Genomic DNA, 60,948 nt, shown 5'->3' on the forward strand with positions numbered 1-60,948 from the left:
CCACTCTGAGTGAGTAACACTTTTCTTTAGGGAGTTCCTGATGACAAGAAAAGGAATTTATTACATAGGGCCCATGCTACGGTGGGAGTGGGACAGTTCTATGCTTCCTAAACCCCATTCCTGTGCACCCCGTCCCCTGTGTTGCATCATGGTCTTATTCCAGAAGTTTGTTCCATATTCTTGTGGTTTACTGTTTGGAAAATCACCTTAACACAGGTGAGTCAGAACAGATGGATGAAATGAAGAAATGTCATTTGGAATTGGAGCTTCACAAGCGAACTTTGTGTGGAGGCTTTTTGCTCTCAGGAGGTCCGAGTTCTGTTTCCTAGCATCTCCGTGTTTTTATTAGGATCGTCTCAGAAGCAATAAAAGAAGAGACTTTCTCTTAAAAATTGTCAGTAGCACTCATTTATTTTGAACAACACATTCCTTAAGGAGAAGAACCATCAGTAGTAAAAATCGGTATTTGATTCAGGAGTGGTAAGGGTAGGGGGTTCCTCTCCATTTCTTTCATATTTCAATTGTGTATAATTGAACTCTGAAACATTTTTTTTTCAAATCTTTATTGTTGGATGTAAAATGTATTACAGATGTTCCACATTTTTCCCCCATTGACCCCCTCCTCCCCACTCCCACCCTCCTCCCACCTTTTCCCACACTATTGTCTGTGTCCATTGGTTATGCATATAAGTTCTTTGGTTTATTTCTTCCCACCCTCCAAACCCCTTTCCCTTTGAGGTTTGTCAGTCTAGCAATGAATTTGTGCTTCTTATCCCTTCACCTTTTCCTTTTTTTTTAATCCTCACCCGAGGACATTTTTCCATTTTTTGTACAGATAGAGTGGGAGGGAGAGAGAGGAAGAGAGAGAGAGAGGGAGGGAAACATCGATGTGAAAGGGACACATCGAGCGGCTGCCACCCGCACGACCAACCAGGGCCGGGGACAAACTGCAACCAAGGTACATGCCCTTAGCAGGAACCGAACCCGGGTCTCTCTGGACCGCAGGCGGACGCTCTAACTGCTGAGCCAAACTGGCCAGGGCCCTTCACCTGTTTCACCCATTCCCCCAACCCCCCTCCCAGCTGGCAACCAACAAAATGTTCTCTGTATCTATGAGAATGTTTCTGTTCTACCTGTTCATTTTGTTTGTAGATTCCATTGTTGATAGATATGTATTCATTGTCATTTTGTTTGTTCATACATTTTATCTTTTTCTTCAAAAAGACCCTTCATCATTTCATATAACGGTTTGGTAGTGATGAACTCCTTTAACTTTTTTCTTGTCTGGGAAAGTTTTTATATGTCCATCGATTCTAAATGACAGCTTTGCAGGATAGAGTAATCTTGGTTGTAGGTTCTTGCTTTTCATTACTCTGAATATTTCTTGCCACTCCCTCTGGCCTGCAAAGTTTCTTTTGAGAAATCAGCTGACAGCCTAATGGGAACTCCCTTGTAGGTAACTAGCTGCCTTTCTCTTGCAGCTTTTAAGATTCTCTCTTTGTCTTGAACCTTTTGCATTTTGATGATGATGTGTCTTGGTGTGGGCCTCTTGGGGTTCATCTTGTTTGGGACTCTTTGTGCTTCCTGGACTTGTATGTCTGTTTCCTTCACCAAGTTAGGAAAGTTTTCTGCCATTATTGTTTCAAACAGGTTTTCGATTTCTTGTTCTCGCTCTTCTCCTTCCGGCACCCCCAAGATGTGAATGTTGGCACACTTGAAGTTGTCCCAGAAGCTCCTTACACTATCATCATTTTTTTTGGATTCTTTTTTCTTTCTGCTATTCTGATTGGGCATTTTTTGCTTCCTTATATTCCAAATCAATGGTTTGCTCCTTGGATTTACGTACTCTATTATTGAAGCTGTGTAAATTATTCTTTATTTCCGTTAATGCCTCCTTCGATTCTAACTGTGTATCCATAATTTCTAACTGGTCCTTTTTTGTGCTCTTGAGGCCCTCCCTAAGTTCACTGAGGTTCTCACTAAGTTCATTGAGCATCAGTATTTTGAACTCAGTATCTGTTAGGTTGCTTATCTCCATTTCGCTTAGTTCTTTTCTTGGGGTTTTGTTCTGTTCTTTCATTTGGGACCTGTTTCTTTGTCTCCTCATTTTGGCTGCCTCCCTGTGTTTGTTTCAGTGTATTACTTAATGAGAGGTATGGGGCTCGCTGAGACCAGGTGCTGCTTGTTTGAAAGAATTTAGGAAAAACCTGAAACAGGATCCAAAACAGGCCAATCCTATGGTTAAGCAAGTGGCAAGTGGGTTTGAAAGTTGTGTGGGGCGGGGCGGGGCTTCAGGGAGTCAACAGGGCGGGGCCACCAGTGTGAGCCAGGTTGCTGGAGTCCCAGATATGGCGACTGTCTGCCGCCCCCAGGAAGGGCTCACCAAAGGAACAAAGGCCTCTTACAGCACATTTGTCCCCGAGAAAGCCCCCTCTCCAGCCCTCGCTCCAGTGCCAAACAGCTCAGTTCTTCCCTGTATGTCTCTGGCGCCCCTCGAGCTGCCTCCCCTCCAAGCTTAGAGGGAGAGAGTCCGATAAGTCCGTGTGCGGGCCCTTTAAGGAGCTGCCTGGGGCTCCAGCCGCTTCAGCCTCCCTGAGCCTCAGTTCCCACTGATTTTCTAGCCCGAAGTTATGGGGACTTCTTTTCCTGGCACTGGAAACCTGAGCGGGGCACCTGGTGTGGGACGGGGACCCCTCAGTCCTCAGGAAGGACCTTCCCAGCCACGGGAGCCTCCTGATTTTTATCTGCCACATGTGGGTGTGGGACCAGCCCGTCCCGTCGTGCCGCCGCCCCTCGCGCCTCCGCCCCTCCTACCAGTCTGGATGTGGCTGCTGCTTTAATTCCGTAGTTGTAGGACTTCCATTCAGCTTAATTTCAGGCGGTTTTGAATGATGGTTGTTCTGTAGTTTAGTTGTAACTTTGATGTGGTTGTGGGAGGACGCGATAGCGTTTACCTACGCCGCCATCTTGACCGGAAGTCTGAAACATTTTTTAAAAGAATTTAATGTGTCCAAATTATGTTTTTTAAGGGTGATATTCTAGACACATTTTTTCTTTGGTGTCATTTCTCCTACGGACAATGTTTACTATCATGAATTGGTATAATGACTCAGCCTTAATATCCCATATGTAGTAGACTAAAAGTTAAAAGTACTGATCTTACCCAGCTGGTGTAGCTCAGTGGTTAAGCGTCAACCCATGCACCAAGAGGTCACCGGTTCGATTCCCAGTCAGGGCACTTGCCCAGGTTGTGGACCAAATCCCCAGTGGGAGCCATGCAGGAAGCGGCCAATCGATGTTTCTATCTCTCTCTCCCTCTCCCGTCCTCTCTCTGAAACCAATAAAGATTAAAAAAAAACTTTTTTTAAGTACTGACCTCATTTTGACTTTGATAAACATCAATTTATATAGATGAAGGAATAGCCTATTTGCTAAGCCGAAGACTAATGATTCAACAATCATGGAATTTAGACTAAATACCAATTATGCTAAGTACCTTCCAATGTCATCCCAGGAAGCCTCCTCTACCACTCTGAGTTTTCAGTGTCATTATCTCCATCTTTGGGTGATGAAACTGAGCTATACAGTAGTTAACAACTTGCCCCAGGCCATAAAACTAGGAAGTTATGCCCAAATTCAAACCTCTGAATGTGAAGTTAAAAACTTTGTAACAACCACTATGCAGATGGCCAAGGTTCAAACATGAGACCTTCCTGCACCCTATCCACAGTGCCTTTGCAACTGCTTTTATTGTAAGAAGTCAGACTTGTAGTTGCTCTAAGAAAAAAATATAATCTTTTCAATCCCTTAGACCAGAGTTCAGCAAACTGCCCAGCCCAATGCTGATTTTATTGGAAATACAGTTTTATTTGCACACAGCCCAATCCATTTATTTACATAATGTCTATGACTGCTTTCATTTAATGTCAGAGCTGAGGAGTTGTATGGAGCCATCTGGCCCCCAAACATAAAATATTTACTATCTGGCCCTTTACAGAAATCTTGCCAACCCTGCCTTAGACTCTAAGGCTTCAAGCCAGGATCAAAGCATGTAGTAGCCCAAACTCTGGCCTACGTGCCTGTGACTGACTGCGGGACCCTTGCAGTTGTCATCTCCATGACCTTCAGATTTAGCTAGTAGAGGGACATCAGAGAGCCATGAAATAGACTCATGAGTTTTGGTATTCAGTGGCAAATAAAGGATAATTGCAACAGAGCTGCCAAGAGAACAGGAAATGTCTCTGCCATGCAGTCTGTGTTGGCACCGTTATGTGTTCCTGTCCTCCTCCCCCCAACCAGAAGCAAAAATGCTTTGAGTTATTATACTTCAAAAGCTTTTAGAAAACCAGAAATGCTAGAGATGTCTGTATGTCTCTGATTCCTTGCTTTTCCCCAAAATTTTAAGAACACTTGGCTCTTAAAATTGCCAGACCCTTTCTATTGTACACCAGGTCAACTAGAAAAGCAAGCAGCGGAGCCAAGAATAGAAGCCAACTGTTCTGAAGAATCCAGCTTTCCTAAACCCATAAAGGCACAGGCCCCCTTTTAAAAGTTTTTTGAACTTAATACAATAAAATCAGTGCCTGAGTTAAGAGTATTATTATTCCTGTTATTTGGAGGTAATACACAGATGGCATTGAATTTATCAAAGTAAAGACTTGTTCTTTTCCCAGCCACAAAGCATGCTGGGCCTCATGGCTTCAAGATGCCCTTCCATGACTGGGAAAGGAGGTGTCTTTTCTTTAATCCGGCCCTGCCTTCTTTCTCTTTAGAGACATAGGCCAAATAAGTAGCTCTCACTACTCTGCATTGACTCAAAATCCACCCTTCTCTTGACACACATGAAATATGTATTTCTAAACAGAGGTATCATTCTGAACTTGCTGGCTTTGCAGGTCCTCTCCTTCCTCCTCTGAAGTTGCAAGATCATGGCGAAGTCACCTCTGCTCCCTGAGTGTGCTGTGTGCTTATTGCCTGGCCACTGGGGGAGTGGCCCATGCAGGACCAGGAGAATTGCCCTTGTGCCCTGGCCCTGGACCTGTCTTCTCTGCCTTCAGGCTTGCACCACAAAGGTTTTCTATAATGTATTGCATATACGCGAAATCCAAGTACTATCCTGATCACAATGGGATCTTACAGAGGCGAATATATAGGTCCGTAATTGAGTCTTCTGATTTGCCTGTGGTTGATTAGAAGACACATCAAGCAGATTTCTTTCATTATTTTTTGATTTATAGCCTGAGAAAGAAACTGTACTAGTTATTTACTGTTGCATCAGCAATTATGGCAAACTTGGCAGCTTAAAACAATACATATATCTCACAGTTTCTGTGGGCCAGGAGTCTGGCTGCAGTTTAACTAGGTCCTCTTCAAGGCTCTGATCAAGGTGTGGGTCAGGGCTGTGTCTCACCTGAGGCTTAACTGGGGAAGGGTCTGCTTCCAAGCTTATGTGGTATTAGTAGAATTTCCCTTCATTGCAGGCTGTCAGATTGAGGGCCTCAGTTCCTCACTGGCTGTTGGCCATGGGCTGCCCTCCCTTCTTTTTCACAACATGGCAGCTGGCTTCATAAAACCCAGCAAGGAAGAGAGTCCCCTAGCAAGATGGACACTATAATCTTATGTATTTATGTACATGTAATCACATATATCCCATTACCTGACCATACTTTACTAGTTAGAATAGAGTCACTGGGCCCACATTCAGGGGAGAGGATTACACTGGGACACCAGGAGGCAGGGATCTGGGGCACCACAGAATCTGTCTACTATAGAAATTCTCTCCTCTAGTAGGAAAAAGAAATTAGCAGTTGGATTTCTTTCTTTTTTTTTTCCCCAAAAATATGTTTTTATTGACTTTAGAGAGAGGACGGGAGAGGAAGAGAGAGATAGAAACATCCATGAGAGAGAAACACCAACATTGATTGGCTGTTTCTGCACAACCCCCTTGCTGGGGATCAAGCTCACAACCTGAGTATGTGCCCTGACCAGGAACTGAACCAGCAACCTCTTGGTGTATGGGCTGATGCTCAACCACTGAGCCACAAGGCTGGGCAGCAGTTGGATTTCTTTCCTAATATCTCACGGTCCTTGCCCTTTCCTTTCTCAAAAAAGATAAAGAGTCCTGGCCAGTTTGGCTCAGCGGTTAGAGTGTCGGCCTGAGGTCCAGAGAGACCCGGGTTTGGTTCCGGCTAAGGACATGTGCCTCCATTGCAGTTTGTCCCCGACCCTGGTTGGGTCGTGTGGGTGGCAGCCACTCGATGTGTCCCTTTCACATCCATGTTTCTATCTCTCTCTTCCTCTCTCTCCCTCCTGCTCTATCTGAACAAAAAAATGAAAATATATCCTCGGGTGAGGATAAAAAAAAAAAAAAACTATAAAAAAAAGAGAAAGAAAAGTTTGGGTTGCCTTGAAATAATACCCACCTCTTCGTTCTTTGCTCCAACATAACTGTTGACTTAACCAATTCCCATAACCATATACAGGACCACTCTCATAGTCAAGGTTATTTTGGTTGCTAGGAAGAGAAGCTTGTTCAAATTAGCTTAGTCGAAGGAGAATATATTATAGGGACCTAACAACTGAAAGGCCTCTACACACCTCTCTCTCTCTCTCTCTCTCTCTCTCTCTCTCTCTCTCTCTCTCTCTCTCAGTGGCATCCCACTAAGTCCAAAATTCCATGTTCTCAGATCAAGCCACAGGCAGATTCTCGTACCTATCTGGATGCCAATCCTAACTTCCCAGGAGGAAACTCGAATGACCCAGCTTGGGTAAAATCTACACCCCTGACCCAATCAGCTGTGGCAGAGGATGAGCTGGCTAAGTACAACAACTGCTGTGGTGCCCTCTTGGAGGATGGATGTTCTCACACAAAGGGAGAGGTAGCAATCAACACAGTTTTGATCACAGCCACAGATCAAATGTAAAATGTCTAACCTGTTGCACCTGCTTCTGAGCTCTGGCTGATAATTGGAGGGATGAAGCTAGAGTTAGGCTTAAACCAGAGGCTCTCAGAGGTAGGCAGGAGCTGAAGGGCTGGCATGTGAAACATGGGTCAGCCCTCTGTGGCCCTTGCAGGCAGGAATAGGGCAGTGGATGCCAATAGCAAGGAAGTGGTTTTCAGCTTTATGTAAAACCTGCCTAATCTTCCATCATTCTCTTGTCCCCAAAAGCTGCACCTGATCTTGGAATGCCTTTTCCAGTCCACACCTTTCTTTTTTTATTCAAAATGTCTTACAACTACATGTGTAGGTATTTATTGCATTTATTCCCATGGGCAGAGCCTAAACATCCCACTTTACAGATGAGCAAACAGAGGCGAGGTTCAGGGTCCCCAGAGCTAGAAATCCAGGTCCCTTCCTGCCACCCTGCCCAGGCTGGCTAACTGCCCTCCTCTCCCTAAGCCAGTTAGTTCCCTTGGCCCCATAGCAACTGGCCTGCATTTGGCATCATTATAGAATGGTCTTCATACCTCAGGCTGATATTACAGCGCCATCACCTGCCCTGTATGTGAGTAAGAAAAGTGAGGCTCTACACATCCATTGAAAATCAAGGATTCCTACACCTCCCCTCCCCCCAAAATCACTCACAGGTAGTTTTTTAGTCACTACAGTATTTATTTGTTGAGGTGAAAAACAAGTACTCAAGCAAAATTCAGCTGTTGCAAGAAAGATTACTGGGGCTGAATGCAGCTCTATCTCATTCCTCGGGATCTGTGATTGTGCCTCTACCCTGTGCCATCTTCCTCTGCCTTGCTCCTCCTCATCCAGCTCAGGAGGCACCCCTCACAGGGATTTCATTGACCCTCACTCTTGCCCAATCCCAAACCCCCCACCCTAGTTCAAGATCATTCTAGGTGCCCATAGCCCTCATATTTAATGCATACAATCCTCAGAAATTAAGAAAGTCAAATTCTCCACCCCTCATTAGCTGTGTGACCTTGGGCCAATTACTTAACTTCTCTGAACTTGTCTTATCTGTAGAATGAGAATGCTAGCCTATCCATCTAATAGGAGCATTGTTCCCTGAGATAATACATGTGAGTAGTGAGCACCAGTGAATGAATGATGCTTGATGAGTAGTGAGCACTCAGTATGCAGCATCATAATTACATGAGAACAGACATGCAAGACCTTTAGAACAGAGCCTGGCACCAAATAACATAGTAGTAGTATTGTCATCATTTCTCATGCTGCCCTTGATAAACTGCCAGCTAATATGTCTGCATCAGTAAGAAAAGGGTGTGTCCTTTACTCTCAATCCCTATGGCTTGGCATATAGCATGAACTTAATAAACAGGTGTTCAATGAACAAATGAACAGATAGACTCTGTTAGGCCCTACAGGGCATAAAAGTACATTCAAAAGCGACTCCCCTGTGAAGAAGGCACAGCCAGGCTGGTTTGAAGGTTCTAGGGCAGGAACTGAGCCCACTTCTGTAAAAAAAAAAAAAAAGCCAAATAGTACATTTTTTAGGCTCTGTAGGCCATACACTCTGTTGCAAACATTCAAATCTACCACTGTAGTGGAAAAGTGACCATAGACAAGAAATAAATTGACTTAGCTGTATTATAATAAAATGTTATTTATATGGAGTACTATGCTGCTGTAAGAAAGAAAGATCTCTTATTATTTGAGACGACATGGAGGGACCTAGAAAATATTATCCTAAGTGAAGCCAAGCAGAAAAAGACAAATACCACATGATCTCACTTATTTGTGGAATATAATGAACATAACAGTCTGAGGAATAGGGTAGACCCAGAAACATGGAAGTAGGGTACAGACTGACAACCCTCAGAAGAGGGGGGGAAAGCGAAGAGATAAACCACAGAACTTATATGCATGTACGCATAACCAATGGACATGGACAACAAAGCCGGGCACCGGGCGGGGGGAATGGAGAGAAGGGTGTCAATGGGGTAAAAAAGGAGAAATATCTGTAACAAAAATAAAATTAAAAAGAAAAAAAATGTTATTTATAGACACTAAAATTTAAACTTCATATTATTTCACGTTATAAAATGTTATTCTTTTGATTTTTCTCCCCAATCATTTACAAATAGAAAAACAGTCCTTAGCTCGTTAGCCGTTTAAAAACTGCAGGCTGTTTAGGTTTGGCCCCCACGAGCTAGACTGTGGCCCCTCGCTCTCAAGTTCCACCGGTGAGACTGCGATTCTGAGAGGACGGGCATCGTGACGCGGCAGGAGGCCGGCCCGGATTGGTCCACCACAGGGGCTAAGCGTGCGAGGCAAGTTCAGCACTCAACCAATCAGCGCTGCGCTGCCTCCTCGCCCCGCCTCGCCCCGCCTCACGCAGACGTCCCCGTCACGTGAGAGGACGCTACGCCCCTTGCGCGTCCAGCCCTCACTTCCGCGCACAGGCGTGGCGTGACGTCAGGAGGAGGGCAGGTAAGTCCGGGTAAGCGGAGGGGCGTGCAGGTCCAGTGGTGCCGGGGGTCAAGCTGCTACCACACCCAAGCTCGGAGCCGCCCAATGGGCAGGAGTACGCCGTGGGCCCCGGGGCTCAGCTGTCGCGGGTCCGGTGGCCGGAGCCGACCCAGGTCTTAGTCGCGACCCCCGACCCAAATCCCCGGCTACGGCCGCGACCCCAGACTCATCTCTGGCCTATTTTATGCCTGAAGGGCCCCTTTGTTTACTACATCTGGGGACATGGAACTAGTAAGGCCCTACCGCGCTGGGTCGAAGATTTTCTCTTGTAAAACGGTAGATAGGAGCTATAATCAAAACTACTAACGTTTAATTCGGCGTCAGGGGGCTGTTCTGAGAAGTTTATTTAACTCACTGAGTCTTAACTGCAACCTTACCAGGTTGATACTTTTGTAAACCCCATTTTATAGATGCAGAAACTGAGGCCCAAAGAGTACGCAACTTGCCCAAAGTCAGGCTGCAAGCAAGCAGCAGTCAGTATCCGAGTCTAGGCAGTATGTCCTGGGCAAATGCAGCCCATGATTAGAGATATCTGTATACCCAGCCTATAGCCTCAGCTGTACCATTCACTGGGGTGGTAAAACCATGTTAAGACCCCCCCCCCCCAACTCCTGTAAATGGAGTGCTTTGTTCAAGCATTGCCCAATGTGTTATTTCATCCACAACAACCCCAGAAAGTCGGTCCTGTCGCCCTCATCCACTCTTTACAGATGAGGAAATACAAGTTCCGGATGCTTAAACACTGGCCAAGGTCACCCAGTGAGTGAGGAGTAAAGCTGAGATTCAAGCCCAGGAACCTTTGACCCCAAAGCCTGGATGAGCACAAAAGCATTTTTAGGTTGGAAGGGACCTTAGGAAAATCCGGTCCAGGGGCACACTTTACAGATGGAGGACCCAAGATGGAGAGAGGTTCAGGACAATGGCAGAACAGTTACATCCAAGGCTTTGCACCCCACTTCTGCTTCCCCATCAGCTCTGACCCTGGGCAAATTACTTAACCCCCATGTCAATTGGAGATAATATAACATGATACAGAGTAAATGAGGCAATAAGGTCAGATTCAGTGCAGCGCCTGACACACAGCTAAATTAGCAGAAACAATTAGACCAGGCTTCCTGACTAGCACAGGGAGCTGGTAGACTATACCCACAGGCCCAAACCAGCCTAATTCTGTACAACCTGCCAACTAAGAGTGGTATTCTTAAGTGATTGGGGGAAACTCAAAAGGAGAATAATATTTTGTGATAGGTGATAATTATAGGAAATGCAGATTTCAGAGTCCCTAAATAAAGTTTTATTGGAGTGCAGACACACCCTTTCATTTACATATTGTCCACAGCTGCTTTCCAGCTATGATAGCCAGAGTTGAGTTGTTGGGACCGAGACAGTCTGGTCCGGAAAGCCATCAGTATTCACTATATGTTCCTTAACAGAAATTTGCCAATCCCCATTCTAGACCTAAAAGTCCCTCCTTCAAACATGCACTGTGCAGGGGATGTCTCACCCCTAGTTTTAGGAGCCCCTGCATTTGATACCTGTGTCACCTATACCGATTCTTATGGAACCTCAATCAGTTACCAGTGGTTCTTCCATCAGAATTTTTTTTTTAATATCAGCTTTTTTTTCTTAATTTTTTTTTTCTTTATTGATTTTAGAGGGAGAGGGAAATTGAAACATTGATGAGAGAGAACATCGATTGCCTGCCTCCTGCACACCCCCCCACTAGGGATCAGCCCACAACCTGGGCATGTGCCCTGATTGGGAACCGAACCAACAACCTCTTGGTGCATGGGTCAATGCTCAACCACTGAGCCACACCCACCAGCCTCAGCTTTTTTTTTTTAATTTTTTTTTTATCCTCACCCAAGAATACGTTTATTCATTTTAAAGACAGAGAAACATCGATGTGAGAGAGAAACACTGATCAGTTGCCTCCTGTACACGACCTGATAGGGGATCAAACCCACAACCTAGGTATATGCCCTGACCAGGAATCAAACCTGCAAACTTTTAGTGTACAGGATGACACTCCAAACAACGGAGCCACTGGGCCAGGTCCTTACATCACAATTTGTTAGAGGCCAGGCACTGTCAAGGTGAGACCTTGCTGAGGAGACAAACTGTAGACAAATAAACAGACACAGGGTGATGTGATAGGAATTCCACGGGAGAATTGACTCTGATAAGGCCTCACAAAAGTGATGTTTGAGCTGAGACCTGTGACAAAGAACAGACAGCTCTGGGAAGAACATTCAAGGCAATTGGCCTGCCCCTGCTTAGCCTCTGAAGGCAACCAGAAAGCCAGAGTGACTAGAACAGAGTGAACGTGAGGAAGATAGGTAAGAGGCAGGCAGGGTCCCCCACAGACCACAGGGAGGGGTTTGACATGATTCTCAAAGCAAGGGGAATCACTGGAGAGGCTTAAGCAGGAGAGTGATATTTCAGTTTTTTTTTTTAAGAGATCCTCCTGGTCCCTATGGGAGTTGAGGGCAGAGAGAGATGACTACACTAGTCCAGGGTAGCAATGATGGGGGCCATGTACGGGTGAGAGGGGTTAACTGTGAATATATTTTGGATGGAGAGTAGACAGGACGCTCTCTTTCTAAACCAACAAACACCTGTCTTTGGACACCTCCTACACCTGCAGGGAGGCATTTCTGAGTCCCCACTATGCCCAGTCTATAGTATCTTTTCAGGGAAGCCATGGACCCTCTGCCAGGCTCCCCAGGAAGGTGGGACTGGGCAGATGGTCAACACAGCACAGTCAGTGTCAGTGTCGTGTTGTCTTTTCAGATTGGTCTCGTGAGGGTGAGGACCAGTAGGCAGTTCCCAAGATGGTAAGTAGACTGGCTTGTGCTCTTTGGGGTTCTTTTCTAGTCTTCATTGGACCCCCAAAGTAGCCCCTTCTTCCCCTAAAGCCCCTTCCCTGTCCCTGAGCTCTAAGATGGTATTTTCAAACTCTGGATTCATGATCTTTTGGTGCAGTAGTTCTGAAACTTTGCTGTACACTAAAATCACCCAGGAAGCTTTTTGCGCTTTTTGTTTTTTGTTTTTCTTTAATGAGGTGAAATTCATATAACAAAATTACCCATTTTACTTTTTTTTTTTTTTTTTTATCCTCACTCGAGGACATTTTTCCATTTTTTTGTTCAGGTAGAGTTGGGGGGAGAGAGAGGAACAGAGAGAGAGAAACATCGATGTGAAAGGGACACATCGAGTGGCTGCCACCCGCACAACCGACCAGGGCCGGGGACAAACTGCAACTGAGGTACGTGCCCTTAGCGGGAACCGAACCCGGGTCTCTCAGGACCGCAGGCCGACGCTCTAATCGCTGAGCCAAACCGGCCAGGGCCAAAATTATCCATTTTAAAGTGTATTGTCCTGTGGCATTTTGCACATTCATAATGTGCAACCATCATCTCTATCTAGTTCCAAAACATTTCCATCATTCAAAAGGAAACCCCTTCCCTTTTTGCAGTCACTCCCCTTTCGCCCCCCTCCAGCCCCTGTCAGCCACTAATCTGCTTCATGTCTCTATGGATTTGTCTATTCAAGACATTTTATGTATATGGGATTGTATACCATGTGGCCTTTATGTCTGGCCTCTTTCTCTTAACATAATGTCTTCAAGGTTCATCCTTATTGTAGCATGTATCAGTGCTTTATTTCTTTTTGTGGCTAAATAATATTCCATTATGTGGATGGACCACATTTGTTTATCCATTTATCCATTGATGGGCATTTGGGTTGTTTCCACCTTTGGGCTGTTGTGAATAATGCTGCTTTGAACAAGCACGTACAAGGATTTGTTTAAACACGTTTTCCAGGTTGCTTTATTTATATATAATTTTTTTTATTGATTTTAGAGAGAGGAAGGGAGAGGGAGAAAGATACAGACATCAATGAGAGAAAACATCGATTGGCCGCCTCCCACATGGCCCCCACTGGGGATTGGGCCCACAGCCTGGGCACGTGCCCTGACCGGGAATTGAATTGGCAACCTCCTGGTGCATGGGTCGACGCTCAACCACTGAGCCACACTGGCTGGGCTCCAGGTTGCTTTTTAAAAGCCTAGTGTTCAGGTGCCACTCCCTAGAGTAGGTCCTCATGTCAGGAGTTTTCTGGGGGTGGATCCCAGTTAGTAGTATTTTAGAAACTCCTCAGGTGGTTGTAACGTACAGCCAAGTTTGAGACCCACTGCTTTGTTGGGTCATTTCGGTCAACTCAGCAAATGGCTGCCAGCGTTTGAAAAGAGACTCCCGAGCCAGGGTAAGGGTTCTTTCATGAAACCTGTGCCTTAGCTGTATTACAAGTGGATCTGCTCAGTTGCAGTGTTAAATGTGTAAGTCATGCCTCCCTCACCCCACCCCCAAAATACTGAAAGCCATTGCTATAGGAGAGTTGAACCCTCGTGGAATTTTCCATGGCAACAGCAGTGGGGTTTTCTCCCAGTTAACCAGTCCTCAATCAGACATGGAGCCCAGGGCCGTCCTCAGTCTCCCTCATCCAGGTCCCACCTCTCGAGGCTGCCCCACTAGGTCTCCTTCAGGACCTTCTCTGAGTCATGTATCTCTTCTTCTTTCCAGGGTGAAAGGAAAGGTGTAAACAAGTACTACCCTCCAGATTTCAACCCTGAAAAGGTAAGGGGCAAGCTTCCTTCCCCATGTCCATGATAGCAGAGACCCCATAGGGCAGGGGCCAGTAAGTACCTCATCCCCTCCTGAATCAGAGCCACAGCCAAAAAAGCATGAGTGACAGTGAGATCTTGCACTTACGACACGAGTCGCAGGGTATTCTTCATTCAATGGTAAACGTGGCTCTCATTAATGACCTTGTACTCTGTGCTTAGCTTGGTGTATTTCCAGCAGAGCTCAGGATGAGGTCAGGCCCTCTGGCTCTGGGTCAGATTTTCTCGCTCTCCCAGCTCCAGCTCCTCTGGTCTCCTCGTACTCTCTGCCTGGAATCTCTTCCTCCTTTTGACCACAAGGTTTATTCCCTTCCTTTAGGTCTCTCCTTACAGAGGGCATCCCTGACCACTGTCTTGTTCTCTATCTCATTACCTAGTGCTTTATTTCTCTTCATTGCCCTGTTAACTCCCTGATGCATTGTCGATTTACTTAGGTATTGTCCTTCTCCCCCTTTAGAACATTCACTACACCATGGCAGAGACATTCCATCTTGTTCATGGCTGTGTCACCATATTATAGACACTCAGTAAGGCCTGCCAAATGAATCAGTGTGATCTGGCTGCATGGTCCCAGGTCCTTGACTCAGCCTCTCTATGCCACAGTTTTCCCATGTCAAAAAGGAAATAAAACAACCTGTCCTCACAGAATTGTTGAGGGATTAAAATGAGACAGTGTACATAAAGTATCCAGTAAAGGTTTGCCAGTATTTTCATCTCACCTAATTCTCCCCACAACACCTGGAGGTAATTACAGCAAAAGGGTCACGCGGCTCTTTTAGCTCTTACGGGAGAGGAAAGATTCAAACTGATGTATTCCAGAGACCAACCCAACTGGCTTCACCCAGGACTCTGCCTTCCATTTTGCTATTAATACCCCTGGTAGATCATAAGAAAGAGGCCTTCTCAGCCTATGCAAAGAGAGCATGAGTTTTCTTAGCTCAGCAGTGCTAACGTGCTCTCTCCTCCTTGCTGCACAGCATGGCTCTCTCAACCGATACCACAAGAGCCACCCACTCCGGGAGCGGGCTCGAAAGCTGTCCCAAGGCATCCTCATCATCAGGTAAGGTCTGAGGACCCCTGTCTCTTGTGTCACCTGCCTCAATCTCAAGGAGAATTCAGCACTCCAGTGTCTCCAGTGTTTCTAGTGCTGCAGGGTCTTAATTCTGTTAAGCAGAGTGTCACTATATCAGTCAGCTGTTGCCACATAAAACAGTAAGTACATATTATTGCACAAAAGTCTGCAGCTCAGTGGAATGCCTCTGTTGGCCTGGACTGGGCTTGGCTGGCCTGGGCCAGGCTCTTGCACATGTTTGGGAGTTGGTTGGCAAGGTCCAGCATGGCCCTGGCCAGCACAGTTGTGGGCTATGCTCCACATGTCTCATCCTTCAGCCAGCTAGCTTGGGCTTCTTTATGTAACAGCCACAGGTTCCAAAAGAGAATGAGCAGAGGTGTGCAAGGCCTCTTGAGGCCAACACCCAGAACTGGCACACCATCACTCCTGTGCCATTAATTTTTCAAAACGAGTCATGATGTAGGAGGTCGGGCAATACAGTTCACCTCCTGACAGGAACTGCTGCAGTCTCATTGCAGAGGGCACAGATATGGGGAGGATAAAGAATCGGAGCCACCCTAGCTAGTGTGGCTCAGTTGGTTGGGTGTCCTGTGCACCAAAGGGTTGCTGGTTCAATTCCTTGTCAGAGCACATGTCCAGGTTGCGGGCTTAATCCCAGGTAGGGGTCAGCCAGGAGGCAGCCAATCCATGCTTTGCTCTTGCATCAATGTTTCTCTCTCTCCCTCTCCCTTCCTCCCTCTCTAAAAATCAATTAAAATATTTTTACAAAAGAACCAGAGCTGTTACTGCGGTCGAGCCAGAACGATGGCCCTTCCCTCGGTACTCTCTTGTTTCTGGCCAGCCCTCTGGAGCAGGAAGCAGAAGCCAGGTATATGTCCCCAGAAAGGCAAACCCTTCACTCCTTCCTTCTCTGCCTCGTGAACTCTGATCTCAGTCTTATGTCTACTCTGGGCCTGAGCAGAGGATCCAGTAACAGAATATTCAGAGGTGGGAACACCTGTGGAAAGGAGTCAAGACTTGAGTCCCAACAGTTACCTTAGGAGACACAGGCCTGAAGGTCTCATCAAAACTCCCTGTGTTCATACCCCAGAACCAGCCAAGCTCTCCTGCCTCGGGCCTGCACATGCCACCCCCATATACTCTGGTATCTGAGTCCTCACCTCCTCTGTAGTGTCCTTAATTGATCTCATTATTCATTACTTATGGTTTTATTTAAAATTTTTTTTTCCTTTGTCGATTTTAGAGAGAGAGGACAGGAGAGGGAGAGATGGAAACATCAATGAGCAAGAACATCAATTGGCTGCCTCCTTCATGCCCCCCAATGGGGATTGGGCCCACAACTTGGGCATGTGCCCTGACCAGGAACCGAATCAGCGACCTCCTGGTGCGTAGGTCGACACTCAACCACTGAGCCACACCAACCAGGCTCACTGACCATTCTTTATCCCCTGCTGTGTGCGTGTCCTTTGCAGTGTGGCTGTGGCCAGAGTTGCGGGTGTAGAGACTAAGGGAGAGCCCAGTGGACAAGAGCAAATAAGCTGTTTTCTGTTTATGTAGGTTCGAGATGCCATATAACATCTGGTGTGATGGCTGCAAAAACCACATTGGCATGGGTGAGTTTCTGCCCACCCTTGCTCCCACCCACCCCACCCATTCAGTCCTACAGACATTGAAGCCCATTAACCACCAGTGTCATCTCCACCAGGGGCTCCCCAGTCAGGAGTCTAGGAGGAGATGGCACCCAAGTGACTTGCAGTCTGTGGATACCACATTGCAGAATGGTGAGGAAGCCAGACTTTGGGTTTGCCTCCTAGTTAGGTGACCCTAGGCAAGTAACTGAGCCTCTGTGTGCCTCAGTTTACCCATCTGTAAAATTTAGATGGTTTGAGTGCCCACCTGTGTGGTATATAAAGTACTTAGCACACAGCACATGGCACATGCAAGGGCTCATAAGTTCAGTCTGCTGCTATCACCATCTTTACTGTTACCATTAGCATTTGGACCTCTGCCACAGGTACACAGATGGACAGACAGACAGGCATGGGTCCAAGGCTGTACTCAGCAGTGGTGAGACCTCGGTCAGGTGACTCAACTCTTCTGATTTTGTTTCCTCCTCTGGGATCCTCAGGATGCCTCCCTTAGCTCCTCACACAGCACCTGGACTAGGGGGACAGCTCGTTCTGTAAACAGGAGCTGGTGACTCTCAGTGAGAGGATCCAGGCCTCCTCACAGAGGCTGTAAAAGTGCCAAGCCACCCCACTGCTGAGGAGGACAAGTGAGCCCCTATCATGTCTACTTGATGAGACCCAGCCTGGGGAATAAGCCCTAAAGGCCACTAGGCCCTAAGGGACCAAAAAATGGGGCTTGGCCTGATACCACACACCCTCAGGGCCATGAATGGAGCAGCCACCCAGGAGAGGAAAACCCAGCCAGGCCACACCACTCGCCAGCCCAAGCTCTGTTTTTCTAATTTAAGCTTATTTTCACTGATAAGCAAGGTCATAGCAAGTCAAGAATATATATAATCTAAACAGAAAAATAACAAAAAGCCTGAAAATTCTCTAGAAAAATCATAAATCCAACCCTTGAAAACTTGCTGAGCCAAGCCCTACTCTAAGCAGTCATGTGTATAATTAGCTCCTGCAATTTTCACATAGCCCTATACAGTAAGCATTGTAGTCATCCCCATTGAGTAGATGGGGGAACTGAGGCTCAGAGGGGTGAGGCTGCTGCCCTGAGCCCACAGAGCTAATAGGTGGTGGAATCAGGATTTGAACCCAGGCCCTCTGGCTCCTGCCTACCCTCCTCTGTGGCTTGAGCACCTGTCACACAGCCTGAATGTGACTTTCCTGACTTGAATTTCAGTGCCCTCCTGAAGTACCTCCCCTGCAGGGGACCAGAATACCAGCCTACTTGTGCCCCACACAGAGAAAAGGCACTGGGGTAGCCTGAGTCTGAGCCTCCACTCTCTCCCTCTCCTTCCAGGCGTTCGTTACAATGCAGAAAAGAAGAAGGTTGGCAATTACTACACGACCCCGATCTACAGGTAAAGGCAGCCTGGCAAGTGTCTCAGGACACATGGGTGGCCTTGGGGCGAATGAGCTGTAAAGGAGTCTGCGTGGAAGGGGAGCTTGTACCCTCTTCCTGATGGCTGTTCCCTGTGGTTCTGTCCTGAAAGCCATCCTGTTTTGTTAATTAGCACATCCCTCTGCCTAGAATCCTCCATGGCTCCCACCTTCCTCAGAATAAAAGTCCTCCCCATGGCCCACAAGACCCCAAACACTGCTCTATCCCCTCCCTGCCCTCACCTGCTCCCACTCTCCCCCTTGTTCACTCTGCACCAGCCACAGGGCCTCCTCACTGTCCCTCTCTCTTACGCCAGAGAGGCTCCTACCTCTGTGCCCTCTGCCAGGAACACTCAATCTTCCCCAGACATCTGCAAGGCTCCTTCCCTCACATCGGGTTTCTACTCCAACACCACCTCTCAGGGAGGCCTTTTCTAAAGTGGTGATCACTACCTGACACTGTGGTTGCTTGTGCCTTTGTGGGCAATGTGGTCCCTTGTGGAATGTTCATCCCTCTAGGGGTAGGTCAGTTTGTTTCACTGCTATGTCCCTGGCAGATGGTGCCAAGCCCGCCACAGAGCAGCTTAGCTAGGGAGAGTTTGTTGAGTAAATGAATGAACAAACAAATGATTGAATGAACAAACTCCAGACAGAAAGTTAGATCTGGAGTAATGGGACCATGTCTGTCTCACCCATGGCTGTACCCCCAGGTATGGAGCCTGGCACGTAGTAGGTGCTCAGTGAATACTGGTTGAATGATGTGCACAGGTGGAAGGATGCAGATAAGGGTAACATGGTAGCCTGGGTGGCTGCAGTGTCCTGATTCCTGCCCACCACCCAGATTCCGAATGAAATGCCACCTCTGCATCAACTACATTGAGATGCAGACAGACCCTGCCAATTGTGACTATGTGATCGTGAGTGGCGCACAGCGCAAGGAAGAGCGCTGGGACATGGCAGACAATGAGCAGGTGCTAACAACAGGTGAGCATCGCAGGCGGTCCCAAAGCCAGCCCTGACCCTCACCCCAAGCCTAAGCCAGGTCCTAGAGGCCCAGCCACACTCCCACCCTTGCAGAGCATGAAAAGAAGCAGAAGCTGGAGACAGATGCCATGTTCCGCCTGGAGCATGGTGAGGCCGACCGAAGCACACTCAAGAAGGCCCTCCCCACCCTGAGCCACATCCAGGAGGCACAGAGCGCCTGGAAGGACGACTTTGCCCTCAACAGCATGCTGCGGAAAAGGTTCCGGGTGAGTGGACTCCAGCTTAGGACTGGAACCACAGGCAGGTGGTGGGCACCTGACATTGCCAACATGGAAAGTTAAGACCCAGCTCTAGCCCTAGCCCTACCCCATTCTAGCTGTAGGCATGCCATTTCATCAAGTGAGCCTAAGTTTCTCCATCTGCATAGTTGGGACTTCACAGCACCCCTGGGAGGCACCCAGCCCAGCAGCTGTTATTAAGCATGTAACACCTTCCCCTGGGGGGACCAGGCTTCACTTTCAACAGATCTCAAAGGGAAAATGAGCCTCAGGCTGGGGAATGGGTAAAGCTTAACCCTGTTGTGAGTCAGGCAGAGGTCCAACTGGGTACTGACCTACTGGTCAACTCCTAACACACATTTCATAGGCCCACTCAGCTGTCCCAAAATGAAATCCATAGATTGTCAAATAATTTCCAAAAGCATCCCTTCCATTTGCTGACTGTCATAGAAAAAAGGGAAAGTTATGCCCTGGCCAGTTTGGCCTAGCAGTTAAGAGTGTCGGCCCGCAGACCAATGAGTTGTGGAATCCAGTCAAGGGAATGTACCTCGGTTGCAGTTTGTCCCCGGCCCTGGTCGGGTTGTGTGGGAGGCAACCAGTTGATGTGGCTCTATCACGTCGATGTTTCTGTCTCTATCTCTCCCTCTCTCCCACTCTGTCTGTTAAGAATAGCAAAATATCTCCAGGTGAGGAATAAAAAAAGGGGGTGTAAATCATGTATAATAATGGCCCTGGCTGGTGTGGTAAGTGGTTAGAGCATCGGCCTGCACACTGAAAGGTCACAGGTTCAATTCCCAGTCAAGGGCACGTACCTGCATTGCAGTTTGATCCCCAGCCCAGGTCAGGGCATGTGCGGGAGGCAACCAACCAATGTGTCTCTCTCACATAGATGTTTCTCTCTGTCTCTCCTTCACCCTCTCCCTCCCTGCCTCCTTTCCACTCTCTAAAAATCAGTGGAAAAAATATCCTCTAGTGAGGATTAATAACAACTATATATACATATATATAATGTGTATTTCAGTGTGTAAATGTGTAAGACATCTGCACCTTCATAGAGTCACTAAGGGCACAGTTACAACTGCTGAAGGACATCCTGGGGGTTTTGCTGTCAGTAACCACAATGGCAACTGAAGTTGTGCCAAAAATATTTGGAGCTATGTCACAGGGAGTCAGGGTTCAGATGAGTAATACAAATGGATTTTTACCCTCCCAGTGTCTGGCAGGGCACTATGAGAACCTTTTTCCTCTTCTCTCACTCTGGGGGTAGACTGCACCCCTGGATGCTGCAAATAGAGCCCAAGCAGGAGTGTTCGGGGTGACCTCACAGGCCACAAGTTCCCTTACCATCCTACAGCTCTCATCTTTTCCTGTTCTTTTTCTGATCATTCTGTGGTCATTATTATAAGTGAAATTACTAGGGATTTTTGTTTGTTTGATTTTAGAGAGGAAGGGAGAGAGAGAAACATCAATTTGTTGTTCCACTTATTTATTCATCTATTGGTTGAGTCTTGTATGTGCCCTGATTGGGGATTGAACCCACAACCTTGGTGATTAGGAGGATGCTCTAACCAACTGAACTACCCGGCCAGGGCACGAGTTTTCTTACTAATTATTTGTAACTGAAAGTGTATCCCGCCCTGGCCGGTTTGGCTCAGTGGTTAGAGCATTGGCCTGCGGTCCGGAGAGACCCGGGTTCGGTTCCCGCTAAGGGCGCGTACCTCGGTTGCAGTTTTTCCCCGGCCCTGGTTGGTTGTGCGGGTGGCGACCACTCGATGTGTCCCTTTCACATTGATGTGTCTCTCTCTGTTCCTCTCTCTCCATCCCACTCTATCTGAACAAAGAATGGAAAAATGTCCTCGGGTGAGGATGATAAAAAAAAAAAAAGAAAGAAAGTGTATCCCTTCAGCCAGGCCTGACCCTGAGCTATGTATTTCCTTCTTTCTGGGCTTCTATATGTGGTAGGGGTCTGAGGACTCTCAAATGAGCCTACCTCAGTCTCTAACCTGCCCCACCAACATCCCTCCTCAATAAAGAAGGCATCTGTCTGCCCTGACCAAGTGGCTCAGTTAGTTACAGCATCATCCTGTACACAAAAATGTTGGGGATTCAGTTCCTGGTCAGGATATATACATATATTGCAGGTTCAATCCCCAGTTGGGACACATACAGGAGGCAGCCAATCAGTGTTTCTTTCTCATGTCTCCATCTTCCCCCTTCCCTTATCTCTCTAAAATCAATAAAAACATATCCTTGGGTGAAGATAAAGAAAAAGAAGGTGCCCTGGCCGGTTTGGCTCAGCGGTTAGAGCGTCCGCTGCGGTCCTGAGAGACCCGGGTTCAGTTCCCGCTAAGGGCGCGTACCTCGGTTGCAGTTTGTCCCCGGCCCTGGTCGGTTGTGCGGGTGGCAGCCACTCGATGTGTTTCTTTCACATTGATGTTTCTCTCTCTCTCTCTGTTCCTCTCTCTCCCTCCCACTCTACCTGAACAAAAAATGGAAAAAAAAAAATGTCCTCAGGTGAGGATAAAAAGAAAAGAAAAGCCCTGGCCGGTTTGGCTCAGCGGTTAGAGCGTCGGCCTGCGGTCCGGGGAGACCCGGGTTCGGTTCCCGCTAAGGGCATGTACCTCGGTTGCAGTTTGTCCCCGGCTCTGGTCAGTCGTGTGAGTGGCAGCCACTCGAGGTGTCCCTTCACGTCGATGTTTCTCTCTCTCTCTCTGTTCCTCTCTCCCCCTCCTACTCTACCTGAACAAAAAATGGAAAAATGTCCTCGGGTGAGGATAAAAAAAAGAAAAAAAAAAAAAAGAAAAAGAAGGCACTTGTCTTTCTAGGCACTGAGTTCCCAAAGCCTAGAGTTGGCTTTGACTCCCCCCGTCAATCTCCACTTAGCAATTCTGTCAGCCTGTACCTTCAAATTATATTTAGTGCCCGGCTGGTGTGGTTAGTGGTTGAGCATCAACCCATGCACCAAGAGGTTGCCGGTTCAATTCCCGGTCAGGGCACATGCCCAGGTTATGGGCCAAATTCCCAGTGTGGGGCATGCAGGAGGCAGCCAATCGATGTTCTCTCATCAATTTTTCTATCTCTTTCTCACTTCCTCTCTCTCTAAAGATCAATAAAGAACAAAATTTTTTTTAAAATTATATCTACCCAGTTACTAGCACCCAGTGCTAGTCATCTCCTACCTGGACTAGCACAGTCCCTCTGCCCTGGTCTCCAGGCTCCCACCCCCAACAATCTGTTTTCCCCCCACTGCCACCAGGGGACACCTATAAACACCTGAGTCTGTCACATCCTTCCTGTGTTCAGAACCCTCTGTGGCTCCCACTTAAGTAGAAGCTATAGTCTTTCCCATGGCCCACCAGGTCTGAATGATCTGCCCCTTCCCCTACCCACTCTCTTCTCCACCTTCCCCTTGCTCACTCTGCTCCAGCCATGCTGGTCTCCTCACTCTTCCTCAGCCCCTCCTAGCATATTTCTGCCTCAGGGCCTTTGCACAGGCTGTTCTCTTTACCTTAGAACACACTTCCACCAGATACCCACATGGCTACCTCACTCAGATGTCTTTTCTCAGATGTGATCTTCTTGGGGAGAAAATCCCTGACCCTCTTCTTTTTTTTTTTATCCTCACCCGAGGACATTCTTCCTCTTTTTGTTCAGATAGAGTGGGAAAGAGAGAGAGGAAGAGAGAGAGAAACATCGACATGAAAGGGACACATCGAGTGGCCGCCACCCGCACGACCCAACTAGAGCCGGGGACAAACCAGGACAAACCAGGCATGCGCCCTCAGTGGGAACCGAACTCAGGTCTTTCTGGACCGCAGGCCAACGCTCCAACTGCTGAGCCAAACCGGCCAGGGTGCTGACCCTCTTCTTCAATCTTAATCACATTTAAATTTTAATCCCCTGTCCACTCCCTACCCCCTTCCCAGTATTCTTCTTCTCCCTACCACTGTTGTCTCTCTCACATACTAGAATGTCAGTTCCACAAGGGCAAGGGTTTTTGTCTGCTCTCTGCTGTGTTCCCAGTGTCTAGAAAAGGCCTGAGACAAGATGGGCATGCTGTAAATATTTGTGGAATGAATGAGTGAAGAACTTAACGGTATGATGTATTAATGACAACTGTGCCTCCCATTTGTTAAGTGACTTTTGTGCCCTGACCATATGGTGAGGCTTTTTTCTTCTGCGAGCTTTGAGAGGAGGAAACAGACCTGCAGATGTGGAGCCATGCCTCGAGTAAATGGCCATGGTAGAGATAGGGCTTTAACACCCACATCACTTCCCCCAACAGGAAAAGAAAAAAGCCCTGCAGGAGGAGGAGGAGAGGGACCAGGCACTGCAGGCTAAGGCAAACCTGGCCATCCCACTGGTGCCTGAGACAGAGGACGACCGCAGGCTGGCCGCCTTGCTCAAGTTCCATACCCTGGACTGTGCGTGGGGGCCAAAGGGCATAGGGGTTGGGATGGGGAGAGATGGGAGGTCTCAGCTGTGAGAGGGCCATGGCAGACTTGGGCAGAGGGTGGCTCTGGACCTCTTTCCCTCTCTTCTCCCCCCCCCCCCCCACCTCCCACAGCATACGAGGATAAGCAGAAACTCAAGCGGACAGAGATCATCGGCCGCTCCTGGTTCTCCTCGGCCTCTGGACCCAGCAGCAGCAGCAAAGCTGGCAGTGTCTTGAAGAAGTTGGCCCAGAACCGCAAATCTGCACCCGCTGGCTCCCCCATCACTGTGGGGGACCTGGGTATTGTGCGAAGGCAGTCCCGGGAGATCTTAGAGAGTCCGCAGCATGTTACTGAGACCCCCAAGTCTGAGGAGCCACAGGTGTCAGAGTGCACCACCCAGGACTGGCCCACATATCCTCAAGACTGCTCTCAGGAGACAGCCAAGACCCCCAAGACAAGGGGACCTCAGGGACAGGATGGGAGCTGTCAGGAGAGGCCCCGGTCCTCATCAGGTACCTCCCAGGAGGTAGCCGACCCCCAGGACATGCCACACCCCTGTACCCTCAGTTCCTCCCTTGTGGCTGACTACTCAGACTCAGAGAGTGAGTGACTGATTCTGGACACTGGACCCCCTCAGGAAGTTGAGGCATACCCAGGAGGTCCCTCATGGACTGCAGCCTCACTGGACCACCAACCCTCCTAGAGCTCAAACATCACCCCCTCCCCAGACCTCGCCTTCCCACAGTGAGGGAATTATTTATTTGGTCCTGGAGAGGATGTGTGTGCCTTGTAGGACCCAACCCCCACCCCACATTAAAGCCCTGCTTCTTTGCCCCTGCCTCAGGTTACTAGATGGGCCCAGGGGCTGTCCCTCTCCCCTACTCCACCATCCAACTAAGCTGGGCAGTCCTCTCATTACAAATGATGTTGGGACTACAACTGTGACCACAGCCATGGTCCTCACCCAGGATGATGAGGGTTTCAGGGCCATGGCTCAGGTTGGTCTGCAATCAGGACATACTTCCCAAAGGAGATGACACGGGCTGAGTGGGAAGGATGGGAAGGGGACCAGGGCTGGGGGCCACACGGGGTGCTCATGCAGGTGTGAGCTGTTCATTGTCCCCAGCCCATGGGGACACCTTAGAAGGGTTACTATAAAGGCCCCAGAGTGTTGCTGCTTTTTTAAGGAAACGGGTAAAACTGAGCAGAAAATAGCTCAAAACAGTCTCACATGCACCAGGGACTCATAGCCTTGTCACCTCTCCCTAAACCTTGCAAAGGGAAGATAATTTTGCAAATATTGATGGAGCACTAGGAGTGTGTGAGGGCACTGTCCTAGCCACCAGTGATAGAGCGATGAATAAAACAGACCGTCTTGGAGCTGAGATGCCAGCTGAATTTGTAATCAGAACATGGTGGTCGCAGAAGCGCAGCCCACCAACCCTGCTCCCCACCTTGGTACTCAAGTTTCAGGGCAACAGTAAGAGCCCCTCAGTTCCTGGAATCTCCAGTTAGGGCCTTTCTCTACCTGAGGCAGCACGCGCTTTGATTTAAGGGTGCCCACCTGGGGTTTGGAGGTCATGCTATGACCCCCTAACTGATCAGCCGAACGCTAACTAGGGCCTGGTATCTAGAAGGTTCCCCGTAAATGATGACACTTAATGTAGTTCCGAAGGGGCGGCTAACTGATCTTGGCCAGGAGTGACGGGTTGGGATCGGCGAAGTGCAGGGCGAGTCCCGGGAACCCGCGGGGTTAGTGTGCGCAAGCGCCTCCTTCCGTGGGAGGCCCCGCCCCGCGTGCGTGCGAGCCGCTGCGCCCAGGACCATCTTGGAGCGTGTTGGCCGCACCATGCCTTCTCTGGAGGCGATTCGCTACTCCCGGGGCTCGCTGCAGGTCCTCGACCAGCTGCTGCTACCGCAGCAATGCCGCTACGAGGGGGTGGGCTCAGTGCGCCAGGCCTGGGAGGCCATCCGCACCATGAAGGTGGGGCGCGGCGGCGGTGGTGGAGGTGGGAGGGCGTGCCTTTGCCTGGTGCCCCTGATATCGCCATCCCTCCCTCCAGGTTCGCGGTGCCCCTGCAATCGCGCTTGTGGGTTGCCTCAGCTTGGCCGTAGAGCTGCAGGCCGGCGCCGGAGGGCCGGGACTCGCTGCGCTCGTTGCCTTCGTGCGCGATGCACTGAACTTCTTGGTCACCGCCCGGCCCACCGCGGTCAACATGGCCCGTGCTGCCTGCGACCTGGCCGACGCCGCAGCCCAGGAAGCCGAGCGGGAGGGTGCCACGGAGAAAGCGGTCCGGGAGAGGTAGGGCCCTTGTGCTAGGGACTGCTCTGAGCAGAGGCTAACTCATTTTTTGCTCACAGCGACCCATTTTACAGATGGGAACAGATATGGCACGCTTAGTCCAGGGCACACAGGCAGGACCAAGAGTCGACCCCAGGGAACCTGACCCTAAGGTCCTTGCAGTCAATCCCATGACTCTGCCTCCACTGAACATACCCAGGCTCCCAGTCCTTGGAGGTCCTTTTCAGTGCCACCTCCTTCTATTGGTTTTTTTCTTTTGAGGAATTTTGTTTCTTGTCCTGATCCCTTCCTTGACCTCTTCTTTTCCCACTCTCCCCCTGTGCTCCAGCTACACCATTACCCTTATGTTCTCTGACCCCAATGGGGCTCACTCCTGCCCAGGGGCCTTTGCACATGCCATTTTCTCAGGACAGGTATCTACAGATCAAATGCCCTCCAGGTTTAAGGTTTCTATCTTCCCCACCCCTCAATATGTTACAGCTCATCCCTCTCCCTTCCCCCCACCTTCCTGAATCTGCTTTTTCTTCACCTTATTATCTGCTCATCGTTTGCCTCACTTATTCCAGCGTCAGCTCCATAAGGGCAGAGATTTTTGTCTTGGTCACTGCTTTGCCACCCAGCCTTTGCACACAGGAGGTGCTCAATTAATGTGTTGCATGAGCAAATGGAGTGACAAGTGGCAAAGGCAGAAGGGTCCAGGACTCACAGCTATGAGAGGCCTTCCACACAAGAGAATTGGGCAGGAAGGAGGGGCCAATATGGCCCCGAGGCTGACAACCCCTTGTCGGCCCCAGAGTGATCTGCTACGCTGAGGACATGTTGGAAAAAGACCTCAGAGACAATCGGAGCATTGGAGACCTGGGAGCCCACCACCTCCTGGCACGTGTATCCCCTGCAGGCAGCAAGGTGACTGTGCTGACCCACTGTAACACTGGTGCACTGGCCACTGCTGGCTATGGCACAGCCCTGGGTGAGTGAGTGGGTGTCCATGGGGATGGGTGAGAGCCCCTTTTGGATGCAAGAGAAATCCAAACCACTTTTCCCACCCCCCCAAAATGGAAATTGATTAGTTCTTGTACAGAAACACTTAGGGCCCGTCCAATGTGGCTCAGTGGTTGAGCATCAACCCATGCACCAAGAGGTTGCTGGTTCGATTCCAGGTCAAGGCACATGCCCAGGTTGTGGGCCAAATTTTCAGTGGGGGGCATGCAGGAGGGGGCCAGTCGATGTTCTCTCTTATCGATGTTTTCCTGTCTCTCTTCCTCTCTCTCTCTAAAATCAATAAAGAAAAAAAAACTTTAAAAGAAAAAAGAAACACTTAGGAAGTTGGCTTCAGGAGTGACTGGACCCAAGGGTTCAAATAATAGCATTAGGACCCATCTATTCCTGTCCCTAAGCTCTGCCCTGCTCCCCCTCCACAAGTCAGCTGAGGGCCTGCCAATGTTCAGATCTGAGGAAAAGAACCAAGGGTCTCTTTGCCACCAGTGCCAGACACGTCTCCTCAAAACTCAGGGTCTCTGATGAGGTCACCAGCCCATCTAAGATCAACCATTGGATGGACCTGGCCTGAGTGGACAGAGTGGGAAGGATGTGGATTTAAAGAGAACTGAGGGGGCCCTGGCCGGTTTGGCTCAGCGGTTGGAGCGTCGGCCTGCGGTCCTGAGAGACCCGGGTTCGGTTCCCGCTGGGGGCATGTGCCTCGGTTGCAGTTTGTCCCCGGCCCTGGTCGGTTGTGCGGGTGGCGGCCACTCGATGTGTCCCTTTCACATCGATGTTTCTCTCTCTCTCTCTCTGTTCCTCTCTCTCCCTCCCACTCTACCTGAACAAAAAATGGAAAAATGTTCTCGGGTGAGGATTAAAAAAAACAAAACAAAAATAAAGAGAACTGAGGGGAAGGGAGTGGACTCCCAGGAAAAACTGCAGTACCTGTGACCTGGAAAGGGAGAACTAGGTCCTGGGGCTCAAGGCAGCAGATTCCACTTGACCCTAAATTCTCCAGACTTCCCTACCTGCCTGGGACTCACTCTGGGGCCTGGGGACTGAGGCTCTGATGGCAAGACATCATTTATTCATTTCTCAAAAAATATTGGCACCTACTATGTGCTCTCCCTTTCATGCATGCATGAATTCTGTCACTCAATACACATTTACTAAGTATCTACTACATATATATTTTTCATTCTCACTTGAGAATATTTTTCCATTGATTTTTAGAGAGTAGAAGGGGGGGGGAGAGAAACATGGATGAGAGAGAGACAAATCTTTTGGTTGCCTCCCACACAACCCCAACAGGCCGGGAATCAAACCTGCAACCCAGGTGTGTGCCCTTGACCAGAATTGAACCTGCAACCTTTTGATCCACAGGCCAACACTCTAACGACTGAGCAAAACCAGCCAAGGCTTAAGCATCTGCTATTTGCCAGGTGTAGTCCTAGGCTCTGGGGAACCAGCAGTGAACAAAGTAAACAAAATCTCAGCCATCAGGACAGGAAAGTTAGGAGGAACAGACAAAAGCAAGTCAGTAAATATCTATGATGTGGATAAGGGTGGTAAGTGCTGAGGAGAAAAAGAGAAAGAGGTCAGAGGTGTGGGAGTTGCTGTGTGAGATGGAAGGATCAAGGAAGGACTCACCAAGAAGGTGTTCTCTAAGCACACAGAGGGACAGCCACCACACGGGCCTGGGGATGGGGAGCCTTTGAGATCTGTACCAACTAATGGGCCACCCTGCCCATCTGTCCCCTTCTGTTTCATTCTGGCCTTCTGGTGTGTTGGGCCCTTCAGGTGTGATCCGCTCACTGCACAACCTTGGCCGCCTGAAACACGCCTTCTGCACAGAGACCCGGCCCTACAACCAGGGGGCCCGGCTGACGGCCTTCGAGCTGGTCTACGAGCAGATTCCCGCCACCCTCATCACTGACAGCATGGCAGCAGCTGCCATGGCTCACCGGGATGTGTCAGGTCAGCAGGTGGGGTGCCAGCAGTCAGGGTTCCAGGCATCCTGGGGCAGGTGATTACCCCCAACATCTTGCTCCCCAGCTGTTGTTGTAGGAGCTGACCGTGTGGTTGCCAACGGTGACACAGCCAACAAGGTAGGCACCTACCAGCTGGCCATCGCTGCCAAGTACCATGGCATCCCCTTCTACGTAGCTGCCCCCAGCTCCTCATGTGACCTTCATCTAGAGACAGGCCAACAGATTGTCATCGAGGAACGCCCAGGCCAGGAGCTGACCGATGTCAATGGGGTCAGGATTGCAGCACCCGGTAAGCCATCACTCAGAGGCGCACCACGGAATCTGGGCACTGTCAGTTAGGTACCCCAGTCCCGTCACAGGAGGCAGGTGGCATTTGGGGAGTCATCAGCCTTCTAGGGCACAGGCAGTTTCAAATTCAAGCCAATTTTTGGAATAGAAACATCTTGAGGTCAAATTCAAGGTGAGAATGTCCAACTCATGAGTTGAGAAACCTTGAGCAAATCATCTTGCTATTCTCCACCTCAGTTTTCTCATTTGAAGAACAAATAAGGATACTGTTCAGCCAAGTGCCTATGAAAAGGCACAGATAGTTTTCAGCTTCAGTTTTCAGTTGCCTAAGTTCCCTCATCCCTAAGAGCCCCAGTGTTTCTATCTGTAAAATGACCTGCCTTATAAACCCCAAGACCTTCAGTGAACTAACCCACTTAACATGGAGAATAGGCCCAGCCCTTAGTTAGTACTCATTACATATTAACAATTATGATCAAAAGCCTTTTATAAAAATGACCAGTTAAAACCTTTAAATATTAAAATACCATAGGAAGCCCTGGCCAGTGGCTCAGCGGTTAGAGCTTCAGGCCGCAAACCAAAGAATCGTGGGTTTGATTCCAGCCAAGGGCATGTACCTCGGGTGCAATTTGTCACCAGCCCTGGTCAGGGTCGTGAAGGAGGCAACCAATTCATGTGTCCCTCTCACATTGATATGTCTCTCTCTCTCTCTCTCTCTCTCTCTCTCTCTCTGTCTCTCTCGCTCTCTCTTTCTTTCTCCCCCCCTCACTCCCTCCCACTTTATCTGAAGATATTTGAGAAAATATCCTCCACTGAGGATTTAAAAAAATAAAATTAAAATACTGTAAAACACCACCAAGTATGGAATAAGGGTAAAAGTAACACTGCAACTAAGCAGAGGGAAGTCCTAATATTCTGTTGTTTTCTGCTGCGATTCCTTACAGCTTTTTAAAAAAGGATACTTTAATTCTGATTTTTTTTTATTTTTATCCTCACCCAAGGACATTTTTCCATTTTTTGTTCAGGTAGAGTGAGAGAGAGAGAGAGAGAAACATCGATGTGAAAGGAACAAATCGAGTGGCTGCCACCCGCACGACCAACCAGGGCCAGGGACAAACTGCAACTGAGGTACGTACCCTTAGCGGGAACCGAACCTGGGTCTATCTGGACCGCAGGCCAACGCTCTAACCGCTGAGCAAAACCGGCCAGGGCTGGGTTTTTTTTGCGCCCCTCTTTCCTAGAGGCGTAATTAGCACTGGTCATAATCTGTAAAACCGTGGAAAGCAGAGTTGACAACCCACACCCAGTAAAGTAAAGCTAAAGCAGGGGTAGCAAGACATGAGTGGCATGGGCCTGGTGCAGTCCATGAAATCTCCCATCTTTTGAAAGCTGGCAGCTACTTCAGTGGTCTTAAAAAAAACTGTGAGCCAGAGAAAAAAGATACAGGCCACCAGTTTGCATACTCTTGTGTACGAAGTTGTGATCTATACTGGGTAATGCATTCAGCAAATGTTTTTGAGCACCTGACTATTGCTAAGTGCTGGGATATAGGAGTGAAAACAGACACAAAAGTCCCTGCCCTCATAGAACTGACAGTTTGATCAGAGAGACAGACAATGAATAAGATAAATAACACAATTATAGGAGGTAAGGGCTGAGGAGAAATAAACAAGGCAAGGAAGGGTTTAGACAAGATGATCAGTAATGTCTTCACAGAGGTGACATTTGAGCAAAGATCTGAAGAAAATGAAAACATTGAGTCATGTGCATATCTGAGGTAGAGCATCTAGGCAGAGGGCCATTCAAAGGCCCTGAAGTGGATTCTTGGGTGTTCTTAAAGAGATCCAGGCAAAAGTGGGATGGATGTATATAAGACTTCAAAATCTTCTTCTTACCCTGGCCAGTTTGGCTCAGTGGTTGGAGCGTTGGCCTGCGGTCCCAAGAGAACCAGGTTTGGTTCCCGCTAAGGGCATGTACCTCAGTTGCAGTTTGTCCCTGGCCCTGGTTGGTCATGTGGGTGGCAGCCACTCGATGCGTCCCTTTCACGTCAATGTTTCTCTCTCTTCTTCTCTCTCCCTCCCACTCTATCTGAACAAAAAAAAAAAGGGAAAATGTCCTCGGGTGAGGATAAAAAATCTTGAACAGTGACAATTCAGGAATGGAGTGTGGGAGGGGTCTAAACTTGTTACTGGGTGCTAAAGCCCATGCCTTCGTGTATTTTGGGGGTAAATATCCTCAGATTCTCAAGAATTCCCTAACTCCAAGAACTACCATGGGTGCAGGGGACAGTTGATAATTGCTTGAGAACTTTCACAAAAGCAAATACCTACCTTCTTGCCTCCCCTCTCTCCCTGTAGGAATTGGGGTTTGGAATCCTGCCTTCGATGTCACCCCCCATGACCTCATTACTGGTGGCATCATCACAGAGCTAGGCGTCTTTGCCCCCAGTGAACTCCGGGCAGCCCTAAGCACCACCATCTCCTGAGAGTATGGACCCCAGAAGTAACCAACCTGGCCCTCCACACCCTGCCCCCATTCCCATAGGTTTTATAATAAAAGTTATTTGGGGCCTGCCCCAGAGCTGACGTTCTCCCAGCCGTACTTCTTCCTAGAACAGGGATAGCAGACAGGGTCTTTGCATGGCACTTAAAAGCCCAGCACCTGCAGCTAGGCTACCCAAGTTTATATCCCAGCTCTGCCACTTTTTCTGCTGTGTGATCTTGGCCAAGGCACTTAACCTCTCCATGCTTTGGTTTCCTCATTTATAACATGGGGACAATACTAGTACCACCCGCTTGGGTTGCTCTCAGGACTGGAACTAGGGTGACACCTTAGGTGCAAAATTTTTAAAGGGATACCACAAAGCTCAGTAACCAAGATAAGTAATAGATTCATGCAATATTTTTAAAAATCAAAATTAATGCAAAAAAATACGTGAAGAACAACAAAATACCAAGATATTAAATAGACTGGAACCCTACATTTGCACACCTTGACATTACCTCACCTCTGATACTAGACCTTATTCCAATAAAATTTTATTACATCAGGCCGCCAGTCTATAGGCAGTAGTTTAACGACTTGATTTTTTTAAATAGTAAAATATTATTTTTAAATGTTGAAGACACTGTCTTCATTACAGAATTTGGTGGACCCTTAAATTTTGCACCAGTAAGAGCCTAACTCACCTCATTTTTGTCTTAGACTGCGTTATATATATAAAGAGCATAAAACAGTATACAGTTTACAAAACAAATGTGCGCCCAGTAAAGATTGGCTTACTATAACCTATACTTAAAATTTTTCGTCAAACGCTATAATGTACCATCACCCTTATCCGGAATTCAACGCTTTGCGATATGGCTTCCCGTGAGCCCTTGCGTGCATCTGGCCCCACTGTATCCCGTCGTGCCTGCGTCTTCCGGTTAGGACTGCTGAGCCCCGCCTCTTCCTGCGTATATCCGATGATGGCGCAGGGACAGCGTAAGTTCCAGGCACAAAAGCCATCCAAGAGCAAGGCGATGGCGGTGCCCTCGGAGCGGAACCGGGGTCCGAAGAAGGGAGGTGAGGAGTGGTCTGGGGGCGGCTGGGCGAGGCGAGGCGGGCCTGGGGCTCCCTGGCCTCACGCGAGTGCATCATTCCCCAGGTCGTGTTATCGCCCCCAAGAAGGCACGCATTGTGCAACAGCGAAAGCTGAAGAAGGTGAGTTGTGGTGGGGCGAGGGTCGGAGCTTGGAGGTAGGCGCGAAAGAACAGAAGTGGAGCCTGGCACCAGGGGAGGTTGAAGCCTGGAGCCGGCCAGGTGCGAGGATAGAGCCTATAGAGGTCTGTGGAGGGAGGGATCCAGGGATAAAGTTTGGAACCGGAAGGGCCGGGGATGGAGCCGGGAGAACGCCCGACTCTCTGAGCCCCAGTTTCCTCCCGTGAGCTGTGTGTATAGGAACATTATTGTTCAAGGGACCTCGGGCCTCGTAGAAGCATGGCCTGGCGCGCAGAAAGTATTCTACTTTAATAGAACTCGGGAGGGGAGGTGGCGTTGGAAAGAGGTTGAAAATTCCAGCTTTGCAAGAATGCATTGCTGGGTGCAAATTGCAGTTCCATCAGTGACTAGTATTTGTTCACCGTAAGCCTTTTCACCTGTGAAACATAATAGTGATAGCACTTTTCTCCTAGCGTTGTAAGAATTCAATGCTATAGGGCACCTGTAAAGCGCTGAGAACAGAACAGGGCACAGATAAACATTAGTTACTTTGTTATTGTCATTTTTGTGGTTGTCTAAGTGCTGCTTTTTTTGTTGTTGTTAATCCTCACCCAAGGACATTTTTGCATTCATCTTGAGATAGAGTGGGAGAGATAGAGGGAGGGAGAGAGAGAGAGAAACATTTAATGGCTGCCACCCACTCAACCCCAACTAGGGCCGGGGACAAACTGCAACAGTCATATGTGCCCTTAGTGGGAACCGAACCCAGGACTCTCTTGTCCACAGGGCTGACACTCTAACCGCTGAGCCAAACCACCCAGGGCAAGTGCAGCTTTTTTATATGGGGGTAGGGTTGCATTTGTGAAGAAGTTACAGGAAATTAAAACTGGCTTTGGTGGAGTCAGATCTGACTTTGAATTGTATTCCACACTAACTAGTGTGTAACCTTTGAGACAGGACAGCACAAGTGGAATAGGGAAACTGAGACAGATAGGTGAACAAACTGTCAGAGCAATTTATAGCGGATACAGAAGATCGCCTCCCTATAAATAACATCTAGCTAGGCCTCAGTTGTATTTCAGCTCCAGACCCAGAAGAGTAGCAAAACCAGGAATGACAACACCAGGACCAGCTACATTAACAACCCCCTGCCCTGACACTAACCAATCAGTGAGGACCATGACCCTTAAGCACACCTAGAAAACACATGAATATTCTGTTTAAACCCTCCCCTGGGACCTCTCATATAATTCCTGCCTGCAAGAGAGAAATAAAAGCCCTCAAGACAAAGGACCCAGGGCACACTCTCCTTCCCAGGAGCATACCCATGCCCCCCCTTTTTGCCTCCCCCCCACACACACACACACAGCAGGCATGCATCTCCTAGACTCTAAGGGACTCTAGGAGGCTTACAACCAGAGCAGCAGTGGGCAGTGGCAGTTCATCCCAGGCAAACCCCCTGAACATGTCCCAGAGTCCCCCTTTTCTCAGACTACTTAGCCGAAGCATGCCAGCCTGGGCTCATTTCCCCAGTCCATCTTTGTTTCACCGTCCCCAGCTTTAATAAATGTTCTCTAAAATTCACCTAGACTCATATTGTGAAACTTCTGCACAAAGTCAAGAACCTACACACTACCTGCCCAGCCCTAGGCAGACCCATTCACGGCCAGGTCCCCTTTCTGGTAACACCTTGAGCAAATTGTTTAGTTTCCCCAGAGCCTCAGTTTTTCAGACCCAGTGGCTTACTTACCTCCATCTGATGGCAGGAGGGCACCTATCTCATGGACATCTCACACTTGGCATGACCAAAACCAAGCGCCAGATCCTCCCCAACATGATCTTGCCAGTCTTTTTTTTTTTTTTTTTTCTTTTCCTTTTCTTTATTGATTTGAGAGAGAGAGGAAGGGAGAGGGAGAGAGAAATAGAAACACTGATGAGCGAGAACATCGATTGGCCGCCGCCTCCATGTTCCCCACTGGGGATTTGGCCCACAACCTGGGCATGTGTCCCGACCAGGAATCAAACCAGCAACCTCTTGGTGCATGGGTTGACGCTCAGCCACTGAGCCACACTGGCCAGGCAATCCTGCCAGTCTTCAGGAAGATTCGTTTCTTCTAAATTTCAAAATATTCAGGGTCATCCTGGATCTCCCCCATACCTCCTTCGCAACCCCCTCTCCCATCCAGGTCAGATTCCATCCTTTTTGCCTTCATGGTTAATCTATAATCCACCCATTTTCCACTGCCCTGATCCACCTCATGATTTCCCACCTGGACCAGTTGCAGTCACTCCTTCCTGATCTGCCTCCCCCACATCCACCATAGCAACTAGAGGGCGCCTGTCAGCAGATCATGTACCTTCTCTGCTCAGAACCCTCCTGGCCCCTACCTCTCTCAGGAAAAACCCAAGTCCTCCACAAAGCCCTGCATGCTCTGCCCCTGTCACCTCCCTGCCCTCCACTCCTCCCATTCTCTCCCTGCTCCCTCCAACCTCACTGGCCCCTTAACTGCTCCTTGTCCTACCTCAACTTGGCACTAGCAGTTTCCTGTGTCCCAGTTCTCCCAGAAATCCACGTGGCTCCCTTCCTCTGAAGCAAGTCTGTCTGCAAGTATTGCTTCTGAGCCACCTGTTCCTGATGGCAGCCCCACCCCTCACTAGCCCTTGTTTTTTCTCCATAACACCACTTAAACATTTATCATCATTTAACAGTTTAACATAAGTATCATTGGCATTTATGTTGTCCTCACACATGCACTGAATGTCAGCCCTGGGAAGGTAGAGGTTTTTCCATCTTTTGCTGTTGTGTGTCTTGTGCCCAGGCATGTGGTGATGGTCGTGGCTGTCATGGTCAGTGGAGCTCATTTGACTGGGCAAGGAGGTGGTTTGGGGAATATGATTAAACTACCAGTTTTGGTCCTGGCCAGTTTGGCTCAGCAGTTAAAGCATCAGCCCTCGGACTAAAGGGTCTCATCTTCAATTCCCAGTCAAGGACAAGTACCTGGGCTGCAGGTTCAATCCCTTGCACTCGTCAAGGTCGTGCAGGAGGCAGCCAATTGATATCTCTCTCTCTCTCTCTCTCTCTCTCCCCCCTCCCCCCTTTCTATCCCCCTCCCTCCCTTCCACTCTATCTAAAAATCAACGGAAAAATATCCTCAAGTGAGAATTAACAACAACAAAAAATACCAGTTTTGGACCCAAACCCATGTGGCTTCTGATCCCTCTGCCTCTACTTGCTCACATCCCTGTCTCAGAGCCCCAGTTCACCATGTGCAAAGAGGAGATAACATGGGACAGGAGGAATTTCCCACCTGGAGGCTGAGACCAGAGGCTCTGGGCATGCCAGGATCCAGTCTCCCCTCATGTGGTTTGAGAACCCTGAACAACTGCCTCCTCACTTTAGGAGCCTCAATTTCCCCATCTGTGCAATGGGAGCAAGCAAAGTTTAGAAGCTGAGATCCAGAGATAAGGGGGGGGTGGGAGTGTGTGTGTGTGTGTGTGTGTGTAACACCACAAAGAGTGTGGGACAAAAGCAGGACTTAAACCACAGCTGCGAGACTCGGGTGCTGTTGCAGGGCTAATTACTGATCCAGCCTCCAGCCCTAGGTCAAGTTCTTCCTTGCTCCCTCCTAGTCTGATTGCCCTTTGGTTGCCCCCTCAGGACCTGGAGGTTGGGATCCGGAAAAAGATTGAGCATGATGTGGTGATGAAAGCCAGCACCAGCCTGCCCAAGAAGCTGGCTCTTCTGAAAGCCCCCGCCAAGAAGAAGTAAGCAGTCTCTTCCTCTTCCACCAAGACACCTTCCTAAGGACGCAGCCCCTGCCTCCATGCTCAGAAATCTTCAGGTGATTTCATGGGCAGCATCATGGACAAAAGGAGCCTTGCTCCCCAGAGCCTTGGGTTGCAGCTCCAAAGCGGAGGGGGAAGAGCTGGCCTGTGAGCGGGTGACCAGTACATCTGTAATGCATGGGTCAGCTGCCCGGGGTGCCAAGAACTCAGCAGTGACCCTGAGGAAATGTTCAACTTTCTGTATACCCCCCTCCTCCCCAATTTCTGTATCCACTGGTTTAACCCGGAGCAATAAACCTTGCTTTGTCATTCCTCCTGCAGTCACATGCTCCTGTGGGCAGGCCATTGCTGGGGCCATAGGCCAGGAGCTCTGACCCAGTCAGCCCCAGCAGTTTCTGCAGGAGACCAGCCATGTGCTCAGAGAAGGGTGATTGGGCTTCTGCACATACATCCTGGGAGCTTTTGGAGAGTCTTGACCTCCCTCCAACCACAGGTGACTCACACCAATCTTCTTAGTCATCTGCATGCCCTCCCCAGACATGCCCAAGTTACCACTCTGCCCTGGACAAGCCAGGAGGTGTAGGGAGCCATTTTCTCATCTGTAGAACAGGTGTTGACACCATCTTCATGGTGGTGATTAAACCAGAATGCACTTATGAACTGTTCAGAGCCACCTCTATCTATAAAAAAAAGTCTTAACATCTACTATGCCTATGGCTAGTGCTTTCTGCACATCACTTCATCCCAGGTTGGGTCGTGCTGTTAGCATTCCAGAGCCAGTACTTGAACCCACCACTGGCTGGATCTCAGTGTGTACTCTCAGTTGATCGTCTCCTGCCTCTCTTCCCACACCAAGATCTCTCCTGTTTCATCCTGAGTACCCCTTTCCCAGATCGTCACTTGAGTCTGCTAAACATCAAGAAGATGCCTGTGGAGTCTCCGGGAGGTCTGGCCTGGTGACCACCCATCCCTCCCTCTGATGGGGGTGAGGAGTAGGTCACAGCACAGTGACCAGCCAGGCTGGGCCCAGGGGAACTCCAAACTGGAAAGTCTCTCCAAGTTCAAGCTCTGCTGCCACAACTGGCAGTTTTTTGAGGTGTAAGTTTAGGGTTTTTGTGTGTATAAAATTGCTCTCCCTGCTTTTGTGTATATGTGTGTGGTTAAAACTCACATGTAAAATTGACATTTGAAAGTATACAATTCAGGCCCTGGCCAGGTGCCTCAGTTGGTTAGAGCATCTTTCCAATACACCAAGGTTGTGGGATCGACCCCTGGTCATGGCATGTACAAGAATCAACCAGCCCTGGCCAGTTTGGCTCAGCGGTTAGAGCGTCGGCCTGCGGTCCAGAGAGACTTGGGTTCGGTTCCCGCTAAGGGCACGTACTTCGATTGCAGTTTGTCCCCGGCCCTGGTTGGTCGTGCAGGTGGCAGCCACTCGATGTGTCCCTTCACGTCAATGTTTCTCTCTCTCTCTCCCTTCCACTCTCTCCCTCCCACTCTAGCTGTACAAAAAATGGAAAAATATCCTCGGGTGAGGATAAAAAAAAAAAAAAAGAATCAACCAATGAATGTATAAATAAGTGGAACAACAAATCCATGTTTCTCTCCCTCCTTTTCTCTAAAATCAATTTTTTAGCCCTGACTGGTTTGGCTCAGTGGTACAGCTTCAGCCTGAGGACCAATGAGTCACAGGTTTGATTCCAGCCAAGGGCACATACTTCGGTTGCAATTCATCCGTGGTCCTGGTCAGGTTCTTGCAGGAAGCAACCAGTCCATATGTCTCTCTCACACTGAGGTGAGGATTAAGAAAAAAAAAGTTTTTAAAAAATTAAATTTTTAAAAAATGGAATAATCTTTTTTAAAAACTATGTTATTCAGTGGCATTTTCTACATTCACAATGTTTGCAACTACCTAAAACTTATCACCCAAAAGATGACCCATCCCCAGTAGCTTTCATTCCCCATACCCCATCCCCACAGTCCCTGGCAACCACTGACCTGCTGTCTCTATGTACTTGTTGAAGGAAGGAAGGAATTGTTTTTGCAAAGAAAATTTTGCAGTTTCAGTGACTCAGTTACCATCCCTCCAAGCATCATCTCTATATAACACACCTACCAGGGCTGTTTGAGTCATGGTGTTAGCATTTTCTTTGAAGGATTTTACAGCTCTAAATTGTAAGCAGCTGATGGCAATTCCAAACCATTCTTATCTGTAGACTTGCAGATGCCAGAGGTTCCACTGACAACCCTCCTCCCCAGAGGTAAAATCAATTTGCCTCCATATGTATATAACATCTGCCTGGATCCCACATGAATTCAATAAAGCATTTAACATGTGTTCATTTTTATATGTCTGAAGAGTAGATTTTACCCTCTTGAAAATTATCTCTGACGGGCAATGGCTGGGACAGGATAAGCTGTGGGTGCATGAAATTGCTCTCTTCCAGCTCTGTCATAGGAAGGTTCCTCGTACCTCAAGCTCCAGTCAATCCCAGTGGCAGTGCCTAACAGACCAGGGACTCTGGTAAACCTGCTTCCTTTGTCCCTCAGATGCCTACCCTTGAGTGGGACCCCAGGGGCATGGCATGTCATTCAGGTGTAACAGGTATGGGATCTGGAATGTCAACCCACCTGTTCCCCTATTACCCTACCCCCTCCAGTTCCCCAAACGGCCACATTTTTCCCTGCAGCCACTGCCCTGCAGGACTTTTCCTTGGATCCTTTAACCTGCCTTCAAAGCCCCCATTAATGTCAGGAGCCCCAAACTTTGAAAAACCCCACACCTGTGCCAGCTTCTGCCACTTCCTATCTGTGACCAAGTCCCTTCACCTCTGAGCCTGTTGCCCTGTCTATTAAATGGGATCCTAACACCCTTCCCTCAAATGAAGAATTCAGGAATCTTAAGGCCCAGGGACTTACAGTTATGATTATGAGCTGACCTTGTGTCCTGGGGGAGGGGGGGGGCAGGAGGGAGCCCAAGTCCCACCTCTAGGCCTCTGCCTGTCCTGGCCCTGTCCCCCAGGGACAGGGCAGCCATTAAATGTGGCTTTTCAGACACAATTATTCCTCCCCAAGCTTTTTGCTCCTGCCTCCACCTTCCCCCTCTGCCTGAATGACCATTTTTCCTGGCAGGGTCCTGACACTGCTCATGAACTTATGTTCCAAAAGGAAAGAAAAAAATGTAAGAAATCTTGCCAGCTGGGCAGGCCAGAGGGGCTGTGGGGACCAGGAAGTGAAACTGCCCCGGCTGGTTTCCTGCCTGAGTCAACAAGGGCATGGGGGTGCTGCAGGGGACTGGCAGAGGGAAGGATCCTCTGAAAATTAGGGTGGGGATAGCCACAGCTGGGGACCATGTTCCCCCCTCATCTGAGTCTCCAGGGTTGCCCCATTTCCTGTGGGTCTCCAGGACACGTGGGTTTGGGATCAGGAGCTGTGGATGCCTAGACAGTGAGCTCACAGCTGCTGGCAGGAAAAAAGTGGCTTCTATTTCACTGAAGCCCAGCTCACTGGCTGCACTGGGAAAGGGAACCACAAGGATAGCTGGAACCCACCTCTCCACTTCTTTCCTAAAAATGTTTCTAGGAAGAGGGCAAACTTGAAATAGGTCTAGTGACTTCCTTCTGGGGGCACCTCCACCTTCCCAAGGGCCTTTCTGACCTCACACATTCTCCCGGGATCACTGTGTGGCCTTGAGCGACTTTCTGACCTTCTCTGAGCCTTATTCCTCTTATCTATAAAATCCAGGGATCAGAATAGAATCTTGGTGTATCCCAAACAGTGCATTTGATCACCAGTCAATGTGACATGACCAACCCACCCAACCAGGCTTGAATCCTGGCCCTACTCTTTCCTGCTGTGGACTTTGGGCAAGTCACCTGACCTTTCTGTGCTTCAGTTTTCTCATCCAGGAGATGGGATAATGATTATATTAGTACCTATTGTTAGAGATAAGATAAAACATCTTTACCCTGTGAAAACAGATTCTCAGTTCCTCCTAAACATCCTCTCTTCCACTGGCAGGGAGTGACTTCTCTGATTCAGCATCTTGGGATACCCACTGAAGCATTCTCAGGGAGGGGAGAGGGACCTAAGCTTAGCTGAAGGAGGCAGCCAGGAAAAGCTGGACTCTGGGTCCTGTTTTTGAGGGGAGCACCTGAAACATGATTTGTGGAAGTCCTCCCTTCCTCTCCCCCACCTCAGTTACTCCTTCCCCATGGGTCTCTCTCTTTTTCAAATACTTTGCAAGAAAGGATGCTCCAATAAGTCTATATTCCCAGGTCTTCCCAGTCTGGGTGAGCTCAGGCAAGGACTCCACCTCTCCAAGCCTCCATTACTTCATCTGAGAAATGGAGACAACCATCCCCACTTTGCAGCTCTGTTGGAAGGCTTAAACGTGGTAATGTATCTGAACAGCTAGAGCAGTCACTATTACTATTGTTTCTGTTATTGTGGTGGGCTGTGGTTTCTCAAGACCACAGCTATCTAATTAATAGAAATTACAATGCAAGTTGCATGTATAACTTTAAATGTCCTGATACCACATAGAACAGAATAGAATGGAATAAAAAAGGGAATAATAAAATGAAATAGGTAGAATTAATTTTAATAATGTATTTTATTTAACTCATTTATCTAAAATATTATTTAACATCTAATCAATATAAAAAATTCTTTTTTGTTGTTTTGTTGTTGTTACTCCTCACCCGAGGATATTTTTCCAATTGACTTTTAGAGAGAGTGGAAGGGAGGAGGGAGAGGGGAAGAGAGAGAAACATCTATGAGAGAGGACACATCAATTGGTTGCCTCCTGCATGCGCCCTGACCAAGACTGGGGATTGAACCTGCAACACAGGTACATACCCTTGACCAGAAATTAAACCCAAGACCATTTGGTCTGAGGGCCAGTGCTCTAACCACTTAGCAACAACAGCCAGGGCAATATAAAAAATTCTTAATGAAAACTTTACCCCTTTTTTCCTACTAAGTCTTCAAAACCCACTCTGTGTTTTATAGCACAGCCCAATAGAGGACAGCTGCATTTCAAGGACTCAAAGGCCACTTGTGGCCAGTGGTGACCATATGGGACAGTGCAGGTTAGAGGGAGTTTACTGAATTGTGGGTTGGGGACTGGCCAGAAAGTGCCACTGTGAAACTGGAAATTCCTGGAAGGTAAAAGCCAGTGTTTCCATATGAGGAGGGGCAGCAATGAGGCCACTTAGAGGCCAGCTTGGGTTTTTCCTATTCTGTAGATCATTTCAACAGAATGGGAGCAAAGCATGAGTGGTTCACTCAACCAGTTATAGATTGAGTGACTGCTGTATGCCTGGTGCTGTTCAGGTGCTGGTAAAAAAGCAGTGCCCCTATTAGTTTCTTGGGGCTCAACGGTGGAGAGGGAGAAACAAATTAAACAACTGCTGAACTAAAAATATGTAAAGATAATGGAAAGAGGTGTAGCGAAGGGAAAATGCAGGATTCTCTAAGGACAAGAGATCAGGGGTGGATAAAGACCACGGCCAACTTCCAGGCCAAAGATGTGGCCTGGAAAATTGGTCAGAAAAAATAACCACATGTGGTCATATTTGACAATATTACGTCAAACCTCATGAAATTGCCATTTTAATAGGTCATAAATTGTGGAAAATCAGCAATTTCCTATGACGCAACGACATATTTACGGCATAAAATGGATTGGGGCTGCCTAGCTTGGGACTCAAAGATGGGCTTGAATTGGGCCCTATTTCTGGAGAGGAGGTCCGCAGCCCCCAAGAGCACTGCCAAAGGGCCAGTGATCTCCCCATCCCACAACGCATCAAAACGACCCGGCGCCCAGAGGCTGAGAGTTTCTCGCGTCGCACAGACCAGAGGAAGGAGAGGCTGAGCTGCTGCCGGGGATCCCGCCGTTCTGTCTCGTTCCCGGGCCAAGCCATGTTGATTGTCCCCTTGCGGCGCCCGGAAGCGACCCTCAATAAACAAAGCCGTATGTGGGCGCAGTTCCAGCTGCCCAGGGCGCGCTGTCCAACCCGAGGGGGGGCGGGGGAGGAATGTTGTGAATGAACCCAAGGCCCGCCCCGAAACTCCACAGAATGCCAGCGCCGCGGAAGTCTTCCCACTCTGATTGGCCTCTGGCGCCCCCTGATTGACAGCGCCTCTCGCTGAACGCTCTTATTGGACAGCTCCAGAAAGACAGGCAAGGCATATAACGAATGAGCAGTGGAGACCTGGAGACGGGTCTGGCCGTACCGCCAATAGCAGAGGAGGGCCTCGGAGGCCTACGGGGGGGCCAATTGGGACGGGCGGCGGGGGCGGGACGAGGCGGAGGATAAAGCGGCGGCCGAAGCAGCTTCATTGTTGTGAAGAGTCTTAAAGGGGCCGCATCACCCGGCCGGCCGGGCGCGGGGCGGGGGTGGGAGCAGCGGGGGTCCGGGCGCGGCCCATCGTGGAGGAAAGACTGGAAGGCGAGTAGGGGTCGCGGGAGCCGGCGAAGCGGAGCGGGCATCGGACCAACCCCCACACACAACAGGCCCCGCCCCGGCCCCGGCCCCGGCCCCGGCCGATGGACGCCCCCGCGGCCAAGCGGAGTCGGAGCTGCCCCGCGGGACCGGAGGAGCGCGATGCCGGGGCCGGGGCCGTGCGCGGCCGGGGCCGACCCGAGGCGCTGCTGGACCTCAGCGCCAAGCGAGTAGCCGAGAGCTGGGCCTTCGAGCAGGTGACCGAGGGCGTGGGGAGGGACGCACCCCCAACCCCTTTCTCGATAGGCCTTCTCCTCCCCCCGGCCCAGCCCCCTGCCTCCGAACCTGCCCTCATCGGAGAGAAATCTCCACGATCCTTAACCCTGCCCGGAGGCACCTCCTTATCTTCCCATTTCACTCCTTCAAACCTCATGACCCACCCTCATCCCTTCCCCACCAGCCCTGCCCTCCAGCCCACTAGATCCAGGGATGCCCCAGCGCCCTAGATCCCAATTCTTGACACTTCCTTCTCCTTCCCATGGCCCTCTCACAACCGTGGGTACCCCCCTCTTCCCCTCCCATCCCCCATTAGGGCACCCCATTCAACCCTCTCTCTAACTCCTACAAGCTACCCGCATCGGGGACACCCCAGGGTACAGCTGCTAGAGACCCACACTCCCCTATTCTAGATCTCCGCCCTACACCCCCAGAAGAAGACTCCCCCATTTCTGCAGATCTCAGCCTAAGACACTCCTTTATGCTTTCCCAGCCTCCAGAATCCACCTGTCCCATGGGGACCCCCCCTCCTCCAGATTCTTCCCTCAGGTCCTGTCCCCCACTCCCACCCCCAGTACTTCTGGGACCACCTCCCACCTGGGGCTGCCCAGCCCCTCCTGATGGGCTGCAGGGATTTCTCCAATTTCATGCCTCCCCCGCAAGTCCCCTATTACACACCCTTCTCTCTTCCGGAGGAAGGCAGCAGGGTCGGGATATGTGTCCTGATGGTACCTGAACAGGTGCATCTGGAATCCCACCTTTATGGCTTCTGGGGTTCTGACAGGATACCCCAGGGCTGGGGTCCTGGATGTCCCCTTTTCTAGCCTTAGTGTGGGTGCCTCAGGAGCTGGCCCAGACCTGAGCAAACCTTATGCACTCCCACAGGCTCTGCCTGGCTTTGAGGGGGCATTCTTTGCCCCTGACCTCTCCAGAGCCTGCTGGGACTGATAGGGCTGGGCGAAGTGTGGATGGAGCAGGTTCAGGTTCATGGCCTGGAAAATCCCTCCTTAGTCATTTGCCAACTGTCTCTGAGGCCTGGGCCAGTCACTGGCCCTCCCTCTTCCCCCTGAAACCCAGATTTGGAGGCTCTGGAGGGTCCCTGCCCCTTCATTGTGTGTGAGATGCCCAGAATAATCCTAAAACCATTTTCAGGACTCCCATGTACCTGCTCTGGCCAGGCTGGGCACTAGAAAAGCTCTTGCCTCATAAAAGCTCACAGAATCTTCTGCAACCCTTTGGGAGTTGTGGTTTTCCTTCCCACTCTGAGGAAACTGGGGCACAGAGAGGTTGAGAAACTTGCCCAAGGTCACCAGCCAGTGAGTAGCAAGCTCAGATTGGAACGCAGACTCAACCAGCTCAGTTCATTGCCCAGAGTGCATGGGGGTTGCTAGGACACCCCTCCCTTCCTGGGGGCCCTTGGAAGCTGAGAACAGAGTCTTTGTTGGGAATTGGAGCTCACCATCTTGGGACTCTGAACAAGTAAATTCACTCCACATCTGAGCCTAAGATTACCCAGGCTGTTAAAAGTGATTAATATCATTGGAATTTTGCTGTGAAAATTAAGGGAAATTGCATATAGAGTATTTAGCATAGTATAGATTGAGAAAATATAGGCCTGGTCGCTATTCTTATAACATTTATCTTTCTCCTACCCCCTCAAAGCCTAGGAGGCAACACTGTCTTACATCAGGACCCTAGGACCTGATATCCAGGAGGAAAGCAGCAGAAAGTTCTAGAACACTATGGGACAGATGTTATTACAAGTAATTTATGTAGATTAATGCATATTTAATTGTCACAGTACCCACGAGGCCTGTGCTGTTAACATCCACATCACACTTGAGAAAACTGAATCTCAGAGAGGCAAAGTGATTGTCCAAGGTCATACAGCTTATAAGTGTCAAAGCCAGAACTCAAGCTGGGGTTCTAACCCACCAGCCTTTCCTTCAGGTCGAGGAGCGTTTCTCCCGGGTGCCCGAGCCGGTCCAAAAGCGCATTGTGTTCTGGTCGTTTCCACGCAGCGAACGGGAGATATGTATGTACTCATCCCTGGGCTACCAGCCTCCAGAGGGCGAGCACGACACCCGGGTGCCCTTCACCCGAGGGCTGCACCTGCTGCAGAGCGGGGCCGTAGACCGCGTGCTCCAAGTAGGTAAGTACCCCTGCCAGAGAGGCCAGGAGGCCCAGAGAAGGCATGGAGGAGGGAGACGGGGAGGGAGGCCTGGGCCAGGGAGATGATCCAAATCTCTGGGGAAGGTTGGACAAGATATTGTGAACTAAAAAGCAGAAATCTGCCTAGACCTCTGGCAGCGGGCTTAGATGAGGGGTCAGGGGAAGGATGTTGCTCCAGCTCAGACAGAATTTAGGGGTGGGGAACCTTTTTTCTGCCAAGAACCATTTGGATATTTATAACATCATTCCTGGGCCATACAAAATTATCAACTTAAAAATTAGCATGCTAGCCAACTTGTGTGTCTCAGTGGATTGAGCATGGACCCATGGACTGAGATGTCTTGGTTCGATTCCTGGTCAGGGCACATGCCCGGGTTGTGGGCTCGATCCCCAGTAAGAGGTGTGCAGGAGGCAGCCAATCGGTGTTTCTCTCTCACATCGATGTTTCTATCTCTCTCTCCCTTCCTCTCACTCTAAAAAGTGAATAAAAACATATATTTTTTAAATTAGCCTACTAACCAATCAATGTGTCTCTCTCACATCTATGTTTCTCTCTCTCTCTCTCCCACTCTGTCTGAAAATAAATGGAGAGTATCCTCAGGTGAGAATTCAAAAAAACAAAAACAAAAATATTAGCCTACTATATTTGGTCAGGCTAATTTGGTGAGGCATGTGATGTTAGCTGCTATTGATTTCACAGGCCTTACAGAGCCCATGGGCTGGATGTTCCCCACCCCTGGTTGGAGGGTGGGGGGAGAGGTGGTAAGATTGGGAGGAAGGCAGGACCGAGGCAGCACTGAGGAGAATTTGTAAGCCGGAAATGAGAGGAGGTTCCATACCTCAGGTAGAGAGACCCAGTGATGCACTGGGACTGAGGTCTCATAGAGCCAGAGGCAAGAATGATACTAGGCCTCGGGCAGAGAGACTCAGGTGGAGGTTGGGATCAGAACTAGGGCAACGAGGCTTAGGTGGGAGTCTAAGGCAAAAGTTTAGGATCAGCTGTGAGGGGTGGTCTTACACCTCAGGTAGCGAGTCAAGTGGAGGGGAAGGGAGGTGGCAGAGCTTTGGAGCTAGGGGTGAGAGATGATTCTAGACCTCAGGTAGTGGGGCTCAGAAGGGAACCAGTAGAGGTTAAGCCAGAAAACAGGTGAGCCCTGGAACACCACACCTCCATGGGGGCAGGTCACGTCTCCCAGCTGGAGGCAGGGGCTTGACCATGACCCTCCCTAAACCTTCTCAGCCTGGGGGCCCCCTTGCCTGGACATGGCCCAGCTGGCCACAGGCTCAGCCACCTCCAGCCGGTATGAGGAAGCTGCTGTCTCCCTGCATGACGCAGCCAGGGCCGGCTGGGGCCTGAGCTGCCCAACCAGTCTGATGAGCCTGGCATCTGGGCTCCCCAGGGGCCAGGGAGGGACAGGGGGTGATGGGGTGACCTGGCCTGCCACATCTGCCCCTTGCTCCCAAGTGTCACAAGCCTTTGGCATTTTTCCAGGAAGTTACAGGGCATCTGGACCCTGGGCTGTATCCATGGTAACCAAAGGACTGAGAAAACCATCTTTAATATCATCTCTACAGTAACATTTATACTTGCATTTATTTAGGACTTACTGTATACCAACAGTGTTCTAAGTCCTTGCCAACTGTTAACTCATTTAATCCTCATGACAGCTATATGGAAGAGAATGTTATTGTTTATTCTCATTTGACAGGTGAGGAAACTGAGGCACAGAGAGGTTAAGTGACTTGCTCTAGGTTACTCAGCTGACATTTGCACCCGGTCTTGCTGTGTGCCATGGATGAGCAACCCTTGCCCCTGGGGTGACAGTGGTGATGGTTTGGTTTTTGTCTTAGGGTTCCACCTAAGTGGTAACATCCGGGAGCCAGGGGGCCCCGGAGAGCCTGAGCGCCTCTACCACGTCTCCATCAGCTTTGACCGCTGTAAGATCACATCTGTGAGTTGTGGCTGTGACAATCGCGACCTCTTCTACTGTGCTCATGTGGTGGCCCTGTCACTGTACCGAATTCGGCATGCCTATCAAGTGGAGCTGCGACTGCCCATCTCCGAGACACTCTCCCAGATGAACCGGGACCAGCTTCAGAAGTTCGTGCAGTATCTCATCAGTGCCCACCACACTGAGGTGCTACCCACTGCCCAGCGCTTGGCTGACGAGATCCTCCTCCTAGGCTCCGAAATCAACCTGGTGCACGGTAAGGGTGCCTTGGGGTCTGATGGGCTTTGAGAGGGTTGAGGTACACTGATGGTAGTGGACAGATGAAGTTGGTGGAGAATTGGAAGGACTAGTGGGTGCGTGGATTAGGGGTAAACTGACGGAAGCATGGGATATTCGTATGTGTGGACTAATGTGGTGGATGGCTCAAGTGGGGATGGACTCAGGGTGATGAGTGTTTGAGGAGATACATATGAATGGATGGTTTGATGGGAGAAGAATAGATAGAAAGCTGGGGTTCGTTGGATGGGTGGAGAGTGCAGCTGTGTGGGTCTGGATATTGGGAGTGGTTGGTACAGATGAGTTGGAAAGACAGCTAGGAGTAGATAGCTGGATGGATGGAACAATGGGATGGGTATAGATAGGGGAGCCAGTGGAAGTTATGGGTAAGTTGGATCCTTGACTAATGGGGTAGGTAGATATGCTAAGGGTTATAGATGTGTGGATGGATAGATACATGGCAGACAATGGGGGTAGACAGGTGAGTAGTTTGGATGTGCATAGGTAGATGATGTTTTGGGTGGCATGGATGGACCACCATTTCACCTGAATGGATGAATGGATGGGGGGAATGGGTGGGTGGTGTTGAGATAGATGGATGTGCAGATTGGTGTTTCAGTTAAGATGGATGAATAAGTAAATGAATGAATGATGTTTGGGTGGGATGGATGGATGACAGGCATTTTAGAGGAGATGATGGTCAGACAGACAGATGAATGGATAGCTGGGTGATTTTTCAGGTGGGTTGAATGGATGATGAATGGAACTTTGGGATGGAGGACTGAATGATGGCAGGGGCAAAGGCACCCTCTCCCCAATCCCAGCCTCAGCTTTCCTCCCCACCCCACAGGTGCCCCAGACCCCACGGCAGGTGCAGGCATTGAGGATGCCAACTGCTGGCACCTGGACGAGGAGCAGATCCAGGAGCAGGTGAAGCAGCTGCTGTCCAACGGTGGCTACTACGGCGCCAGCCAGCAGCTGCGCTCTATGTTCAGCAAGGTGCTGAGAGGGCATAGTGTACGCAGTAGGGCTGCAGTGGGGCTGGGAGACACTGGTGCCAGTGCCCCTCCCCTTCCTCACCAGCTCATCCCCATGCAGGTGCGGGAGATGCTGCGAATGCGGGACTCCAACGGGGCGCGCATGCTGATCCTCATGACTGAGCAGTTTCTGCAGGACCCTCGCCTGGCCCTGTGGCGGCAGCAGGGTGCTGGCATGACAGACAAGTGCCGGCAGCTGTGGGACGAGCTGGGTAAGGCCCAGATCTAAAGTGGGGCAGGCACCAGGGCTTTGGTGTTAGGTCTCTTGCCCCCCGCCCCAAGATTGAGGTCCGGCCCCTGAGTCCTTCCTCCATTCATTAGCACCTCCAATGTCTAGGGCACTCACTGTACTGATGGCTGGAGCTACAGCAAGAAATGGATTAAGTCCCTGCCCTCCTGGTAGGGGAGACAGATGAGAACATAGTACAAACCTATCAGACCAGGGATTGACACACCTTTTTCATAAGGACTAGACAGTCAATAGTTTCAGCTTTGCAGGCCATTTGGTCTCTGTAGTAACTCCTCAATTTTGCCCATTGTGGCAGAAAAGCAACCACAAACATACATAACTGAATGGGAGTGGCAGAATTCCCATGAAACTGTATTTACGGACACTATTTATTTGAATTTCACGTAATTTCAAGTCACAAAATATTCTTTTGATTCCCCACCCCCACCACCATTTAAAAATGTAAAAATAAATCTTATCTCGCAGACTGCTGAAAAACAGCAGGGATGGATTTTCTCCAGGGACAGTTGTTTGCTGACCCCTGTGATCGATGCTGACAAGCACTTTGGGGTGGGGGGTAGTGAGAGGAGTCTGCAGGCCTGGGTTTGAATCCTTCCAACTTCCCAGCTGTGTGACCTTAAGCCAGTGACTTAACCTCTCTCTGTCTCAGTTTTCTTACCTATAAAGTGAAAATATCATTAGTTGTAACCTCAGAGGCCTAAAGTGAGGGAGAAACAGAAAGTAGTGCCTAGCACACAGTAGGCACTCCATAAATGTGTGTTGCTACTGTTGGCATGATGTTGAACCTCCCCCAAGCCCCGTGCTGCTACTGTTGACATGATGTTGAACCTCCCCCATGCCAGGGGCCCTGTGGGTGTGTGTAGTCCTGAGCCCCCACTGTAAACCAGAGGAGCAGGCGAGCTGGCTGCAGCTGCTTGGCAAGTGGGACAAACTGGACGTGTGCCCACTGGAAGAGGGCAACTACTCTTTCAACGGGCCCAGCCTGCAGCCCACCACAGCCCTCAGCCCAGGTAGGAGAGGGGTCCTCTGCCGGTGCCCTACCTCCCCATCATGGTGCTCTGGGGGAGAGGGATGGGGATCCCACCCCTTGCCTGTTCTCCCCTACAGAACGGAGAGAGTGCCCAGAGCAGGGCAGTGGGTAGCCCAAGGGACAGTAAGTGAAATGCCTAAGACATCTGTAGCTTTGGGCTGGTTTCCTATTTTAGCCTCTTGGCAATGGAGGCGGGAGTGGGAGGAACAGAGGGAAAAGGAAAGAAAGATACTGAAAAGAAAGGCAGAGATTAAAGGAAACAGGAGGAGAGAGAGGAAGGGGGGTGGGGAGAGATAAAGAGAAGAAAGAGGAATGAAAGTAGGGGATAGAAAGATGGACAGAGAGATAGTTATTCAACTTCCGTGTCCAACACACACACACACTCACACTTGCACCTTTGAAAGACCGCTGTAAGGATTTGCGATAACACATTTCCATCGATGCACCCAGAGTCTAGCCCTAAGCTGGCACTCAGTTCGGAAAACTGGCCATGGCCCAGCTGGTGTGCCATGTTGGACACCTCTTCTGCAGGCCCAGAGGAGGAGGATGTGGTGACTGCAGGTTCCCGCCACACCGTGTTTGGCCGCGCCCTGCAGGCTGGGTCACTGCATTGGAGTGACACCCACCTGCAGAGGATCCTGGCCAGCGACTGCTATGGCCCCAGCCTCACAGGCCACGTGGGCAGCGACAAGGCAACCTTTGACTCCCAGGGCCGCCCCCTCTGGCTGGGGGAGCCATTCCCCACTGCTTGTGCCCGTGTGGACACCCTGCGTGCCCATGGATACCCCCGCCAGGCTCTGCGGCTGGCAGGAGCCATAGTCAATACACTCCGGCTACAGCGGCGGCATCAGCTTGAGAGCTACAAGCAGCAGAAAAAAGGTGGGCATCAATATAGTTATCAGGGCCTGGGGCTGCAGTCACAGTTGCTGGGGGCTATGGTGACCCAGGTGGTCAGTGGGTACCACTTAAGTTCCCACAGGGAAAACCAAACCATTCTAGGTGTCTTGAGCATACAGGCATTTAAATTTTTTAATTTTTTTCTTTATTGATTTTAGAGAGGAAGGGAGAGAGAGAAACATCAGTGAGAGAGAACATCAATTGGCTACCTCCTGCATACGCCCCACTGGGGATTTGGCCCACAACCTGGGCATGTACCCTGACTGGGAATTGAACCGGTGACCTCTTGGTGCATGGATTGATGCTCAACCACTGACCCACACTGGCCAGGCCATACAGGCATTTAATACAAGGGGTTGAGGGCTCAAAGCCACTGGAAGGGCTGTAGGATTAAAAGTCAGGGAAGCACCCTGGCCAGTTTCTCAGTGCTTAGAGCATCAGCCTGCAGACCAGTCTCGGGTTCAATTCTGGTCAGGGGCACCTACCTTGGTTGCAATTTGGTCCCTGGCTCTGGGTGGGGCCATGTGGGAGACAACCAATCAATGTTTCTTTCTCTCTCTTTCTCTGCCTCCCTCCCTTCTTCCCACTCTATCTATCTGAAGATAAAGGGGAAAATATCTCCCTGTGAGGATTTTTTTAAAAAGGCCAGGAAAGCTGCTGTTTGAGTTCAAGAATTTGAATTTCGGAAGCACGTTAAGCCCAGCAGCCTACAGTCTTCATAGCGGGCGGTTCCCAAGAGAACACCCAGAAGCTGCTGGTTGGGTTTGAGAGAGGCAGGTGGGATTATGGATTATGAGGAGGAATGACACTGGTTGGAGGTTTTAGAAAGTGCCCAGTTCCCTTCAGGCATCCTTCCAGGCCTGGGAGTGGCTGTGGAGTAGGAAGCCAGAGGGCTGTAGAGGTGAGAACTGCTGCAGAACTCCAGGGGCAGAGAAGATGACCACTGGGTGGGCAGATGGTGGGCAGGCACCGGGAGGCTGGGCTGGAGTTCAGAGTGAGGAAGCCCCCCCAGGGGCTTAGGATGATGGGTGGACATTCCGGCCTGCAGAGCTGCTACAGAAAGGCTCCACGTGCATTACCAACACGGAAGGATGGGTAGGCCACCCCCTGGACCCCATTGGCTGCCTCTGCAGGGCGCTCCTGGAGGCCTGTCGCCTGGAGGAAGAGACCCTCGCCCTTTACCCAGGTACTCACTGGGGATCTCTGGAGGAGAGGCAATCCGCATCTCCCTGGTTAAACCCTCTGGCTCAGTACTCCTAGAGAGCAAGACTACACCCTTACCCTTATCCTTACCCCATCCTCCTCGTGGCCTCTCCACAGTGCTAGGAGCCAATAGGCTTAGCCTCTGAAAATGAAGCCACTATAGGCCTATCTGCTGCTTGAAGATGGCCCTCGCCCCCTGGTCAGTGCTGGGAGCAGCTGGACTCCCCCTGTACCATATACTCTCAGTCTGTATGCCTGGGGTCAAGGGCCATTGGGGTTCCAGAAAAGGGGTCCCCCTCTAGCATCTATGGTGCCGGTCTCCCACAGACTCCGGCCCCGAGAAGCGGAAGGTGGCCTACCAGCACGTGCAGGTGCCCGGGAGCCCTGGGGAGTCCTACTTGGCACTGGCGCTGGAGGTGGCACTGCTGGGCCTGGGACAGCAGCGAGCCCTGCCTGAGGGGCTGTATGCCCAGGACAAGGTGGTTCGCAATGAGGAGCAACTGTTGGCTCTGCTGGAGGAGGTGGAGCTGGATGAGCGGCTGGTTCAAGTGCTGCGCAAGCAGGCTGGGCTGCTCCTGGATGGTGAGGCCCTGCCCCTAGGCCTGGCTGTTCAGAAGTTAGGGTTTTACCCCTGGCCTCAGCTTGTCAGGTTGTTGCTGGATTGGGAGGCTCCACCCCTAGCTGGCTCTTTTGGTCCTTACCTTAGCATTTCCTAAAAGGTAAGATCCAGCCCTTGGTCTTGCGCCCTAGCATGTTCTGGCAGTCAGTAACTGCCGCAAGTGATGAGGTCCCGCCCCCTGCCTCCCTTGGGGTCCATAAGCCAAGTCACTGATGCCCAGCTGGACTTGACTGGTTCTGTCCCTTGGTCCTGCCTTTTGAGACCCCGCCCCCTACTACTGTGAAGAGCTAGCTTGGCCCCACCCCTAATCAGGTACAGCCCCACCTCCACCCTCTGTCCTCACCCTGCATCTGAGTCCTGTCCCCACACCCAGGGGTATCCAGGGTTTCCTCTTTTGGAATTTCCCAGGGCTTTTCTGTCTCAGCACTGTGCCCCCCTGCCCAGGACTTCTCCAGTCCCTAGTCCCAGCCACTCTATCCTGGGGTCTACCCATCCCCTGCGCAGCCTGGGGTCTGGAGAGATCTGGGGAGATGCAGAAATGCAGAAGTGAGCCCATACCTGGGGGCTGAGCTCAGGCTGCCCCTGCAGGGGGTCCCTCCAGTGGCTTTGGAGAGGTGCTGTTCCGGGAGAGTGTGCCAATGCACACCTGTGCTCGATACCTGTTCACCGCACTGCTACCCCACGACCCTGACCTGGCCTACCGCCTGGCGCTGAGAGCCATGAGGTAAGGACAGGCAGAGAGCTGGAGACTCTGCCCAGGGGCCAGGCAGGACTGGGGAATGGGAGGTGCCCGCACAGCCCCCTCCTCCCCACTGAACTCACAGCCTTGGTATTTCAATCTCCCTCATGCTGGCACTGCAGGCTGCCTGTGCTCTTCACTATTAAGTATAAGTGTATAATATTATTTTGAATTTGAGAGACATTCACATGGCACAAAATTCAGAGTACTTTTCTAGCCCAATTTGCCCCAACGTACCTACATCTCTCTGGAGGCAAGGAGTATTCCCACTTTTTTATCAAGAGTTGAGATTTCTGCAAATCCTCAATCTGGAAATTGAAATGTGGTCCCCCTTTTACACCAAGGCATATTCTGTACCTATTCTTTGCCCTTGTTTTCACTGAGCATTGTATTGTAAAGGCTTAGTTGTAACACATAGTACATGAACCACTGTAAGGATACATCATAAAAGAACCAATCTGGAGCTGATAGACATTTGCGCTATTGTAAAAAAAAAAAAAACACTCAACATTACAATGAATTAACATATTGTCATTTCACATATGCACCAGATCACAGAAATAGAATTTTTAAAGGCCCTCTCAGGACACAAATAATCCCGTCACCTCTTTATCAGCCACATGGCCTTTGATACACAAATAAAGCATGTATTCAACCCCTGAGTGATGAACATAAGCAACACTACAGTGAGCATTTTGCACACATCTCCCATCTTCCTGGGTGTTTAGGGCTTTGCTGCCTGAGGGGAGGCTCCAGCTGAGGCAGGAGGTCTCTCCTATGAAGGATGGAGACTCAAGCCTGGCCTCACTGCAGACTTGCTTCTTCATTCCAGGCTGCCTGTACTGGAGACAGCACTTCCGGCTGGAGATCCTCACCCCAACCCACTAGACTCCGTCATGAGTAACCGCTTCCCCCGCTGGTTCATCCTGGGCCACTTGGAGACTCGCCAGTGCGAACTGGCCTCCACCATGCTGACTGCTGCCAAGGGTGAGGATGACACTGCCCTCGTCCCCTGTTTTCTTCTGCCCCTCCTTCCTCCCTTTTCTGTGTTCCTTCCTCTCTTATGTCCTTTTATCAAATTCCACCAGTTTTCCTGGAGTCCTTTTAGATGGACCAGGCACTGTGGCAGGTGCTAAGGATGCCGTAGTAAACAAAACTGTCCCAAATTTCATGCCCTGTGGTGTTATATTGGAGTGGGGGCAGAAAGACAATAAATAAAGTAAAGAGGATAGTTGTGCAGTAAGTGAGACGGTAGCAAGTGCACCAGAGGGGGATAAGGCAGGTTGACATTTAAGCCAAGACATGAATGTGCAGAGCCATGTCAACATCTGGTGTCTTGGCTCAGGCTGCCATCACAAAATATCTCAGAACAACAGAAATTTATTTTCTCACAGTTCTGAGGCTGGAAATCCAAGGGTTCAGCATGGTCAGTTCCTGGTGAGGACTCTCTTCTGTTTTGTTTTGTTTTTTGGTACATGCCCCTAGCGAGAACCGAACCCAGGACTCTCTGGTCCACAGGCTGACACTCCAACCGCTGAACCAAACCGGCCAGGGCGCTTTTCTGTCATGCAGACAACCACCTTCTCATTGTGTCTTCACATGGCAGAGAGATCTCTCATCTCTCCTGTTCTTATAAGGGCACTAATTCCATCATGGGGGCCCTACCCTCTTGACCTCTTCTAAATTTAATTGTCTCTCTCAAAGGCCCCACCTCCAAATATCATCACGCTGGGAGTGAGGGCTTCAACATATGAATTGGGGGGAGGAGGGGGGGACACAGTTCAGTCCATAACATCTGAGAAAAGCATTCCAGGCAGAGGAACGAGCCAGTGCAAAGGTCCAAGGCTGGACTGTGCCTATATGCTTGAAGAACAGAGGAGTGGCTGGAGTAGAGTATTGGAGAATTGTAGGATCTAAGTCAATGATGATAATAATGATAAAAAATAATATTTGTGTAGCTCTGGCCATGTTAAAGCCTTTACTAGTATGGGCTCTCAATGGCCCTGTGAGGCAGGTCCCATTACATTAGTATTACTCATTGCACAGTTGGAACAGCCACGGCACAGGGACGTGAAGTGACTTGTGCAGGGTCACACAGCAAGGCAGGGATTTGAACCCTGGCATTCAATTCCAGAATCCATGCTCCTGACCATTAGGCATCCAGCAGGTTCCCAAGTGGCTTCGTCCCAATGGAAATGGAGGAGGGCTGAGGAGAGAAGGGGGTGGGAGTGAAGAGAGTGGTCTAGAGTGGTCTGGATCTACAGAATCATTGTCAGGTGCGTGACTCTCCATGCTCACACCTGTGCGCCTGTGTGGAGGTACATGAACTGCCTGGTGTAACAATGGTGCCAATGTCCCCCTCCCCACCCCAGGAGACCCCAAGTGGTTGCACACAGTATTGGGCTCCATCCAGCAGAATATCCACTCTCCAGCCTTGCTCTTCAAGCTGGCACAGGACGCTTGCAAGACAGCCACCCCAGCCAGCGCACCACCAGACACCACCCTGCTGGGCATTGCACTGGAGCTAGGCCTGCAGGTGAGGGCCCCCAGGAGGATGGGGGAAGGGGATGCTGCCAGGGTAGGGGTTGGGAATGTCAGTGGCACCTCTGGGGCCAGGCCACAGAAAGGCAGAGTCTGTAAGTCCTGGGAGTGGGGTCATGAGGTTATCAGTGGGGGTGGGCCTATGAATTAAGGACTCAGTGGCAGAGTCTGAAAGTGAGAATCTAGCCCTGGCTGGTTTGGCTCAGTGGTTGAAAGTGAGAATCTACCTTTGGGGGTGTGGCTGAGGAGGAGGGTCATGAAGACTGCTGGTGAGAGGATGGGCCACAGAGGGAGCACAGTCCAGGGGTTCTGGCCTTGGGAATGAGGCCTGGGACTGGTGTGCTATGGGACCATGAAGTGGGGGGCAAAGCCTGCCAATTAGGAGCTTTCTTGGAGGTGGGGCCTTTAGGGGAACCCAGCCTAGAAGACACCACTGAGGGGCTGGGTTTGGAGGAAGTCTTAAAGGTGAGGAGCTACCTCTGGGGGTGAGGTCTGTGGTTGAAATGGGTGAGTGTCCCAGCCACCCCTATGGGTCAGGCCATCTTGCCCTAGCGAGGCAGAGGCCAACATGCATGGGTGCAGCCTGTAGGTGAGTAGCCAACTGCAGGGTGTGTGGTGTGGAGGGGGGTAAGGTCTCAGAGGGTAGGCTAGTAAAATAAGAGAGTAAATTTCAGCCTGGGGTAGGCTTGCAGGGTTGGGTGGGACTTTCCCAGGTAGAATTAGCAAGGAAGGGGCCCTCATAGGCAGAATTAGACAAAAATAACTTCTTGTGGGGTCTGGAGCCATTAGGGGCATGTGGAGGGGACAGGACAAGGGTGGAGGTTTAGAAAGAGACCCTCTATTTAGGAGCTTCCAGAAGGCAGGATCCACTAGACAGAACTGGGGATGGAGCCTGCAGAAAGAGGCAAGCAAGGAAGATGCGTATTGGGGGTGGGAGCTAAAGAAGGTGGGACCTGTGGAGCAGGTGCTCTGTTGAGTGTTACAGGGGGGAATCTGCGGACGTGAAGCATGGAACTTTCTGGAGAGTAGGAACTGGTCGGCTTGTCCAGAGTAGGATGCATGGGGACCTCAGCGTAACACCAGCAATAGCAGTAATAGTAATGGCTGACGTTAGCCAAGCACTTTGAGGCAACAGACTGTGCAAACAGCATTATTACATAATTTTGTTTAATTCTCATAACCCTATGAAATAGATACAGTTTTTATCCCCATTTTACAGGTGAGTAAACTAAGGCCCAGAGAGGTGAAGCCATTTGTCCAGCCCGTATGGCTCACTGACTCAGCCCCTAACTTCTAAGTCTCCCTGGGTCCCTAAGGATCCCATCCTCTCTCCTTCAGCCACCCTGAGGTTTTGGGTGACTCCTTTCTGTCCCCCTTCCCACCCTGCAGGTGATGCGGATGACCCTGAGCACCATGACTTGGCGGCGAAGAGAGATGGTGCGCTGGCTTGTCAGCTGTGCCACGGAGATTGGTGAGTCCCCAAGGGGACCTGCCACCCATCTCTTCATGAAACCAGGAGGGTACGAGAGAAGTAGAGGCCTTCCTCTGGATCTAGCCTGTGCTTGGGGCTAAGCCAGGAGGGAATGTTGGGCAGAGGGACTGTGCTGGACAACAGCCTGGAGGCTGGCCAGGCTGAATGGCTTGGAGAGGGCCAATGGCACCAAAGCTTAGTCCCCCCACCACATACCCAGTTCCCAACTAGTCCTGCTGCACCCTGTTCTGTTGGAAGGGTACAGCAGCAGGTGGAGACACAGGGAATGTGTATTGGGGTAAACCCATGGACATATGTCCACATTCCTGCTCCTCTTCCTGACCAGTTTCACCATCTCACCTTCCCCAGGTCCACAAGCCCTGATGAACATCATGCAAAACTGGTACTCCTTATTCACACCGGTGGAGGCAGCCACCATTGTGGCAGTGACTGGCACCACACATGCCACTCTATTGCGGCTGCAGCTCGATGCACCCCGGCGGGAGGAGCTCTGGGCCTGTGCCCGAACCCTGGCCTTGCAGTGCGCCATGAAAGACCCGCAGAACTGCGCCTTGCCCGCTCTCACCTTGTGTGAGAAGAACCACGCGGCCTTCGAGGCGGCCTACCAGATTGTGCTGGATGCAGCGGCTGGTGGCCTGGGCCACGCCCACCTCTTCACTGTGGCCCGATACATGGAGCACCGAGGCCTGCCTCTGCGGGCCTACAAGCTGGCTACACTGGCCCTGGCACAGCTCAGCATTGCCTTTAACCAGGACAGCCACCCCGCCGTCAACGACGTCCTCTGGGCCTGCTCCCTCAGCCACTCCCTGGGCCGGCACGAGCTTTCAGCCATTGTCCCACTCATCATCCGGAGTATCCACTGTGCCCCCATGCTCTCTGACATCTTGCGCCGATGGACCCTCTCAGCACCTGGCCTGGGTCCCCTGGGGGCTCGCCGGGCAGCCAAACCACTGGGCACTGACCGGGCACCGCTCTGCCAGCTCCTGGACGCCACAGTGGCAGCCTACATTAACACTAGCCACTCTCGCCTCACACACATCAGCCCACGACACTACGGCGACTTCATCGAGTTCCTGGGCAAGGCCCGAGAGACCTTCCTGCTGGCACCTGATGGGCACCTTCAGTTCGCCCAGTTCTTAGAGAACCTCAAACAGACTTACAAGGGCAAAAAGAAGCTCATGCTGTTGGTGCGGGAACGTTTTGGCTGAGGGGGTTCCAGCAGGTCGTGAACAGGGTCTCCCTTTGCTCCTGCTTTTGTGGCACCCACTCTGCATCGGGGTTCTGGACTGGAGGTCCTGTGGCATCTCAATATTGAGTCAGGGAAGGAGCCCAGCTAGAGCTAGGTGGTCTTGCCTGCCATCCCCAAAGCCTGCCTGGACATGGGAATGGGGCGGGGATGGGGGGTGGTGTCCTGTCACATGTGTGCCTAGGACTATGCAAGTGAGTGTTCGAGATGCACGGATCAGAAGCCATACCACCACCCAGAGGCCTAGAAGGGGGTGTGTGCTTGAGTAGCTGGTATGACCCCACCTTGGGCACCCCAAAAGCAGTAAGCAGGCTCCCCTTCCCCAAACTTGCAGGTCTGGCTTGGGCTCCGGGGGAGCTGGGAGGCAGGACTTTCCAGAAACTGGCTCTCCAAGTCAATGTAGCAGACCCTTCCCACACCCTACTCTGGATGGCCAGGGGACTTAGGGTATCTAAATTTCTTTTTGTACCTTCCTCTCACTGCCTCAGGAGCCCCCTCCCAGGCTACCCGCCAGGACCAGTGGCTCACCCCCACTGAAGGATTTAAAGAGGCCTCAGGCCTCAGCCACATACCTCAACCCCCATCTGGCCAGGACTCCTATTCCTGTGGGTACTGGGGTCTCAGAGTGGCCTAGGGGGTCATTGCTGTTCCTCCCCCTACCTGCTAATCACTGGACATACAACTCAGGAACTGAGCCACGCTCACACTGTCATCATCCAAACCTGGAGACAAGCACAGGCGAGCCAGGGACTCCCCATCCCAAATTTGGAAAGGAAAGAAAGGCTGGCCTCTGGGCATTCTCTGGCTCTGGCTCTGGCTCTCCCTTTCTCCTCCTCTGTCTCCTTGCTCTCTCTGCCCCTTCACTTTCCTCTCCTTTTCCATATTTCTCTCCACCTAGCCTGCCTTTCTATTTGTCTCTAAGTCCCAGCTGCTGTCTTTATGACCTCCCCACCTTCCCCCCATCTTTTTCCCTCTTGTAATTAAGGACAAAAGATCACATCTTTTTATAACTTTTTTTTTCTATTTATTGAACTGTATATTGTACTTCCTTTTTCCTTTTTGTTTTTTTAAAGATGGAACACAGCTTTTTCTTCTTTAGTTTATTTTGAGACTGAAGTGTATGTCCGCCCCCACCCCCAAACAGGGGCCCTCCACTTTTCCTCCATAGAAAATGCCCAGTTTCAAGTGAGGGGCAGAACAAGAGTGACTGCTGGTGTCATCGGTGGTAACGGCAAATAATGGCAGGCAGTGTGGAGAGGTCACCATGAGCAAGCCCTGTAGTGAGTGCTTTACATTTGGCCTACGGAGTCGGTAGGAACATTTACATTTACAGACGAGAAAACTGGAGCTCCAAAGTCTAAGGAACGGGCATCCATTTTAGGAACAAAGTCTAATTTAATACTTTGCTGGAGCCACTGACTTCCCACCCCAGGCAACACGGCCCTTGCGCCGCTGGGACTCGCCGCTAGGGGTTGCCCTTGCTCCAGACACCTGCTGTTAGGGGTACTTCTCCAAGTTGCTGAGCCGCGGGAGTGGAGGGTGAGTGCTGGGTGCAGCTGGGTGGGGGAGACACCACAGCCCAAAGGTGGGAACACTGCTTTTAGACTAGGCCCTGATGGGTGGAACTCCGGCCGAAACTAAAGTCGCAGGTGGGCGCAGTCAATGGGGAACCGCCAGGGCGTGTCTGAGCTCCTACACTGCAGATGAGGCTTCCAGTCCCCAAAGAGTGAGGGGTCTAGGGGACAGCGAGAAGG

The 60,948-nt window shown here is 50.3% G+C and overlaps 4 protein-coding genes across 7 annotated transcripts; all 4 read left to right on the forward strand.

The window, feature by feature from the left end:
- Positions 1 to 9,337: 9,337 nt before the first annotated feature.
- Positions 9,338 to 24,773, forward strand: CCDC130 (coiled-coil domain containing 130). Of its 2 annotated transcripts, none has more exons than XM_036240657.1 (10): positions 9,338 to 9,407; positions 12,240 to 12,283; positions 14,033 to 14,086; positions 15,111 to 15,193; positions 16,763 to 16,818; positions 18,191 to 18,251; positions 19,112 to 19,254; positions 19,348 to 19,520; positions 23,818 to 23,956; positions 24,100 to 24,773. In XM_036240657.1, exons 2-10 carry the CDS (start codon positions 12,281 to 12,283, stop codon positions 24,576 to 24,578), a joined length of 1,191 nt encoding a protein of 396 aa, XP_036096550.1. In that variant the 5' UTR covers positions 9,338 to 9,407; positions 12,240 to 12,280; the 3' UTR covers positions 24,579 to 24,773. The 2 variants fall into 2 exon arrangements, with proteins under 2 accessions (XP_036096550.1, XP_036096551.1); XM_036240658.1 differs by having other exon boundaries at positions 9,405 to 9,417.
- A 1,019-nt stretch (positions 24,774 to 25,792) lies between these two features.
- On the forward strand, positions 25,793 to 32,038 carry MRI1 (methylthioribose-1-phosphate isomerase 1). 2 transcript variants are annotated; one of them, XM_036240660.1, is made up of 6 exons: positions 25,793 to 25,862; positions 26,032 to 26,270; positions 27,065 to 27,240; positions 29,052 to 29,228; positions 29,307 to 29,531; positions 31,888 to 32,038. In XM_036240660.1, exons 1-6 carry the CDS (start codon positions 25,818 to 25,820, stop codon positions 32,013 to 32,015), a joined length of 990 nt encoding a protein of 329 aa, XP_036096553.1. In that variant the 5' UTR covers positions 25,793 to 25,817; the 3' UTR covers positions 32,016 to 32,038. The 2 variants fall into 2 exon arrangements, with proteins under 2 accessions (XP_036096553.1, XP_036096552.1); XM_036240659.1 differs by having other exon boundaries at positions 25,795 to 25,952.
- Positions 32,039 to 32,875: 837 nt separating this feature from the next.
- Positions 32,876 to 38,202, forward strand: CUNH19orf53 (chromosome unknown C19orf53 homolog). 2 transcript variants are annotated; one of them, XR_004956459.1, is made up of 4 exons: positions 32,876 to 33,094; positions 33,177 to 33,232; positions 36,888 to 37,071; positions 37,337 to 38,202. XR_004956459.1 is itself a non-coding variant. In XM_036240662.1 (3 exons), exons 1-3 carry the CDS (start codon positions 32,890 to 32,892, stop codon positions 36,996 to 36,998), a joined length of 372 nt encoding a protein of 123 aa, XP_036096555.1. In that variant the 5' UTR covers positions 32,876 to 32,889; the 3' UTR covers positions 36,999 to 37,327. The 2 variants fall into 2 exon arrangements, 1 of the variants encoding a protein (XP_036096555.1); XM_036240662.1 differs by lacking the exon at positions 37,337 to 38,202 and having other exon boundaries at positions 36,888 to 37,327.
- Positions 38,203 to 43,568: 5,366 nt separating this feature from the next.
- On the forward strand, positions 43,569 to 60,035 carry ZSWIM4 (zinc finger SWIM-type containing 4). The gene is made up of 14 exons (XM_036282115.1): positions 43,569 to 43,721; positions 45,691 to 45,892; positions 47,764 to 48,120; positions 48,991 to 49,139; positions 49,239 to 49,389; positions 50,270 to 50,437; positions 50,989 to 51,336; positions 52,403 to 52,540; positions 52,885 to 53,139; positions 53,765 to 53,900; positions 54,748 to 54,902; positions 56,288 to 56,451; positions 57,846 to 57,927; positions 58,297 to 60,035. The coding sequence occupies exons 1-14, from the start codon at positions 43,569 to 43,571 to the stop codon at positions 59,154 to 59,156; spliced, it is 3,318 nt and encodes a 1,105-aa protein (XP_036138008.1). The 3' UTR covers positions 59,157 to 60,035.
- The last annotated feature ends 913 nt before the right edge of the window (positions 60,036 to 60,948 follow it).

Source organism: Molossus molossus, unplaced genomic scaffold (genome assembly GCF_014108415.1).
Source record: "Molossus molossus isolate mMolMol1 unplaced genomic scaffold, mMolMol1.p scaffold_m16_p_4, whole genome shotgun sequence".
Lineage (NCBI taxonomy): Eukaryota > Metazoa > Chordata > Mammalia > Chiroptera > Molossidae > Molossus > Molossus molossus.

What these genes read in the sequence shown, in the direction of transcription:
- CCDC130 (XM_036240657.1), top strand. An exon ending in TACACGACCCCGATCTACAG is followed by an intron (nt 18,252 to 19,111) that starts GTAAAGGCAGCC and finishes CCCACCACCCAG; the next exon opens with ATTCCGAATGAAATGCCACC. An exon ending in TGAGCAGGTGCTAACAACAG is followed by an intron (nt 19,255 to 19,347) that starts GTGAGCATCGCA and finishes CCACCCTTGCAG; the next exon opens with AGCATGAAAAGAAGCAGAAG.
- MRI1 (XM_036240659.1), top strand. Translation starts at nt 25,818, where the DNA reads ATGCCTTCTCTGGAGGCGATTCGCTACTCCCGGGGCTCGCTGCAGGTC. An exon ending in AGGCCATCCGCACCATGAAG is followed by an intron (nt 25,953 to 26,031) that starts GTGGGGCGCGGC and finishes CCCTCCCTCCAG; the next exon opens with GTTCGCGGTGCCCCTGCAAT. An exon ending in GGCTCACCGGGATGTGTCAG is followed by an intron (nt 29,229 to 29,306) that starts GTCAGCAGGTGG and finishes CTTGCTCCCCAG; the next exon opens with CTGTTGTTGTAGGAGCTGAC.
- CUNH19orf53 (XM_036240662.1), top strand. Translation starts at nt 32,890, where the DNA reads ATGGCTTCCCGTGAGCCCTTGCGTGCATCTGGCCCCACTGTATCCCGT. An exon ending in CCGGGGTCCGAAGAAGGGAG is followed by an intron (nt 33,095 to 33,176) that starts GTGAGGAGTGGT and finishes ATCATTCCCCAG; the next exon opens with GTCGTGTTATCGCCCCCAAG. An exon ending in AACAGCGAAAGCTGAAGAAG is followed by an intron (nt 33,233 to 36,887) that starts GTGAGTTGTGGT and finishes TTGCCCCCTCAG; the next exon opens with GACCTGGAGGTTGGGATCCG.
- ZSWIM4 (XM_036282115.1), top strand. Translation starts at nt 43,569, where the DNA reads ATGGACGCCCCCGCGGCCAAGCGGAGTCGGAGCTGCCCCGCGGGACCG. An exon ending in CACTGGAGCTAGGCCTGCAG is followed by an intron (nt 56,452 to 57,845) that starts GTGAGGGCCCCC and finishes CCCACCCTGCAG; the next exon opens with GTGATGCGGATGACCCTGAG. An exon ending in CAGCTGTGCCACGGAGATTG is followed by an intron (nt 57,928 to 58,296) that starts GTGAGTCCCCAA and finishes CACCTTCCCCAG; the next exon opens with GTCCACAAGCCCTGATGAAC.